Source organism: Chenopodium album, chromosome 12 (assembly GCF_948465745.1).
Source record: "Chenopodium album chromosome 12, dcCheAlbu1.1, whole genome shotgun sequence".
Taxonomy (NCBI): domain Eukaryota; kingdom Viridiplantae; phylum Streptophyta; class Magnoliopsida; order Caryophyllales; family Amaranthaceae; genus Chenopodium; species Chenopodium album.
In genome coordinates this window covers 33,289,208-33,361,296 of record NC_137845.1, presented here as the reverse complement: position 1 = coordinate 33,361,296, position 72,089 = coordinate 33,289,208, and the positions used below count along the sequence as shown (strand labels likewise).

Here is a 72,089-nt window from a genome sequence, read left to right as displayed (position 1 = left end):
CTAAAACTTTAGATATTACCTTTGATCAAGCAGGATAATATCTTGTTTAATAGTACCCGTAATGCTATTCCGGTGAATCTCACTTGCATATATAATTAGTCCTACAACACCTAATTTTTCTTTAAAAAAAAAAAAACATAAAAGGGTAAAATATTAATTAATTGATTACTGAAGTTTTCCCAAAAAAATTAGTACCGTAATTAAAAAATGTAAAATGAAATCATGATGAAAGCGTTTTGTGTGAGACTGGACTCATGTGAGACCGGGTTCTTAATCAAAAGGACGCGGGCCTGAGATACCCGACCAAAGCCCGTGCCCAATTTTATATAATGTGTGAATTTTTTTATCATTTATCTTTTTTCTCAAACATCGAGCGCCGTCATTTTCAGAGCATTCAAACCTTCAAATTGCGAACGCATTAATTTCGCGAAACTTACTAACAACTCCTTCATTTACTCAAATTTCAAAGCATTCAAATCTTCAAATTTCAGAAAATTCATATCAAAAAATGGAGAAATCAAACAACAGAATGATAATTGAAGAAGAATCTGATTCACCTGTAGAATCAATTTCGAGCTCAATTATTGCCGAAAAAGGTACAATTTATTTCAATTTAATTTCAAAATTTCAGATCGTATTTAATTTCAGATTATACTTAATTTGCATGCAATGTTAATTTAATTTTAGATCATATTTAATTTCGAGTTAATTTCGACTGATAATTTGCAACCAAGGCTAATTTCTTTTCAGATTGTTGTTAATTTCGACTTATAATGAATGAATGCAACAGATAATGTAATTATAGAAGAGAACACCAATCAAGAAAGAAATGATGAAGAAAGAGATGAAGATGCTGCAAATATAATAGGTATGTTAGTTTGAAAATTAAAAATATTAGCAGATTTATGCAGTGTTAAAATAATCTAAGTCCTGACTAAAGCATACCAATTCATGAGCAATATTATATTAAACTTGATGAAAAATAATTAGATTCCTGAGTAATACCTAACATAAATTGTCTAATTCCTCATTAAAACATGCAAATTACATGCAAATTCCTGAGACTTTGACTTTCATAAAACAGTTTAATTCCTGAGAAAAAATATTTCAATGCTTACAAAAACAGAGTAATACCTGACATATATAAGTAATTCCCGACTAAAAGATAAATGAAGAACAATGCGTTTAGGGTAAGAATAAATGACTATCAATCAACTATATTAAATATTTTACATACTCAAGCAACTAACAATTAAATGCTCTGTAATTATAAAGATGTTGCTGAAAATAAAATTCCTGAAAACAGAGTAATACCTGACATGTATAATGTAATTTCTGACTGTATATCTTTAATTCCTTACAAACTATATTAAGTGATATATTTCTTGAGTTAAATATTCTAATTCTTGACTGAAATTTTATAATTTCTTACATAAAAAATATTTTAATTCTTCAATTTTTTGTTATTTATATTAACTTTTGCTGCAGATTATTACAAATATGACAAGGATGAAAACATAAGTAGATGTTTAGCAGGTTATACTGTATCACACTATAATGATGGATATTTTTTTATATAAAGCTCATTCAAGATCTGTTTGTTTTAGCGTCAGAAAATCAACAAAGAGAAGAGATAATAATGATTCACTGTATGAGTTTTATTTTAGATGTTCTAAGGAAGGACAGACAAAGGGTAAAATGAAGATTGCAGGTGAAAAAAATTCAGTAGAAATACCTATATTGGGTAAAACTGATGAAAGAAAGAGAAAATAAAGGGAAGTAAATGAGACAAGAACTGGATGCAAAGCTCATATTCGTTTCAAGAAAAATGCAGAAGGTAGATTTACTGTTCTTACACATGAGTTGGAACATAATCATGAATTGGTAATAACAGTTCAACGACATCATCTAAGATCAGAAAGGCAAATATCAGCTCCAATGGGTGAGCTAATTGAGAGCATGATTGAGAGTGGTATTCAACCAATGGATGCTTATAATTATATAAGCAATGAAGTTGGAGGAGAAGAATGTGTAGGTCATACTAAGAGAGATCACCTTAACAATGTATCAAGGGTGAAAATGAGTATGGTTGAAGGCGGAGACATGCAGAATGTATTAGACACCCTTCAAGAAAGAGCAGATCAAGATCCTTCATTCTTTTATAGACTGAAATTTGGAGAAGAAAATAATGTTGTAAGCTATTTTTGGCGTGACTCTCAAATGCTTGAAGATTTCAAAGCTTATGGTGATGTTTTAATCTTCGATACAACATACAGAACAAACAAATATGGGTTGATATGTGCTCCATTTGTTGGTATAAACAATCACTGGAGAACAACAACGTTTGGATGTGCATTCATAACTGATGAAAAGACTGAAACATTTGTTTGGTTGCTTTCAATTTTCAAAAAGTCAATGTGTGGAATTGAACCAAAATCAATTTTCACTGATCAAGATCTTGCAATGAGCAACGCCATATCAGAAGTAAGCAGTTTTAGCTTCATAATATTTGTGTTGTATAATTTAATACGTGATTTGTATTCTATAATTTAATTCCTGACAAAATAATATAATTCTTGTGAAAAAAATGCAATAACTGACTAAGATATTAATGATAGATTTAAATTTATTAATTCCTGACTTCAAACTTTTAATCATGATGAAGGCAATCTTATTCCTGTTAAATAAGTTTTATATCCTGACAAAAGTAATCTAATACCTAAATGACACTATTTTATCATCAATTTAAAATGTATTTACTTGCAAACTAAAATCGACGAATGCTTAACATAAAAGAAATTATAACGAAATTATATCGGACTAATAATATCTAATTCTTATTTAAAAATATTAAATTCAAAACTCTAATTATTCACAACCAATCTAAATAAACTCTAAAACTATTTAATTACTGACTAAAATATAGTTATAGCTGACAAAAATAGATTAATACCTGACACGAATTATTTAATATCTGACTATAAAATACTAATATCTGATTAAATATTATAATCTTTAACAGAACAACAAAAATAAATTCTGACAAATATAATTTAACTCCTGCCTTAAGTAATCTAATACCTGAGGAAAAAGATAATAATCCTGAAATAAATAATATTATTTCTGATTAAAAATATATATTTAATTACAAAAATAAGTTAATTTCTGATAAAATTAGTATAATTCCTGACTCAAATGTACTTATTCCTGTTTATATTCATATAATTTCTGACTGGAAGAATTTTATTCCTGGTTGAGGTATGTTTTTCCATTCACCAGCATTATGTAACAAAAAAGAATAAACAATAAAAAGATACAGTATATAAACCAAAACCAAAATTAAGTCAAAATCAGTATTTCAATTTCTTCATTTCATTAATGATTGTCAAATAAGTACATTAACACTTTGTCATACTACTGACATTGCCTTACAAAAGCAAAAGAACAATGTCATACTAAACTATGACAAGAGCAAAAAATTCCATGCATTAATTACTTAGAGTCAGTTACTATACAAAAGACTGCCCTGTAGTTAAGCAAAAACCAACTAACATGGTAATTAACCTAGCACTATCTACATCACTACTCTAGCCTAATCTTCTTCTGCTGCCCACCAGGTTGAATAGCTTCCTCCCTTTTCCTTTTCTTACTCCACATGTCTTCCTCATCCCTAAATAGCCATCGTAAACCATCCAGAAACTCAGCCCAATCTTGAACCATTGAATTATGAAAGCCATACCCATTATGCCTCATAATATCAGTTGCAATCCACCAACTTTCACTGGCCTGTCTAGCTCTAACAACATTAGGAATCCAGGCTTTCCAAAACCACAGATCATTCCAATGCTTACACACACAATTGCACATCGCTTGGGCTCAAGGGGTGCACTTAGGAAAGATATACATACATAAGATTTCAGGAACAGATAAAGCATGTGGGGCATCCTCTAGAGCAGCCATGTAATGAGGGTCGTCTACTGGGTCCATTCACCCTAACAAAACACCCAATAATCTTGGTGTTAACACAACCACAATTTAAAATAATTCAAACCAAAAAATGCTCACTTTTAAAAAATACTAACAATGAACATCAACCAATTCTTGATTCTAATACCTGACTACATACAACGTTACAGGAGATGAATTATCTAATACCTGAGTAAAGCAAATAATTCCTGAAAAATAATATCTAATTCTTGATTGTAATAATCTAATTCCTGAATAAATATTGTAATGTTTGATTCCTGAAGAAAATATTGTTATGCCTGACAAAAATAAATTAATACCTGACATAAGTTATCTAATATTTGACTATGAAATAATTATATCTAAGTTAGATATTATAATCCCTTACTAAAACATCAACCAATGAACATCAACCAATTCTAAGCATCAAATTACTTGAGTAACAAAGCCGAAAATTCTATCAGAACTAACAAAATACATATATTCCACACATTATAACAGTTTTTGTATGACTACAGAAAAAAACTGATGATCAACATAGCACTCTAAACCCTAGAATACCAATAATATTTTCAACTTAATTTCAATTATAAAACAATAAAAATAATAGAGAAAACAATATACCTTGCAATTTTGTGGAATTCGAATAGAAATTGAATAAGAAAATACTAAATCGCCTTTGTTGAAGCTCTAGAGATGGATGGTTTTTTTAAAGTACAGAAGAAAAATATGAAAGGGTGGATAGATTTTTTGGAAAAAATTAACTCATTTCTGACCAAAATAATCTTATTCCTGATGAAAAAATTATTATTCCTAACTAATGTAATGTGTCACATATATATATTATTACTGATAAAAGTAATCTTATTTCGGATTGAATAAATATTATTCCTTACTGATATAATTTAAATACTGATAAAAAGAAGTTAATTTCTGACCAAAAAAACCTAAATCATGGAAAACATAAACTATTATCAAAATAAAATAATCAAATTCAAGACAAGCTAATTGGCATATGTATGATTTATCACAGAAGAATAAGCTAATTTCTGATAGAAAAATTACAATTCCTGATAAACTCATTGTAAATCCTGTTATTATCAAATTACAATATAATAATCAGAAATGGTATGTTTCCAAAGAAAAAAGATTCTATATAAAACCACAAGTACAAAATTTCACACCTAACAGGTCGACTTCGTTTAAAACCAGGTTTAGGACCACGCTTCTTCAATGGAGGTTCTGAATCGACCCTACAGAACGAAATAATAACTTATAAAAATTGATTTTTAAAAAAACAGTACAACCTAAAAATAATCGAAATATAATAAACCTTTCAGCCATTGCAACTGTCTTCTGCTGTTTTTGTGCTTGTTTACTTCGTTTAACATAAACTTTTAAAGGAGAAGAATCTTTAATCGACGGAATGTCAGCCATTAATAGAGTCGAAAATGACGAAAGTTAGGGTTTATATAAAAGAAGTAAAAATTAAATACATGCAAATAAAATTAAAGATGGATAATGAAGTAGTGATGCGAATAATTCGGAAACGTGAAGTTAAGCCGATAGTTAATTCGGAGTGTAACTGATGAAAATGGAGTGAGAATGCAGAAAACGTGGGTGAGAAGAAGAAGAAGAAAGGCCGGACGTTGGGTTTGGGTTTTTTTTTTTTTTTTTTTTTTTAAAAAAAAAACCACGGTTATTTAAAGATCGGGCCGCGCGCGGGATAAACTTTAAAGAAACGGGCCGAGCGCGGGCCGCGTAATAGAACGGACTCACATGAGTTCTACACAATATTTTTCGAATCATGATATAGTAACCTATCACAATTCCTTCAATGCGTTTGAATGACGTCACACCGTGTAAAGACACCAAATTGTAGAAGTACTTGGGGAAATCTTCGATGTCGGCATCAACAAAGGGTATTTCTGTTTCCGTAGTTATGTTGAGTTGATAAGGATTACGAACTATTTGTAACCAATCGTCAGCTTGAATAACTTGTACCCTTTTAAAACAGTACACTAAACTTCTTGAAATTTGCCAATAAAATTGTCAACATCCTTTGTAAATATAATAACTTGAACGGGTTCTCCCTGTAAAAAAAATATAGATAAATATAAATGAGTATGTAATTTAATAATTTATTGTGAAATAATATAACTTCATAAATCCTCACACAGCCACGCACACATAGCTTATAATTTAAAAAATAAAGAATATAATAAGAATGCACTGTAAAGAGGAAGTATAAAAAATGTTTACATAGCGTAGCATTAAGAAGAACCATCTTTCAATTTTTTTTTGTTATTATTGACATGTTGAATTTCGTACAATCTAATTATCCTTGCCTTTACATTCCAAAATTTGGAGTACGGGTTCAAATACACGAAAGGAGCGTATGCAATTGACATCCTATAAATAATAGAAGATGAAAATGAGTAGCTAGTCTTAATGATTGGCAAAACTGAAAAAAAAAGAAAAGAAAAGAGATTGAATATAAAAGTTATGGAGTTTAATTACTCAATAATTTCGATATGATAAAACCAAATTCGTCTATTATTATATGCCCAAAATACTGACCTTGCAATACCAAGAACACCCCGTTGAATTTGAAAAGAGAGCCTTATTAGAAAATATAAAATTAGATGTAAAATGAGAAAAGGAAGAGTAACTACTGCTTTTTCTCATATTTGTAAGGGAGGATTACTGCTAGGGAGTAATTTGATAGTAGTGGACATGTGTTTACGTACTAATGCAACACCTAATTTTAGAGAACAATTTTTTTTTTAAATAATAATAATAATAATAATAATAATAATAATAATTATTATTATTATTATTATTATATATTTTTTTAATGAAATTTTTGAGAGCAATTTATGAATAATGGGGAAGCTATCACCAGTTGAATAGGATGTACGGGCATGGAAGTTTATTTGTTTTTTTTTTCCTTTGTTTTATCCTTTAAAAATATTTTAATTTATATTTATTTTAATATGTTTGTAAAATTCAATAACTGTTGAAAAAAATAAAAGCATTTTTAGAAAAATTTTTGTATATTTTTTAAAGGGTATTTTTGGAAAGGGAAATTCCCAATCAAAAAAGGGTCTTCCCTTTAAAGAGTAACATAGATTATTGAGGAAGTTTTGGGATATGTAATTGGGGTTGAGGAATATTCTTTGATAAACGATTTTTTATTTTATTTTTATTTTTTTTATTGGTCTATGGGCAGGGGTGAGAATTAATCCCAGGATCTCCTGAAATTGGGAAGGAAGCTCTAACCACTTGAGCTATCCCTCACTCTCGCTTAAAAATAATACTTAATATTGAATTATTATTATAATAATTAATATTTAATAATAATAATAAGTAATTAATATTTAAAAATAATAACATTAAAAATTAATATTTAATAATAATAATAATAAATAAATAAATAATATTTAATAATAATAATGTTATTAAAAACTAATATTTAATAATAATAATAAATAATAAATTTTTAATAATTATAATAATAATAAATATATAATTATAATAATAATAAATATTTAATAATAATAATAAATAATTAATATTTAATAATTATGATATTAATAATAATAATAATAATTAATATTTAATAATAATAATATTATTAAAAACTAATATTTAATAATAATAATAAATAATTAATTTTTAATAATTATAATAATAATAAATATTTAATAATAATAATAAATAATAAATAATTAATATTTAATAATTATGATATTAATAATAATAATAATTAATATTTAATAATAATAGTAATAATGATAATAATAGTAATAACAATAATTAATTATAATAATAATTGATTTTTTTATAATAAAATTGATATTTAATAATAACTAATATTTAAAGATAATTATTATTAATTTTTAATAATAATAAAAATAAAAATAATAATTATTTATTTTTTATAATAATAAAAATAATAAAATAATTAAATATTATTTAATAATAATAATAATAATAATATTTAATCATTATAATAATAATGCGATAATACTAATAATAGTAATAATAATATAATAGTAATAATAATAGTACTAATAATAGTAATAATAATAGTACTAATATAATAGTGATAATAATAGTACTAATAATAGTACTAGAAAAAATAGTAAAAATAATAATAATAATAATAATAATAATAATAATAATAATAATAATAATAATAATAATAATAATAATAATAATAATAATAATAATAATAATAATAATAATGAAATCTGCTCTGCTCTGCTCGGCTTGGCTCAGCTCAGCTCTGCTTCAATCTGCTCTACTCTACTCTGCTGAAATCTGCTATGCTCTACTAACTCCTACTTTGCTCTGCCCAAAAGCTCAAAAGAACAGGGCCTGAAATGAACATAACTAAACTGAACTAATTTGGCGGAACTGAACTGAATAGAGTTGAAATGAATTGTTTATGAGAGAAGGAAATTAAGAACTGAACTGATTGGGGTCGAACTGAACTAAATAGAGCTGAAATGAATTGTTTATGAGAGAAGGAAATTAAGAATTGAACTGAACTGAAATTAAGCTTGTTTTGGGTGTTTTTGGTCCCTCGGGAGAGTTACGTCACCAAGATTGGTCCGGTGCTGTCTGTACCTACAAAACACGGAGGCTCTGGTTGGTAGGATCTCTGCCTCCGACGATCAAGTTAGTATTGGTCGTAGAAGATGAAAAGGTGCGGAAAAGGTAAAAGTGAGATCTTCTCGGATTCCGAGATCAGGTGTTTTCTCTAACTTGAGAGAATGTAGGATTGTTGTTATAAATGAATTTTGTCCCCAAAATGGGGAAAATCTCCCTATTTATAGGGTCATTAGGAAAAGTGCCCTTCATTAGGTTAGGATGACCTAATGGGCTGCGCCATTTTGCGACGTTCTTGGGAATTGGGCCTTGAAGGCCGCCATTCTATTCGTTATCTGAGGCTTGACACGTGTCAGCCAAGGAGTGGTCTACGTTGGACCCATCCAAGGTGGACACATGTCCCTCTCTGATTGGACCACGTGTCTAGGATATTTTTACCCTAAACATTTGCCCCTTACAAGGGTGACGTGGCAGGCCACGGGGTGCCTGTGACACGCGTCCCCTGTAAGTGGTGAACAGTAAAAAACTATTCACCTTCTGGTAGAGTGACAGGGATGCCCCCGTTTTCACCCTTCTATAAATAGGGTTTTACCCCCCACCCCCATTTTCCCCTCATTGTTGACTCATTTTACAAGTCTAGAGAGAGAAAGAGTGATAATTTTCTAGAGAGAGATACTCTGCCCCCACCTGTAGCTGATTTCCAGAAAAATTTCCGTCTGCAGTTACGTGGACACAACCGGTCACTGCTTGAGAAGTTTTTCTAGATTTCTACAAAGGTAACCGTCTCTCCCCTCTTTAGCTCTTTCAAGCTTTTACCGTTTGTATTTTTATACTTTTTCAATAAATGGATTCACCATCAACACACACGGCACAGCCTAGGATAGTAGTCAACCGGTCTCCTGGTATGGTTGAGTCTAGGATTGGGGGTGCCGTCACTGGATGTGTGGACCTGCCTTGATCATCTCTGAATCCCACTGTCTTTATGTCTGTGCAAGACACAATGACGATGGTTAAACAGACGGCTACAAAGCCAAAGAGAAGGAGGCGCATTATGGAAGTGCCTGCAAATGAGGTAACCCTAGACGGGGAGTACCAAGGATCAGATGAGCAAGTAGAGTCTTCTCCGCGTGCCCCACCACTTCAAGTGATGGGATCTTGGAAGAGTCAGACGGCGAAGGATTCACCTCTGCTCATGGTCCCAATAACGAGTCAGACGGCGAACAGGCCGCTAAAAGGTCCAGCTCAGAGGCTTCCAGCTCAGATCAGGAAGATATCGCCTCTGAGTACCAGCAGGCGGCTAAAGGGCTGTCCATAACGAACCCCACCAAGGCGGGTATGTCCCTTAAGGACATTGCTACTTTGCAGAGTAGCTTCAAGTCCTTCCCAGAAAAACACCCAATAGGGGACAACTAGGACATAGTGGTACTGCCTAAGGTGGCGACAGTTACCTGGGATGATGACATAAAGCATGCTGATAACTACTTCGGCTGCTACGAGGTGGCTTTCAAAGCCGGTCTCTGCTTTCCCTTCCACAGAGGAATAAGGGCGATCTTAAGGGGGTATGAGCTAGTGTCTGGCAGCTTACTCCCAACTCATGGGTTAATATTTTAAGTTACATTGTCGCTTGTGAATTTTACAACGTGACGCCTAGCTTTGAGGCGTTTGCTCATATGCATTATATGAGCCGCGCCCCAGGCGGTTGGGAGCGTGGTATACTCTAACCACACTCCTGGAGTACATGATGACGCTGGATAAGGCGTCCAAATGGAGCAACTGGAAAGAGAAGTTTTACTTGGTTTCTTCTCCAAAATTGCGTCACAACTGGTTCCTCCGCCGGTATAATAAGGACCTGGCTTTGTTAGGAAGAAACTGCGCCCTTTTGTATCTCCCTGAGAAGGCTTGGGATGAAATAATGGGGCCGGGTTCATTTACAACGGCCACAATGCCACTTGACGATGGGAGCGAAATAATCGTACCCAAGTTCTGGGTGCCCCATCCGGAGTGGCTTAAAGATGAGGCGTTTCTCTCCGCTTGTGGTCTAAGTACTATGTTTGAGAGACGTACGTAACCCCTCAACCGGATTTTTTATGCGTTTGCTTCATATTACTTGACCTCTCATTTGTCTTACTGGTTGACTTCCTTTTTTGCAGAAGTTGCATTGGAAATGGTTGATCCTAACAAAACGCCTAATCAGGTCTGAAAGGAGCTTTTAGAGTATAAGAGGGCCTAGGAGGCCCAAGAGGATGGGGTAAGCTCCGCCTGACCTATTAGCTTTTTCTTTTTACTGAACTAATCTTTGCCGGTTGTCCTATCTCAGAATGGGAGCAAGGTTGTTCCCCGGTCGATTACCAAGATGCTCAAACGGAATCGGTCGGATGATCCTAAGAAGACCCTTGCGAAGGCATCAAGGACTTAAACAACCTAGATGGCATCGTTTGTGCCGCCTGGGCAGGAAAGACCAACGACCGAGGGTAAGGGCCCGTCTGCGTTGAAGGCTATCAGCGAGAGTGCTGAGATTGGCAATAAAGAGCCTGGCGTCTCTGAGATGCCGAAGGCTGGCATGCCACCTGGTGCTGTATCCGACTCTACAGCGGCTGTGGGCACTGGGGACCTGATGAGTGCCATTCATGGCACTCATTTGACGAGTATTTAGGTTGTTTTTACCTTCTTTTCATAGCTTTCTTTCTTAATAAATGCTTCGTTTTATGCATTTTCTCTTTATTTCCCTTTTCTCTCTTGTTTTGTGTTTTATGGTTTTTCTTGTGTTTTCTCCTTTATTTCTCCTCTTTTCGTGGTTGTAGGTATTGTACGAGGTTCAGGCCTCGACATTGGTGGTTTTCTAAGTTAGAATATGCTTTTGGAGTAAGCTCATAGCATTGGAAAAGCTCAAGATGCAAGGAAGTGGATGCTCCAAGTTCTAGCTCTTGTGCTCTCAAGCCACGCTCTCATGAAAGATGGTGTTGAACCCACCGTGGAGGCCCTTAGAAACTGCCACCCCCAACATGTATCAAGTGGAGCTCACGAGACCCATTTGCGAGCGCACGAAGCGGCGAAGAAGTCGAAGAAACCCAGAACAGCGGGGGCGCGCAACCCACGCGCGCGGGTGCGCACCCTTCCCCGCGCGGGCGCTCCTCCCTGTTTTCCGGCTTCGCTTGATTTTGTTTTCCGCGCCTCTTATAAATACCTTTTGGCAACCGATTTTTGTAAGAAGTTTTTAGACATAATTTTGATCATAATTTTAGCTTAGTTGAGAGTTTCTCTCTCTAGTTTTAGGGTTAGTTTATGAGTAGATTTAGAGAGAGAAAATGAGAGATTTCATTGGGGATTTGAGAGATTGAAGATCCATGGTGACAATTGTATTGAAGATCTCCATAATCAATCAATGAGGATTTCTAACTCTATCTCATTTAATTGCTTTGTATAAATTCATGTTTGTTTGATTTGATTTTGATGTTTGATCTTGATCAGTGTAGTTGCTCTTTATATTTTGTTGATTCTTGATTTCTTTAGTTTCTTGTTGATTAGATGATGATTCTTGAGTAGTTGCTTTGCTAGGGATTGGGTGAAACTTGTATGATTGATTGATTGTGATTAATTTGGGAATTATGTTGATTGATTGTTGAGATTAAAGTGATTAATGTAAGTTTGCATGTGTGTAATTTGATTAGGCCTTGAGAATTATGCCAGATTGCATTGTAATTGCTAATGACACAACCCATTGATTTAGGAATTGCAATTATCGATTGGTTTGGATTGTGATTCTCCTAGATTGTCATTCGTAGAGACCACTAGCTTAACAATTAGGAGATAGCTCTTTGATTCCAATTGATAGCTCTTGTCATTAGTCTTCACAACCATTGATTGGCATTGTAGGCGTCGTTTGAAGTGCGCCTACGTTAAGCATGTTGTGAATATGCTTGGCACTCATAGGAAGTGGGAATTGACATATACGATTAGGGACAAATAAAGTAGGGAGCCGCCAACAAGTTTTTAAGGAACTTGTAAACCATCCACGGATCATAAAAGGAAACCACGATAAAGGGACAACAATAGGCAATAACGATTGACCCGTGAAGGTTACACCCCATTCATAATCCATGAAATTACTAACTCCATATGATTCGGAACCACGAAAGGAGGATCGGGGATGATGGTACGAAGTGAGTCATAGAGTCACAATCGCCCGTATTGGCCTCTACTCGATTCTTATAGTGAAAAGTATTCCTTGCAATCTCAAAGGTATGCAAACAAAGATTTAATTCTCTCCAAACTAATTATGCTAAATTGGTTGAACACTAATGCAATACATAATTCTAAAATACTTGTGATCACTTAATTAAACGACAAGATTAAAAAGGATCCTAAACCGGTCGTCCAAATTATCTTATTAGGCGTGATTTTCAATTACATATTCCCTTTAAACTTGCAATATGGTGATCAATAAATATAATAAAATTAACATTAATATTGGAAGCAATTTAACAATAATCCAACAATTAATATATGACAAACATAACAAAAACCGTTAGAAAAATAATAGAAATAAAAGGAACATGATTCCTTACTTTGATTTTGTTTGCTTGCAACTATAAAATAATAAAGGCATTAGTAACTTCAAGGAAATCAATAAAAAAATAGTTAAAATTAAATTAAATAGAGTTGATTTGAGGCCAAACCCTCAAACAGTTCTACCTTTCCTGTCTTGGTTTAAGGATGGAACCTCGGGTAAAGTACAGACTCCTTGGAGTGCTCAGGGGAAGTATTGTGGAAGAATAAGGCAGGCTAGTGTTTAGGTTAGAGCATAGAAGAGAGAACAAAGATTATTTGATGCCCCGAACTGCAGAAATGAGGGTCGTATTTATAGAGAAAATGAGTAGAAGGAACACACAGAACCCTAAAAAGATAAAACCCTAATTTTGGGGCACCGTGACACGGTCAGTGTCTATTGTGACACGGAAGTGGTTGCCGTGACACGACAGAGGTTGCCGCGACACAGAAATGACCGCCGTGACACGGTATATTGTACCGTGACGCGGGACACTTTTTGCCCTAAAACATGTTCAGATGGATAAAGCGCGTGCAGGATATACGCGGAGAAAACACGGAAAACTCCCGTGACACGGCACATGTACCGTGACACGACAGAAAATGTCGCGACGCGGAAATTTCTATCGTGGCGCAGCACGTGGCGCTGCGACATGGTGTAATTTTTTTTCATATTTGCATCCAAATTTAATTTTAACCTAATTACACTCAGCATTTTTATGTGCCGTTTCACAATTTTGGGCTATTTAGGTTTATTATTCATTAATCGGGCTCAATTAATAATATGAAATGGATTAAAAAAGTTCGGGCCAAAATACAAATTGGACTATGCTTTGACTAAACATTAGGACTGATCCGTTGACTATTTTGCGAACTAAGTTGATTGAACATGGACTTTAAGCACTCCCGAGATTAAATACTCAGCCCGACCAATAATGGCGATAAAAGATCGTTCATCATCAGGTTTGGTTCCGGGGAGACATTTTTAGGTGTCTACAGAAGCCCCCACTTTGACTAAGTTTGTAGAAACGTCAGTTTCGAAAACGATAGTCAAAGTAGTCAATTAGGACAGAGAATGATTTAAGACGTTCGGCGAACCTAAATCACTCTGTATACGCCGATACCTGTGGAAAAATGTTAGTTCCATAGATAAAAGAGTGAAGAGTATAGAATGCTTATCTGACACCAGTGCATCGGTGGCAAATATGTTCGATGGTATCTGACACCAGTGTATCGGTGGCAAATGAGTTTGGTAGTTTTCTATGCTTGAAGAAATCCACTGGATGATGTTTGTTGTGATACTTTCCATGCTTGAGGAAAGTCGACAGATGATATAATCGCCGACTTCTTCGCCTTGAGAGGTGGCAACGATCGACAATTTTCCATGCTCGAGGAAAAACTTGTCTGATGATGAGATTGCAAGTCTTTGTGTATCGAGAACCTTGTGCCGTGAATCGTCTTCGCCTGGGAGATGATCACTAAAATGATGATGGTTCGATTGTTCCCGAACGTAGGTCGTAGATGGTTCGATTGTTCCCGAACGTGGGCTGTAGATGGTTCGCTTGTCCCCGAACGTGGACCGTAAATGGTTCTCTTGTCCCTTAACGTGGGCCGCAAATGATTAGACCTTCAAGTCGACTATCCGACCGTATTAGGGGCTTGAAATATGACTTTGATGCTTGGTAGGGGTAAAATGGTAATTTGGTACCATTTAAATATCAGTTAGAATTTCCTGCGAGTTTTTCAGTGGAAAAATAACTGTCACGAAGTTGCGGAAAATAATTCAAACTGGTCAAAGATGCCTGGAATTTTCCACGAATAAGTCCCTGCGTTGTGCAAGTCACGCGCATGCATCCTGCCACTTGGGCGGTTGCCGTGACGCGGCGTGTTTTGCCGTCAACCGGCAAACTATTTCGTGATACGTGCTTGTTCTCTGCTGCTGAATTGGTCAAAAGCTGCCAGGAATTATTCGCTGGCAGATTCCTGGAATTGCAGACCACGCGTCGGCACCACGTCACGTGGCTAGGCGCCGTGACATGGCAATACGTGCCGTGACGCAGTGTGTTTTTTCGTGACACGGAGCTCTTTTTTTTGCTGCAGCAATCACGTGTGCTCGAGTTTCGCGCCGTTGACCAACTGTTTTGCCGCGTCCTGAGGATTAGCACCGTGACACGGGACATTACGCCGTGTCACGGCGTTTTATTTTGCCTTTAAATCCGAAATTTCGACCTGCTTTCTTCCTCATTTCATTTTGTTGCTGCTGCTCGTGTTCTCCGCCACTACCGCCAGCATTTTCGAGCTTTTCTCACTCAATTCTCCATCAAATTCACTCAAATTTCTTACTAGCTTCCTCATTTTCGAATCTCTACAAAGGTCTATGTAAGTTTCCTTGCCTTTTGTCTCAAATTTTGCTGTAAATGAGCCATTCTTGCATGAAACCCTTAACAAATTAAATTGGGGGTTTTTGATTTTGAGCTTTTATGTCAAAATTTTTTCCATGAATTAGCTTGTATATGAATGTATGTTGGTTTGTGAGCAATTTGAGACCAAGTTTGCATGATTTGGTGAAGAAATGAGCAAATTACCATTTTTCGGTACTACTTTGTGCGTGAATGGTGTTCTTGGTGTCCTTGTTGTTTCTTGCACTTGAAATGATGATATAATTGTTGTAGATCTTGTAAAACATGCCATGATGTGCCGATCTATTGTTTTTGTGCAATTTCGAACATGCTCTGTTTTTGTGCATGTACTACATTGTCATGGAGAACATAGTATCATGCGATTAGGAGAACTGTAGTATTAGTTTGTCATGGAGAAACTAAATACTAGAAATGATTCTATTATTTTGCCAATTTTTAGCCTTGAGGTAAAAATTTAGCGTATAACAGAAAATGCAACTTGAAGTAGCTATTTGAATAAATAACTAAATAACTTAGGAAATGATGCTAAGTATTTAGATTTTTATCTTTTTGTTTGAACATAATAGCATGCCTACACAACGAGATCGAGATATTTCTACTCGTGGCCGGCGTCAGGCTTTCAGAGAGGACACTCCCTCGGTTCCTGAGGACATAGATGATGCCTTGGAGACCGAGCCTTGCCCCTCTACGAGCAGGGGTAGGTGGAATCCACCCTCGTGGACACCAGACTAGTTAGTTTTCTGTCGTAAGAACCATATTTCTCACCGTCCGCTTGCCGGATTAGTCAATGGCGTACTTCGCCATCATGGTTCAGGAGCTAAAGACTTGATTCCTCGGCTATACGGGTTCATCACAGGGGATCCTATCACCAACGCCTTGTGGGAGTCTGCTAGTTTAGGAGATTTTTATTCAGCAGTTGTGGGATTTCGCAGCCCCCGAGGCTGTGGTTCGACAGTTTTCCGAGCGTTGTTGGAGTATTTTTGGGATACTACCAACACTTTCCACTTCGCTTGTGGGGAGATGACAGTGACTCCTCTTGATTTCAACATGATCAGCGGCTTGCGTTTCACCGATCGACCCGTTCATCAAATTCCTGACCTCACTTGGGGGGCGAGTGAGGCAGTGGACTTGTTAGGTCCTGTCTTTCACCATATCAAGACTCGACCGATGCCTCGGGGTGGTCCTCGGAGTAGGCGATCAGAGTCGGCTTTTGTTCTCGCTCATGGTTTTGATATTGCTGAGATGACACCTGGCAGCGAGTACGGATCTTCATCTTAATCCTTATTTTCGGGACTCTTTCTCATGATAGGAGTTCTCGCTCGCTCGTTTGTTACCTACCGTCCCTGACCAGGATCGCTGAGATAGGATCCTTTAGTTGGGCTAGTGTAGGGTATGCTGATCTGCTCTCGTCGCTGCGTCATGGCTGTAGGCAGCTAAATGACCAGTCCCCTGTCGCTAGCTATCTATGGTCTTTGGAGAGTCGTAGAGGTGATGATCCTTTTTCTTCGTGTTTTGCTTTTATCGGTTTGGCTCATGTACTAAAAGATTATTCTTGTTGCAGCTATGGTTCTATGAGTACTTTCCAGGATTAGCCCCTTGACGGCATCGTGGAGCAGTCCACGACTTTCCTATCGGTGCCAGCTGGCGTGACTGAGGCGAGTCACAAGTGGAGTCAGTACCGAGTCTGCGAGGGCTGCTGCATCGGGGTACCTCCACTGTTGGCGTAAGGATCGACTTCACAGTGTATTTCTTTCATTTTGATGTTATTTTTCGGCATTCACTGCATTCTTTTATGGTTTTCAGGTCCCGGTCGAGATCTAGTATCGGCCTTGGGCTAGCTTGACTGAACATCTTGAGGCTTTAGAGCGCTCGGCGTGTCGTACCGTTTTCTTTGGTACATCACGTCTTGTTTGGTACCTCGGAGAGTGTGTAGTACGTCAGCACAACGTTGATCGTTTTGTGGTGCCATTGCCTCCGCCTGAGTCGATGTTGCACTCATGCTTGTTGGAGGAGCTGCTGAACAGAGGAGAGCGCTATCAGTTTCTTGGTAGGAGCTTGTGCGCATGGACGACGATTATTCTCAAGACTTGCTTCCTTACTTGGCTCCTTTACTCCGTCTTCCCGAGGTTTTGATTTTTTGAGAATTTTTTATGGTAATCCCTGCTTAAACCGTTGAATAACCTGATTATTCGATCATGTTTTAGGCGACTGCTCGTCGTAGGGGGAAGCTCGAGATCCTGCCTCAGTCCGTTCGTTACTCGGGGCTGATTGGTATAGTCGAGGAGCATATTGCTGATGCACCATTAAACAGGCGCAGGAGTCCCTGCCCGATGAGTTCGAGCCAGTAAGCTTTCTAACACAGCTTTCATTCTTCTTAATATTGCTTGTTACTGATTTTTTTTTTTTGCTTTTAGGTCACGTACTCGGATATGATGGGCATAATGAAGCTAGTTGATGCTCTAAAACATTGCGTCATCAAGCTACGACGTGGTGCGAGTTGTCAGAGTGGTTTAGACGATGTTCATGAGGTATATTCACCTACTTTCCCATGTTTACCTTTTGTTTTATCCTACACCACAGATATTTCTTTTTTCATTTTGTGTCCTTCAGGAGCGACGGAGGCAACGGAGGTCTCGCTCGCGCTCGAGGCATAGAGTCTTGGACGAGGGGGAGCCTAGTCGCTGCAGACAATCCCCTGAGGTTCGTCGGCATTCTCAAACCCAGTGGCAGCAGCCTCAGTCTTCTCAGCCATTTCAGGAGTTTCAAACTCAGTGGTAGCGTCCTCCATCTTCCCAGCCGTTCCAGCACTCTCAGACCCAACGACCTCAGTCTTCTCAACTATTCCAGCACCTTCAGGCCTAGTGGCAGCGTCCTCCATCTTCCCATCCATTCCAGCCTTCACAGCTTGTGTTTAGGCCGATCATTACTCCTGTGGATCAGGGCTTATTTTCGGTTCCATTGTCTGGGACGATGCCTACATCGTGGAGTCAGCCTACGCAGCTTACCAGCTGGACGGGACTTGCCTTGAGTATGTCTTCTGTTGGAGTTGTGGGGACTAGTAGGGACACTACTGAAAGGAATGGTGTCCTTCGAACAAGTGTACTATTCCGTTAGCGGGTTCAGAATTATTAGAAAGCTAATATATTCAGTAAGGTCAAGTGATCGGAATGCCTGGGTGGAGGCCGCTTCCGATCAGTAATATTAATGGATAATTAATGTTACAGCTTAATCTTGACTGAACCCTTCGGGTCACACCCAAGCATTCAACAAACCGAAACGACGAATTAATTCGGAAGGAATTAATGAGTCGACCGAGTAATATTTATTTAGACGTCGGAAATTCGAGCTTAGAGCGTCGAAACCGAGCGTCGGAAGTCGAGTCGAAAAATAGTGAAAGACGAGACGAGAAATAGTAATAAATCAACAAAAGACCAAAATACCCCTAGCATCGGAATGCCCTAGTAAACCGAGTGCTAAGGGCGTATGGCCTAGCATGGTGGCTAGCATGCGCACCAAGCCGAGCCTAGGCTGGCTGGTGCGTGCTAGCGCACTCATGCTAGCATCGCAAGGCTAGGCGCTGCCTAGTGCGTGCTAGCATGCTAGGCGCAGCCTTGTGCGCGCAATGGCTAGCAAGCCATGCCGCAACAAGCTGCTGGAGCTAGCACGCTAGGCGCGCCAGCTCGCAACAGCTAGCAGCAGCATGGCTAGGCCATTGCTTGCTGCCTAGCAGCGCTGGCCAAGGCACAAGGCCAGCAGCAGCAGCCCGCACAAGCATGCTGGGCGTGCTGGCCAGCAGCAGCAACAGCCCGCATGCAAGTGCTGGGCTTGCTGGGCGTGGCTGCCACGGACAGCAGCACATGGCAGCCCACCTTGGCTGCCTTGGTGCCCAAGGGTGGGTGCCATGTGGCTTGTGGTCCTTGAGTGTGTGGGGAGTGAGGTGGCCGGTTATGGGAGAGGGAGTGGGGAGCAAGTTTGGTCCCCCCCTTCTCCAAATGGTCCTCACCTAACCACTCACATGAGCTTGCCACTTGTTGATTTATTACTAGCTTGATTATTGATTTTATTTTAGCTTTAAAATAAAATGGAAAAATCATACTATCCCACATTGATGGGAGAGTAAATGATACTCCCATCATTTCCTATAAATACCCAAGTATGGGCATTGGGAAAGATGCTTGAGTAAGAGTTGGAAAAGGCATCACAATTAGTGAAAACCTTTGAACTCAATATTATTACTCGGGTTTTATTGGTCGGGTCTTGCTAACTCCAAGACATTGGACCTAGTCGGTTTTGTTGGTGCGGGTGGACTTCGTTGGAGGTCTCCGTGCGAGCGGGACTTGAAGCTTTCAAGTAAGAGCTCATTTGGAGCGAAGCACGCGTCAAGGGTAATTAGCTTATCTTAATCATGTGATTAATTTAATTATGTTTATGGTTTTATTTATTGCGAGTGCGGTCTTGGTTTTGGGTTTGTTTCCGCGGTGAGTTGGACTCACCAAACCCCAACAGCGGTATCGGAGCCTCGCTCGTTTATTTTAAAATCATAATATTTTCAAGGTGTTATTATGGCTTTTTTTTCTGGTTTTAAGTTGCTAATTATATTAGTAACTCGTTTTTCAAATTTTACCTCGTTTTAGAGCTATCTTCAGCCATGAACCCAGATTTCGACCGAAAAATAGTGAATTTTGGGTGGAAAAGGTGTTCTGGAAGTGGTTTTACCCTTTTAGGGCTCGGTTTTTAGCCAGAAAACGACCAGAAATGCATTTTTCGAGGGATTTTTCGTTTTGACGAAAAATTTTAAGTCTTTCTAACCTTGAAAATTGATTGCATATTTATGGTGGTTATGTAAATGGTTCTTTCCTTATTTTATATGCAATTTTTAGACCACTTTAAGCATGATTACTTGGTAGTAATTGGTGCTTGAAAGTTTGGTTTTATTTTTCACATAATTGCAAATTAATTGCATTGAGTGTGAAATAGTTGTTCTTTGATGCTTCCAAGTATTAAAGATTCAATCTTTACTTATGATAAGTGATTGAAACTTTGAGTTACTAAATTCCATGAATTTTGGTTATACTTTGTTGATTTAATCATTTTTTAGTTGATTGGAATCATAAAGTTTAAAACTTGTGATAGAAATTGGTTTATCTTCATATTGGAAGATATAATTTTTCATGAAGTCACAAGTATTAAAGTTGGAGTCTTTATTGAACTTATGTTCATTTTTCCAACTCCCTTTTATTTTGTCAAAATCTCAAGATTAATTTAAAGTGATTAAATTAATAGTGAGAAATGCCCTAATTTATTTTGTTACACCAAGTTAAACCAATTTTATTAAAGAATGATTCTTGGTAATAAATTTGGTTAATTGCTTTGGATGAATTATTTAAGTTGGACTTGTTATTTTTCATTTTTCCTCAAAATTGATTCTAAAATTAATTTAGAATTGATTTATAATGTCACACACAAAATTCGATAATTTTCGAAGCATTAGCACGCAACACGAGGCCTAAGATCCCCGAGCTAGCTCTCGGCTAGCTGGGCTGCTCACGCAACCCATATGTGGCTGCCGAGGCTGCTGGGTGCTTCGTTCTTAGGTGCGTGGTGCTGTGCGTCTGTGTGTGCGAGGAAGGGCGTGGGCTGCTGCTCGCTGCCAGCCACTTACCGCACCAGCCAGCAACAAAGCAGCAGCATGGCGCAGCAGCAGCATAGTGCTGTGCGTGCTGTGCGTGCTGCTACGCTTGGCTTGGCTGGGCGTGGCGTGTGCGAGCACAAGCAGCCCATGGGCATGCTTGGTGTTGCGGGGGTGCGAATGGGTATGTTACGAGCTTGTTGTACGGTACGTACGATCCCATAATTGGCACAATAACCCCGGGTTACTAAGGCGATGCTATTTTAAAGTTAATTTTAGCATTGCTTAATATGTAAATAAGGGCAATTTTGGGTTCCAAGTCTTAGTGCTAGGCACTTAGACATTATGGAATACGTAATTTTGCTTAGATTGTCGTTTTAATTATTTTAATTATTTTGTTTATTTAATTAAAATTTTGGAGGCTAGGCCTCGGGTTTTTGAGCGACATTTGCAAAATTAATTTTGACAAATATTTGGGTTCACCGACTTAATTAATTGGATTAGTTAAGATTGGATGCGGAATTTAGTGGGAGCGTCTCTTAGTTATTACCATAACCGGTTAAAACAACTTTGACTAGTTTAATTAGGCGTGTTAATTGAATTAACCACCTAGATTAATTACTAGTTCCCGCGCGGTTTTATGCATTGTTACTTGTTTGATCGTTGTAAAATGCATGGGCCATTCACAGATAGTGAATGGATGAATGGAATGTAAAACTCTCTCACAGGTTTTATGAAATGGCAACTAGTGGGGCCCGATTAGGATAGAAAATACGGACTGTGATCCGTGATGTATTTTTGTAAATCTAAATACGGTCTGCGAACCGTTGAGTATTTTTGTACCTTAATATTTAGATTAGTCCTAATCGTAGTAACTAGCAATTATATTATTTGGTCAAGTCTTGAAGACGGAGTTCTTAGAAGACGAAGCCATGAAGTTGCAAAAAAAGACCTTTTGAAGACTTGAAGATCTCAAGGGGTCATGCTAGTTGCCAAATGCATCTCTATTTATGTTTTCGATATATATTTATGTTTATATATTTGAATTATATGTTAGATGCATGGTTAGGATTTCGAATGTTGAGATGATTAATTAAGTTCACTTAAATCAACCAACATAGAAACCCTAGGTCCCTTAAAATTGAGTAAAACTTGCCATTCCAAAACACACTTACCAACCGAACGAGGGTAGTGATGGGCTACGCCAAAGCGAGGCATCACTACTTCTCCAAGGAACGTAAGGCATACTAGGTATGCAAGTGGTTTTGGTTATACTCAACGATATGAGTGATGGAGTCCTAACATGTCGTGGCAAAGTGAATAAATTGTTTAGAGAGCATTGGATGCGACGATTTATTCAACCAAGAGTGGCTTGGAGCAATTAGAAAAGCGTTGCTTACCTTAGGAGATTGAGTGTTAAGACAAGCCAAAGCATGCTTAACCACTCTTTGTTTCTTTGGATCTTGGAATCGACTTATTCTCACCAAAATTGGGGACAATCTTTAATGTGTGAATAAGACGTTTTTAAATAAGTTTGATTAAAATGCATGATTTCAATCTTATTTAAGTATAATGAATGGTTTTTCATTTTAAATTCTTTCAATTGTAGAATCATGTCTTCAAATAACTCAAACAACCAATTCTCGTTACGCTCAATTCTCGACAAGGAGAAACTGAGTGGGCCAAATTTTCTTGATTGGCAAAGGAATTTGCGAATTGTTCTCATGCAAGAGCAAAAGGAATATGTCCTTGATGAGGAAATGCCCGAGACTCCCAATGAGGAGGTGACTCAAGCTGCCCTAAATCGATGGCAAAGTGCCAATCGAGATGTCAAATGTATCATGTTGGCCACAATGTCTCCTGAACTTCAAAAGACTTTCTTTGAAAAGGAGACGGCTTTTGAGATCATTTCTGAATTGCAGAATATGTTCCAAGAGCAGGCCCGAACTGAAAGGTTTGAAACCCACAGGCAGATCCTTGAGAGCAAGCTCAAGAAAGGAGAGCCAGTCAGCCCACATGTACTCAAAATGATTGGATTGTTTGAAAACATGGGAAGGCTTGATGCGGGGTATTCAACCGAGATGGCAATTGACATCATTCTCCACTCGCTGCACAAAGGCTATGATCAGTTCAAAATGAACTATAATATGCACAGCATGGAGAAAACCCTCACCGAGCTTCATGGTATGTTGAAGCAAGCTGAGCAATCGCTCAAGGATGAGGGAAAGCATGATATGCTCATGATTAAAAAGGGCAAGCCGTTCAAATTTTCGGGCAAGAAGAAGAAAGGCTTTAAGGGGAAAGGTAAGAAGAAAACTTTTCCGCCTAAGTCTAAAGCTACCAAGGATAAGAGGGTAGCGTCTTCTAAATCTGATTCCGAATGTTTCTACTGTAAGAAGAAGGGACATTGGAAGAGAGATTGCCTCAAGTTCAAGGAAGATAAGAAGAACGGAACCGTTGCTTCTGAATCAGGTATATTCGTTATAGACTTTAACTTCGCTAGCTTAACATCATGGGTATTAGATACCGGATGTGGCTCACACCTTTGTTCCAATTCTCAGGGACTAAGGAACGCTAGAAGGCTAGAGAAGGGAGAGATTGAACTCCGGGTCGGCAATGGAGCCAGAATTGGTGCCGTGTCCGTAGGAACTCTCAGTTTGTCTTTGCCCACCGGGCTAGTTATGGAACTCGATAATGTTTATTATGTTCCTAACATTACCAGAAACATTATTTCAATTTCGGCGTTGGACGCCAAAGGTTTTGAATTTCGAGTAAAGAACAAAGAATGTTCATTTTATCTCGATAATGTTTTATATGGTATTGCACATTCTGAAAATGGTCTTTATGTGCTTTCTTTAGACAAACAAGTTTATAATGTGAATAACGATACCAAAAGAGCTAAGACCATGGAGTCAAATCAGACTTACTTGTGGCATTGTCGTCTTGGCCACATTAACATCAAACGCATCAAGAAACTTCTACAAGAAGGTGTTCTTGACTCTTTCGATTTAGAATCGTTTGAGAATTGCGAAGGATGTCTATTAGGCAAGATGATTAAACAGCCATTCTCCAAGTTGGGAGAAAGGGCAAGTGACTTATTGGGTCTTATACATACCGATGTATGTGGACCAATGAGCTCAACCACAAGAAATGGACATCGATATTTCATCACTTTCACAGACGACTATAGTAGATATGGCTATGTCTACCTCATGTCGCACAAATCTGAATCATTTGAAAAGTTCAAAGAATTTCAGAGTGAAGTTGAAAATCAGCTTGGCAAGAAAATCAAAGCCCTTCGATCGGATCGAGGTGGTGAATACTTGAGCCAAGAATTCGATGACCATCTGAAAGAAAAGGGTATACTTTCAGAATTGACACCTCCAGGAACTCCACAATGGAACGGAGTATCCGAAAGGAGAAATCGGACCTTGTTAGACATGGTACGATCAACAATGGGTCTTAGTGATCTTCCTATCTCTTTCTGGGGACACGCACTTCTAACTGCGGCACTAACACTGAACCGTGCTCCATCAAAAGCTGTAGAAAAGACTCCATATGAATTATGGACGAAGAAACCTCCTAGGTTATCTTTTCTAAAGATATGGGGATGCGAAGCATATGTCAAGAAATTGATCTCTGACAAACTTCATCCCAAATCTGACAAGGTTTACTTTGTGGGCTACCCAAAAGAAACCAAAGGGTATTACTTCTACAACAAATCGGAGAACAAAGTGTTTGTTGCTCGCGATGGTGTCTTTTTGGAGAAGGAGCACCTTTCCAAAATGACAAGTGGGAGGAAAATCGAACTCGACGAAGTTCGTGAGGATGAGCAACAAAATCATAATGACAGTCAGAGTGCTCAAACAGCATCTGTTGACGCAGGTCAAAATGATCAAAATGTGCAAAGTCGAACCGACAATGCAAATGCTCAATCCATTACCCTACGTAGGTCTCTGAGGCCGAGATCTCAACCTGATAGATATCTTGGTTTAGTATTAACCGAGAATCAGGACATCCTGATTATGGATGGAGATGAACCGGCAACCTACAAGCAAGCGATGGCAAGCACCGACTCTGCTAAATGGCAAGAGGCCATGAGATCTGAAATGGATTCCATGTTTGAAAATCAAGTCTGGGACTTGGTTGACTTACCCGAAGGTTATACACCGATCGGATGTAAGTGGATTTTCAAGTTGAAAACCGACAAAGATGGAAATGTATTCATTTACAAAGCTAGATTGGTGGCAAAAGGTTACAGACAAGTTCATGGTATTGATTACGATGAAACCTTTTCACCAGTTGCAATGCTTAAATCCGTTCGGATCCTCCTAGCGATTGCTGCATATTACGACTATGAAATATGGCAGATGGACGTCAAAACCGCCTTCCTTAATGGTTATTTGGAAGAAACTGTGTATATGACACAGCCTGAAGGTTTTGTCGACCAAAACAATGCTGGGAAGGTTTGTAAGCTTAAGAAGTCCATTTATGGATTAAAGCAAGCAAGCAGAAGTTGGAATCTGCGTTTCGATGAAGCCATCAGTAAGTTTGGTTTTATCAAGAATCCAGATGAATCTTGTGTTTACAAGAAGGTCAGTGGGAGTGACATCGCCTTCCTAGTCTTATATGTCGATGACATATTGCTCATTGGAAACAGCATTCCGTTGTTAGAGTCTGTAAAGGCCTGGCTTGGAAAGTGCTTTTCAATGAAAGACTTGGGAGAGGCTCAGTACATACTAGGCATCAAGATCTATAGGGATAGATCGAAAAGGATGATTGGATTGAGTCAAAGTACTTATATTGATAAGGTACTTGCTCGATTTGGCATGGAGGAGGCCAAAAGAGGTCACCTGCCAATGTCACATGGCATAACCCTAAGCAAGAAGCAGTGTCCACAGACACCTGATGAGCGGGTAAGAATGAATCAGATTCCATATGCTTCGCTTATTGGATCTATCATGTATGCCATGATATGTACTAGGCTAGATGTGTCGTATGCCTTGAGTGCTACGAGCCGTTACCAATCAGACCCAGGAGAGGCGCATTGGACTGCGGCCAAAAATATCCTAAAGTACCTGAAAAGGAACAAGGATAAATTCCTGGTGTATGGTGGTACAAAGGATTTGGTTGTGGAAGGTTATACCGACGCAAGCTTCCAGACAGACAGAGACGATTTCAAATCGCAATCTGGATATGTGTTCTGTCTAAATGGAGGGGCGTTTAGTTGGAAGAGCGCAAAGCAGAGTACAACTGCAGATTCTACAACTGAAGCCGAATACTTGGCAGCTGCTGAAGCAGCTAAGGAGGCTGTTTGGATTCGTAAGTTCGTTGGCGAACTTGATGTTGTACCCTCTATAAAGGGTCCAATAGCCCTCTATTGTGACAACAATGGAGCTATTGCTCAGGCCAGAGAGCCTAGAGAACATCAGAAGGTCAAACATGTCAAGCGGCGATTTCACATGATTCGAGAATGGAAATTAGAGGGTGAAATCAGAATTTGCAAAGTTGGAACGGATGACAATGTAGCCGATCCACTTACTAAACCTTTGCCTCAAGTGAAGCACAACAAGCACGTTGAGGCAATGGGAATCAAGCATGTAGGAGACTGGCTTTGATTTCCTTGTTTAGTGTTTTAGTTAATTTTGAGAAAAGTTAATGTAAGACACTAAGGAAAACCATTCATGTTTTGGAGTAATATAAAATTTCATGCAACATTTTATTACTCCGTTATGCTATTTAATTGTGGTTTAGGATTAAATAATGAGTCCATTCGATTCTGAGAATATTCAAAATAGGGTATCAAGACCAGTCTTGGTAAGGAAACACCTATTAAGTGAACGTTGAATATTATAATCGAAAATTATCCCTAATCAAGGTCATTTAAACGATGGACGATTAATGACCAATTGAGATTAGTGTGTAGTCTGATTTATAGCACCGTTTCATGTGCTACGAGGACATGGTTGTCATAAATCATTTGCACAGGTATTGGTTTAGAACCATACTGGATCGACCTATGAGAATACTTTAAGAAATTAAAAATTTGTCATAAGTATACTTCTCATTATGGCTATCGGAACCTATTTCCTCGACCATGAGTACTGTGAGTTCTCTTGTTTGAGTACTAGTTCGCTTTGATGTTGTCAAACGTCTGCCGTAATAGGGGATTATAACGGCAACACTCGGGCGGCTAGGTCCTCTCAGTAAGAGGAGCTACATTACAAGATTGGGAATGTCCCCCTAGTAAAATAGGGAAGATGTCTTTGTTGTATTCAAGGCCTCTCGTAGAGCGAGACTGTAAAATGCATGGCCGTGCTCGGATGGATTTTAGAAATCATCTATTTATTGACAGTCGGACTCGGAATCGGGAAACACTTCTGGACGTAATAAGGATGACAAAATAAATCTTACCTTATAGTTCATGAAGAGACATTAAGCGACATAGGAAAGGGCTGTACACAAAATAAGCACTTGTCCGGAAGGACAAGTGGGAGATTGAAAGGAATGGTGTCCTTCGAACAAGTGTACTATTCCGTTAGCGGGTTCAGAATTATTAGAAAGCTAATATATTCAGTAAGGTCAAGTGATCGGAATGCCTGGGTGGAGGCCGCTTCCGATCAGTAATATTAATGGATAATTAATGTTACAGCTTAATCTTGACTGAACCCTTCGGGTCACACCCAAGCATTCAACAAACCGAAACGACGAATTAATTCGGAAGGAATTAATGAGTCGACCGAGTAATATTTATTTAGACGTCGGAAATTCGAGCTTAGAGCGTCGAAACCGAGCGTCGGAAGTCGAGTCGAAAAATAGTGAAAGACGAGACGAGAAATAGTAATAAATCAACAAAAGACCAAAATACCCCTAGCATCGGAATGCCCTAGCAAACCGAGTGCTAAGGGCGTATGGCCTAGCATGGTGGCTAGCATGCGCACCAAGCCGAGCCTAGGCTGGCTGGTGCGTGCTAGCGCACTCATGCTAGCATCGCAAGGCTAGGCGCTGCCTAGTGCGTGCTAGCATGCTAGGCGCAGCCTTGTGCGCGCAATGGCTAGCAAGCCATGCCGCAACAAGCTACTGGAGCTAGCACGCTAGGCGCGCCAGCTCGCAACAGCTAGCAGCAGCATGGCTAGGCCATTGCTTGCTGCCTAGCAGCGCTGGCCAAGGCACAAGGCCAGCAGCAGCAGCCCGCACAAGCATGCTGGGCGTGCTGGCCAGCAGCAGCAGCAGCCCGCATGCAAGTGCTGGGCTTGCTGGGCTTGCTGGGCGTGGCTGCCACGGACAGCAGCACATGGCAGCCCACCTTGGCTGCCTTGGTGCCCAAGGGTGGGTGCCATGTGGCTTGTGGTCCTTGAGTGTGTGGGGAGTGAGGTGGCCGGTTATGGGAGAGGGAGTGGGGAGCAAGTTTGGTCCCCCCCTTCTCCAAATGGTCCTCACCTAACCACTCACATGAGCTTGCCACTTGTTGATTTATTACTAGCTTGATTATTGATTTTATTTTAGCTTTAAAATAAAATGGAAAAATCATACTATCCCACATTGATGGGAGAGTAAATGATACTCCCATCATTTCCTATAAATACCCAAGTATGGGCATTGGGAAAGATGCTTGAGTAAGAGTTGGAAAAGGCATCACAATTAGTGAAAACCTTTGAACTCAATATTATTACTCGGGTTTTATTGGTCGGGTCTTGCTAACTCCAAGACATTGGACCTAGTCGGTTTTGTTGGTGCGGGTGGACTTCGTTGGAGGTCTCCGTGCGAGCGGGACTTGAAGCTTTCAAGTAAGAGCTCATTTGGAGCGAAGCACGCGTCAAGGGTAATTAGCTTATCTTAATCATGTGATTAATTTAATTATGTTTATGGTTTTATTTATTGCGAGTGCGGTCTTGGTTTTGGGTTTGTTTCCGCGGTGAGTCGGACTCACCAAACCCCAACAGCGGTATCGGAGCCTCGCTCGTTTATTTTAAAATCATAATATTTTCAAGGTGTTATTATGGCTTTTTTTTCTGGTTTTAAGTTGCTAATTATATTAGTAACTCGTTTTTCAAATTTTACCTCGTTTTAGAGCTATCTTCAGCCATGAACCCAGATTTCGACCGAAAAATAGTGAATTTTGGGTGGAAAAGGTGTTCTGGAAGTGGTTTTACCCTTTTAGGGCTCGGTTTTTAGCCAGAAAACGACCAGAAATGCATTTTTCGAGGGATTTTTCGTTTTGACGAAAAATTTTAAGTCTTTCTAACCTTGAAAATTGATTGCATATTTATGGTGGTTATGTAAATGGTTCTTTCCTTATTTTATATGCAATTTTTAGACCACTTTAAGCATGATTACTTGGTAGTAATTGGTGCTTGAAAGTTTGGTTTTATTTTTCACATAATTGCAAATTAATTGCATTGAGTGTGAAATAGTTGTTCTTTGATGCTTCCAAGTATTAAAGATTCAATCTTTACTTATGATAAGTGATTGAAACTTTGAGTTACTAAATTCCATGAATTTTGGTTATACTTTGTTGATTTAATCATTTTTTAGTTGATTGGAATCATAAAGTTTAAAACTTGTGATAGAAATTGGTTTATCTTCATATTGGAAGATATAATTTTTCATGAAGTCACAAGTATTAAAGTTGGAGTCTTTATTGAACTTATGTTCATTTTTCCAACTCCCTTTTATTTTGTCAAAATCTCAAGATTAATTTAAAGTGATTAAATTAATAGTGAGAAATGCCCTAATTTATTTTGTTACACCAAGTTAAACCAATTTTATTAAAGAATGATTCTTGGTAATAAATTTGGTTAATTGCTTTGGATGAATTATTTAAGTTGGACTTGTTATTTTTCATTTTTCCTCAAAATTGATTCTAAAATTAATTTAGAATTGATTTATAATGTCACACACAAAATTCGATAATTTTCGAAGCATTAGCACGCAACACGAGGCCTAAGATCCCCGAGCTAGCTCTCGGCCAGCTGGGCTGCTCACGCAACCCATATGTGGCTGCCGAGGCTGCTGGGTGCTTCGTTCTTAGGTGCGTGGTGCTGTGCGTCTGTGTGTGCGAGGAAGGGCGTGGGCTGCTGCTCGCTGCCAGCCACTTACCGCACCAGCCAGCAACAAAGCAGCAGCATGGCGCAGCAGCAGCATAGTGCTGTGCGCGCTGTGCGTGCTGCTACGCTTGGCTTGGCTGGGCGTGGCGTGTGCGAGCACAAGCAACCCATGGGCATGCTTGGTGTTGCGGGGGTGCGAATGGGTATGTTACGAGCTTGTTGTACGGTACGTACGATCCCATAATTGGCACAATAACCCCGGGTTATTAAGGCGATGCTATTTTAAAGTTAATTTTAGCATTGCTTAATATGTAAATAAGGGCAATTTTGGGTTCCAAGTCTTAGTGCTAGGCACTTAGACATTATGGAATACATAATTTTGCTTAGATTGTCGTTTTAATTATTTTAATTATTTTGTTTATTTAATTAAAATTTTGGAGGCTAGGCCTCGGGTTTTTGAGCGACATTTGCAAAATTAATTTTGACAAATATTTGGGTTCACCGACTTAATTAATTGGATTAGTTAAGATTGGATGCGGAATTTAGTGGGAGCGTCTCTTAGTTATTACCATAACCGGTTAAAACAACTTTGACTAGTTTAATTAGGCGTGTTAATTGAATTAACCACCTAGATTAATTACTAGTTCCCGCGCGGTTTTATGCATTGTTACTTGTTTGATCGTTGTAAAATGCATGGGCCATTCACAGATAGTGAATGGATGAATGGAATGTAAAACTCTCTCACAGGTTTTATGAAATGGCAACTAGTGGGGCCCGATTAGGATAGAAAATACGGACTGTGATCCGTGATGTATTTTTGTAAATCTAAATACGGTCTGCGAACCGTTGAGTATTTTTGTACCTTAATATTTAGATTAGTCCTAATCGTAGTAACTAGCAATTATATTATTTGGTCAAGTCTTGAAGACGGAGTTCTTAGAAGACGAAGCCATGAAGTTGCAAAAGAAGACCTTTTGAAGACTTGAAGATCTCAAGGGGTCATGCTAGTTGCCAAATGCATCTCTATTTATGTTTTCGATATATATTTATGTTTATATATTTGAATTATATGTTAGATGCATGGTTAGGATTTCGAATGTTGAGATGATTAATTAAGTTCACTTAAATCAACCAACATAGAAACCCTAGGTCCCTTAAAATTGAGTAAAACTTGCCATTCCAAAACACACTTACCAACCGAACGAGGGTAGTGATGGGCTACGCCAAAGCGAGGCATCACTACTTCTCCAAGGAACGTAAGGCATACTAGGTATGCAAGTGGTTTTGGTTATACTCAACGATATGAGTGATGGAGTCCTAACATGTCGTGGCAAAGTGAATAAATTGTTTAGAGAGCATTGGATGCGACGATTTATTCAACCAAGAGTGGCTTGGAGCAATTAGAAAAGCGTTGCTTACCTTAGGAGATTGAGTGTTAAGACAAGCCAAAGCATGCTTAACCACTCTTTGTTTCTTTGGATCTTGGAATCGACTTATTCTCACCAAAATTGGGGACAATCTTTAATGTGTGAATAAGACGTTTTTAAATAAGTTTGATTAAAATGCATGATTTCAATCTTATTTAAGTATAATGAATGGTTTTTCATTTTAAATTCTTTCAATTGTAGAATCATGTCTTCAAATAACTCAAACAACCAATTCTCGTTACGCTCAATTCTCGACAAGGAGAAACTGAGTGGGCCAAATTTTCTTGATTGGCAAAGGAATTTGCGAATTGTTCTCATGCAAGAGCAAAAGGAATATGTCCTTGATGAGGAAATGCCCGAGACTCCCAATGAGGAGGTGACTCAAGCTGCCCTAAATCGATGGCAAAGTGCCAATCGAGATGTCAAATGTATCATGTTGGCCACAATGTCTCCTGAACTTCAAAAGACTTTCTTTGAAAAGGAGACGGCTTTTGAGATCATTTCTGAATTGCAGAATATGTTCCAAGAGCAGGCCCGAACTGAAAGGTTTGAAACCCACAGGCAGATCCTTGAGAGCAAGCTCAAGAAAGGAGAGCCAGTCAGCCCACATGTACTCAAAATGATTGGATTGTTTGAAAACATGGGAAGGCTTGATGCGGGGTATTCAACCGAGATGGCAATTGACATCATTCTCCACTCGCTGCACAAAGGCTATGATCAGTTCAAAATGAACTATAATATGCACAGCATGGAGAAAACCCTCACCGAGCTTCATGGTATGTTGAAACAAGCTGAGCAATCGCTCAAGGATGAGGGAAAGCATGATATGCTCATGATTAAAAAGGGTAAGCCGTTCAAATTTTCGGGCAAGAAGAAGAAAGGCTTTAAGGGGAAAGGTAAGAAGAAAACTTTTCCGCCTAAGTCTAAAGCTACCAAGGATAAGAGGGTAGCGTCTTCTAAATCTGATTCCGAATGTTTCTACTGTAAGAAGAAGGGACATTGGAAGAGAGATTGCCTCAAGTTCAAGGAAGATAAGAAGAACGGAACCGTTGCTTCTAAATCAGGTATATTCGTTATAGACTTTAACTTCGCTAGCTTAACATCATGGGTATTAGATACCGGATGTGGCTTACACCTTTGTTCCAATTCTCAGGGACTAAGGAACGCTAGAAGGCTAGAGAAGGGAGAGATTGAACTCCGGGTCGGCAATGGAGCTAGAATTGGTGCCGTGTCCGTAGGAACTCTCAGTTTGTCTTTGCCCACCGGGCTAGTTATGGAACTCGATAATGTTTATTATGTTCCTAACATTACCAAAAACATTATTTCAATTTCGGCGTTGGACGCCAAAGGTTTTGAATTTCGAGTAAAGAACAAAGAATGTTCATTTTATCTCGATAATGTTTTATATGGTATTGCACATTCTGAAAATGGTCTTTATGTGCTTTCTTTAGACAAACAAGTTTATAATGTGAATAACGATACCAAAAGAGCTAAGACCATGGAGTCAAATCAGACTTACTTGTGGCATTGTCGTCTTGGCCACATTAACATCAAACGCATCAAGAAACTTCTACAAGAAGGTGTTCTTGACTCTTTCGATTTAGAATCGTTTGAGAATTGCGAAGGATGTCTATTAGGCAAGATGATTAAACAGCCATTCTCCAAGTTGGGAGAAAGGGCAAGTGACTTATTGGGTCTTATACATACCGATGTATGTGGACCAATGAGCTCAACCACAAGAAATGGACATCGATATTTCATCACTTTCACAGACGACTATAGTAGATATGGCTATGTCTACCTCATGTCGCACAAATCTGAATCATTTGAAAAGTTCAAAGAATTTCAGAGTGAAGTTGAAAATCAGCTTGGCAAGAAAATCAAAGCCCTTCGATCGGATCGAGGTGGTGAATACTTGAGCCAAGAATTCGATGACCATCTGAAAGAAAAGGGTATACTTTCAGAATTGACACCTCCAGGAACTCCACAATGGAACGGAGTATCCGAAAGGAGAAATCGGACCTTGTTAGACATGGTACGATCAACAATGGGTCTTAGTGATCTTCCTATCTCTTTCTGGGGACACGCACTTCTAACTGCGGCACTAACACTGAACCGTGCTCCATCAAAAGCTGTAGAAAAGACTCCATATGAATTATGGACGAAGAAACCTCCTAGGTTATCTTTTCTAAAGATATGGGGATGCGAAGCATATGTCAAGAAATTGATCTCTGACAAACTTCATCCCAAATCTGACAAGGTTTACTTTGTGGGCTACCCAAAAGAAACCAAAGGGTATTACTTCTACAACAAATCGGAGAACAAAGTGTTTGTTGCTCGCGATGGTGTCTTTTTGGAGAAGGAGCACCTTTCCAAAATGACAAGTGGGAGGAAAATCGAACTCGACGAAGTTCGTGAGGATGAGCAACAAAATCATAATGACAGTCAGAGTGCTCAAACAGCATCTGTTGACGCAGGTCAAAATGATCAAAATGTGCAAAGTCGAACCGACAATGCAAATGCTCAATCCATTACCCTACGTAGGTCTCTGAGGCCGAGATCTCAACCTGATAGATATCTTGGTTTAGTATTAACCGAGAATCAGGACATCCTGATTATGGATGGAGATGAACCGGCAACCTACAAGCAAGCGATGGCAAGCACCGACTCTGCTAAATGGCAAGAGGCCATGAGATCTGAAATGGATTCCATGTTTGAAAATCAAGTCTGGGACTTGGTTGACTTACCCGAAGGTTATACACCGATCGGATGTAAGTGGATTTTCAAGTTGAAAACCGACAAAGATGGAAATGTATTCATTTACAAAGCTAGATTGGTGGCAAAAGGTTACAGACAAGTTCATGGTATTTATTACGATGAAACCTTTTCACCAGTTGCAATGCTTAAATCCGTTCGGATCCTCCTAGCGATTGCTGCATATTACGACTATGAAATATGGCAGATGGACGTCAAAACCGCCTTCCTTAATGGTTATTTGGAAGAAACTGTGTATATGACACAGCCTGAAGGTTTTGTCGACCAAAACAATGCTGGGAAGGTTTGTAAGCTTAAGAAGTCCATTTATGGATTAAAGCAAGCAAGCAGAAGTTGGAATCTGCGTTTCGATGAAGCCATCAGTAAGTTTGGTTTTATCAAGAATCCAGATGAATCTTGTGTTTACAAGAAGGTCAGTGGGAGTGACATCGCCTTCCTAGTCTTATATGTCGATGACATATTGCTCATTGGAAACAGCATTCCGTTGTTAGAGTCTGTAAAGGCCTGGCTTGGAAAGTGCTTTTCAATGAAAGACTTGGGAGAGGCTCAGTACATACTAGGCATCAAGATCTATAGGGATAGATCGAAAAGGATGATTGGATTGAGTCAAAGTACTTATATTGATAAGGTACTTGCTCGATTTGGCATGGAGGAGGCCAAAAGAGGTCACCTGCCAATGTCACATGGCATAACCCTAAGCAAGAAGCAGTGTCCACAGACACCTGATGAGCGGGTAAGAATGAATCAGATTCCATATGCTTCGCTTATTGGATCTATCATGTATGCCATGATATGTACTAGGCTAGATGTGTCGTATGCCTTGAGTGCTACGAGCCGTTACCAATCAGACCCAGGAGAGGCGCATTGGACTGCGGCCAAAAATATCCTAAAGTACCTGAAAAGGAACAAGGATAAATTCCTGGTGTATGGTGGTACAAAGGATTTGGTTGTGGAAGGTTATACCGACGCAAGCTTCCAGACAGACAGAGACGATTTCAAATCGCAATCTGGATATGTGTTCTGTCTAAATGGAGGGGCGTTTAGTTGGAAGAGCGCAAAGCAGAGTACAACTGCAGATTCTACAACTGAAGCCGAATACTTGGCAGCTGCTGAAGCAGCTAAGGAGGCTGTTTGGATTCGTAAGTTCGTTGGCGAACTTGATGTTGTACCCTCTATAAAGGGTCCAATAGCCCTCTATTGTGACAACAATGGAGCTATTGCTCAGGCCAGAGAGCCTAGAGAACATCAGAAGGTCAAACATGTCAAGCGGCGATTTCACATGATTCGAGAATGGAAATTAGAGGGTGAAATCAGAATTTGCAAAGTTGGAACGGATGACAATGTAGCCGATCCACTTACTAAACCTTTGCCTCAAGTGAAGCACAACAAGCACGTTGAGGCAATGGGAATCAAGCATGTAGGAGACTGGCTTTGATTTCCTTGTTTAGTGTTTTAGTTAATTTTGAGAAAAGTTAATGTAAGACACTAAGGAAAACCATTCATGTTTTGGAGTAATATAAAATTTCATGCAACATTTTATTACTCCGTTATGCTATTTAATTGTGGTTTAGGATTAAATAATGAGTCCATTCGATTCTGAGAATATTCAAAATAGGGTATCAAGACCAGTCTTGGTAAGGAAACACCTATTAAGTGAACGTTGAATATTATAATCGAAAATTATCCCTAATCAAGGTCATTTAAACGATGGACGATTAATGACCAATTGAGATTAGTGTGTAGTCTGATTTATAGCACCGTTTCATGTGCTACGAGGACATGGTTGTCATAAATCATTTGCACAGGTATTGGTTTAGAACCATACTGGATCGACCTATGAGAATACTTTAAGAAATTAAAAATTTGTCATAAGTATACTTCTCATTATGGCTATCGGAACCTATTTCCTCGACCATGAGTACTGTGAGTTCTCTTGTTTGAGTACTAGTTCGCTTTGATGTTGTCAAACGTCTGCCGTAATAGGGGATTATAACGGCAACACTCGGGCGGCTAGGTCCTCTCAGTAAGAGGAGCTACATTACAAGATTGGGAATGTCCCCCTAGTAAAATAGGGAAGATGTCTTTGTTGTATTCAAGGCCTCTCGTAGAGCGAGACTGTAAAATGCATGGCCGTGCTCGGATGGATTTTAGAAATCATCTGTTTATTGACAGTCGGACTCGGAATCGGGAAACACTTCTGGACGTAATAAGGATGACAAAATAAATCTTACCTTATAGTTCATGAAGAGACATTAAGCGACATAGGAAAGGGCTGTACACAAAATGAGCACTTGTCCGGAAGGACAAGTGGGAGATTGAAAGGAATGGTGTCCTTCGAACAAGTGTACTATTCCGTTAGCGGGTTCAGAATTATTAGAAAGCTAATATATTCAGTAAGGTCAAGTGATCGGAATGCCTGGGTGGAGGCCGCTTCCGATCAGTAATATTAATGGATAATTAATGTTACAGCTTAATCTTGACTGAACCCTTCGGGTCACACCCAAGCATTCAACAAACCGAAACGACGAATTAATTCGGAAGGAATTAATGAGTCGACCGAGTAATATTTATTTAGACGTCGGAAATTCGAGCTTAGAGCGTCGAAACCGAGCGTCGGAAGTCGAGTCGAAAAATAGTGAAAGACGAGACGAGAAATAGTAATAAATCAACAAAAGACCAAAATACCCCTAGCATCGGAATGCCCTAGCAAACCGAGTGCTAAGGGCGTATGGCCTAGCATGGTGGCTAGCATGCGCACCAAGCCGAGCCTAGGCTGGCTGGTGCGTGCTAGCGCACTCATGCTAGCATCGCAAGGCTAGGCGCTGCCTAGTGCGTGCTAGCATGCTAGGCGCAGCCTTGTGCGCGCAATGGCTAGCAAGCCATGCCGCAACAAGCTACTGGAGCTAGCACGCTAGGCGCGCCAGCTCGCAACAGCTAGCAGCAGCATGGCTAGGCCATTGCTTGCTGCCTAGCAGCGCTGGCCAAGGCACAAGGCCAGCAGCAGCAGCCCGCACAAGCATGCTGGGCGTGCTGGCCAGCAGCAGCAGCAGCCCGCATGCAAGTGCTGGGCTTGCTGGGCGTGGCTGCCACGGACAGCAGCACATGGCAGCCCACCTTGGCTGCCTTGGTGCCCAAGGGTGGGTGCCATGTGGCTTGTGGTCCTTGAGTGTGTGGGGAGTGAGGTGGCCGGTTATGGGAGAGGGAGTGGGGAGCAAGTTTGGTCCCCCCCTTCTCCAAATGGTCCTCACCTAACCACTCACATGAGCTTGCCACTTGTTGATTTATTACTAGCTTGATTATTGATTTTATTTTAGCTTTAAAATAAAATGGAAAAATCATACTATCCCACATTGATGGGAGAGTAAATGATACTCCCATCATTTCCTATAAATACCCAAGTATGGGCATTGGGAAAGATGCTTGAGTAAGAGTTGGAAAAGGCATCACAATTAGTGAAAACCTTTGAACTCAATATTATTACTCGGGTTTTATTGGTCGGGTCTTGCTAACTCCAAGACATTGGACCTAGTCGGTTTTGTTGGTGCGGGTGGACTTCGTTGGAGGTCTACGTGCGAGCGGGACTTGAAGCTTTCAAGTAAGAGCTCATTTGGAGCGAAGCACGCGTCAAGGGTAATTAGCTTATCTTAATCATGTGATTAATTTAATTATGTTTATGGTTTTATTTATTGCGAGTGCGGTCTTGGTTTTGGGTTTGTTTCCGCGGTGAGTCGGACTCACCAAACCCCAACAACTACTCCTCGTACTCAGATGATGGAGGGCCTTTTTGGTCCTCCATTCCCTTACTTGCAGTCTCGTGATGACACTGATCCTAGTTCTTCTAGATCTGGAGATTTTTGACCGAGGGTTTTATTCTTGTACATTTTATCCACAATCTCTGTTTTTGACACTTTATTTATTCGATTAATGTGTATGTTAGTGTTTGCTTGTGACTATATGTGTGTGATTGCGTATTTATTAATGAATCGAGCGAAAAAAAACCGTTTATTTTTTTTGTAAGTGGAGGGTACCGACCTTCTCCCAAAAGAGAAAAAAAAACGAAAAGGGGATGGAGAAAAAGTTTTACAACTTCCCTAAAAATAAAAAGAAATAAGAGAAATAGGACTAGTTTTACAAATTTCCCAAAATTAAAAATAAAAATAAAATAAAAAATGGGACAAGTTTTACAACTTCCCCAAAAATTAAAAAGAAAATAAAAATAAAAGAAATGGGACAAGTTTTACAACTTCCCCAAATATTAAAAAGAAAATAAAAATAAAAGTAAAAATAAAATAAAAGGAGAATTCTATTAGGAATAAACTCGAAAAAAAGGAGTTTGAAGGATAAACGAGTAAGGAAAATGACAAAAAAATCCGGAAAAAATAGGTCAAGGGTAAAAAAAAGTTAACGGGTAGCCACCGTGACACGTGGCCAGTACCGTGTCACGGAATATGTTGCCGCGTCACGACAATCTGTCCCGTGACACGGTGTATTTTACCGTGTTGTGGCGCGCAAATAGTGCAGCGGTGTGTTTGCGCGTGGAATAAGATAAATTGTTTGCGTTTCTAGGCTCTTTTGGCTATAAATTACGACCAGTTAATTCGTGATATGCATAATTACGAAACATAAAATAGCTAAAATTTTATATTTCAATAATAATGTCTCAGAATTTTGATAATACATTGCGTGACTGGTCATATTCTTTGACCAATATAGAGAAAAGAGAGCTAGAGTTGTTTCATGTCAGAGGTTTGATAGCATTAAGGCATGTAGCATTTGAACATGATTTTCTGAGAGCAACCTTAAACTATTGGAGTCCGGAAGCCCATTGTTTCAAGTTCGATTGTGATGAAATATGTCCTTTGCCGGAGGAATTTGGTGCTATGTTTGGCTTCCCTGCTAGAGTTCTTGTTGCAATGTCTACTCTGCGTGAATATTATTACTAGGATTTTGAGCGTCATCTAAATCTGACAGATCCAGATTTAAATAAAATTATGTGTGTAACGAGGTAGATCTAGAAAAGCTTGCAAATTTATATTTCAATCGTCCTGTCTCTGAGTCATACCATGTATACCGTAGGAGAGCTTATATTTTTTGCATGTTTAGCAAGCTTTTATTTGCAAACGGTAGAGTAGGACATGCTAGCTTAGCATCTGTGCTTGAACATGTTGAATTTGGAAGATCCCCTATGCCTACATGCCTTGGGGAAACTCTGTGTGGTCTCGACGAAGCAAAATCTGACCAGAAAGCCATCTGGAAGGGCTCTCTAGTACTGTTGCAGATAAAAACAACTTCTGTTTGATAACTGTGACAAGTGGCCGGCACCGTGCCACGGCACTGCTTGTCGCGACACGGTGTTGTGTGCCGTGTCATGGTGCTCCATCTTTTTTTTACTAATCATCTGTCCTGTTTTTTTTTTTTTTTTTTAGATTTGGTTGATGGAGCGTTTGGAACTCTTTGAAGCCCCCGACGATATCGAAAAGTATGGTCCCAATGATCTAGTTTGTAGGAAGAAAAACTACTCTGCAAACATGTCTTATGATGATAGGAAGTTGTTTTTTGCGAAGAGAGAATTTTCATTTGATGGGTAGTGCCTTGGTGGAGGCTTACTAGGATGGTCGGGATGAATGATACCCCGTATTTTTGTATTCCTAGTCTCTCGAAATTGACTTTTTATTGCCCTTCCCGATTGATGCGACAATATGGACTTGAACAAGTAGTTTTACGCTATAATGATAGCCCTCATGAAGTATCATTGCATGAAATTAATGTTCATAAGTACGAGATGTATTGGATTGGAAGACCCTTGTGGACCGTTTCTGCGAGTAACCAACCTCCTCCACCCTTGTTTAGTGCATACAAATCATGGTTGAATCCTCGAAGTAGGAGAGAGCGAGTTGGATCGCGTAGGTTTGACGGTGATGTGAAGGAACGACTTGGAAGTAAGAAGGCACCTCCGAAGGATCGTCTTGGTCCGAGAACACAAGGAATTGAGTTTAAGACTCCTATCATGCTTAAGAAGAAGAGTTAGGTAAAAGGAAAGGGTAAAGACAGGATGATGTATAGAAAGAAACATCCTAAGAAACCTGAGAGAGGTGAAAGGGGTGAAAGCTCTACTAGGGGTGTGACGGTTCGAGCTACGAAGGACACACTAATGGTGAAGGCCGACCTAGTTGAAAAGAAAAAAGAAATTCCTAAGGCTAAGAAGGACTAGACCAATGTTGCTTTGCTTTTATGATTTATGTTTTAATTTTAAATAGGGCGTATAATGCCAATAGTTGTAGTGACATTTACTTCATTAACAATAACATATTTATTTTTGCCTAAATTAAAATTATTATGAATTTTTATTATTTTATTTTATTATTTATTTATTTTTTTAATTTATCCGAGTCAAGAAGTCGGACGCAATGAAAGAACGAAATAATCGTAAAACAATTAACAAAAGTGCAAAATCCCGGAAAAGCTGTCTGCCGCGTCACGGTGATTTTTTCCGCGACACGACACATTTTTGTCGCGACACGGTGATTTTTGTTGTGTCACGGGGGCTTCTATGCTGCATTTTTGTGCCAAAATCCCGCCGTATTGCGGTGTATTTTGCCGTGGTGCGGTGGTGTTTGCCGCGACGCGGTGGTTTTTGCCGTGGCGCGGTGCATCGTGCCGTATGCAAAATCCAAAACTTCTGCCATAACTCTGCCGTGCTGCGGTAATTTGCGTCGTGATGCGGTGGGTATTGACGTGGCACGGTGTGTGATTTTCTTGGCTTTTTTGCATGTTGCTTTGTGTGCGGTATTTGGTTGACGAAGGAGGGATTTTTATTTTTAAAGTGGTCGGGCCCCCTTGAGGGGTTGCCTACGTATCCTTAAAAAGAAATCAGGCCAAACGTAGCTCTATCGGGTCTTGAACCCATGCAATTAGGCATAAAATTTCTTGAGTTGATCCAAGTTGGTTAAATTATGGAAGTCGTTGCCATCCATGTCTACTAATTGTGCCGCTCTGCCCGACAAAATGGACTTGACAATGTATGGACCTGACTAATTTGGTCTAAATTTTCCTCTTGGACATAACACATTTTTGCGCAGTGCCTTAAGCACTAAATCACCTTCTTTGATATTGCTAGTCTTGACTTTTTTATTGAAGTGCCGTGCCTAATGCTATTGGTAGATTTGGACATGATGCAAAGCTGCCAAGCGTTTTTCGTCAAGTAAGACTAGTTCATCATATCTCGCTTTAATCCAATCGACTTCATCTAGTTGGCTTTCTAACGCTATCCGTAGAGAAGGGATTTCTAACTCGATTGGTTTTACGACTTCAACTCCATAGACTAAAGAAAAAGGGGTAGCCCCTGTTGATGTACGAACGGAAGTTCGATAACCCCAAAGAGCGAAATGTAGCTTACTCGACCAATCTTTGTAATTTTCCGTCATCTTTTCGATGATAGTTTTTACATTCTTATTGGCCGATTCAACCGTACCATTCGTTTATGGTCTGTAAGGTGATGATTTGTGATGTTTGATGTGATATTTCTGTAATAGTTCGGCGCACTCGGCTTGGAAATGCGTTCCATTGTCACTGATCATTTCGTGCGGTACACCATAGCGGCATATGATTTTTTCTCGATGAATTGAGCTACATGTTTTGCCGTAAATTTAGCATATGAAGCAACTTCGACCCATTTGGTGAAATAGTCGATTGCTACAAGGATGAACTCGTGTCCCCCTTGTCCTGGTGGTGTTATCTTCCCAATGATATCGATTCCCCAAGTAGAGAAAGGCCATGGAGAAGTGTATGTGTAGAGAAGTGAAGGTGGAACGTGCTGTAAATTTGCGTAGACTTGACATTTCATACATTTCTTGACATATTCGTGACAGTCTTTCCCCATGGTAGTCCAATAATAACCTTGTCGTTGAATCTTTTGGACTAACATTTTAGCGTGTGTTCCACATATTCCGGCATGAAGATTTTCCATGATTCTATACGCTTCTTTCTTAGCTATGCATAAGAGGTTTCTACCTTGTGCGGTCCTTTTGGGGAGTTCTCCCCAGAGGAGCACATATTGTGAGGCCAAGAGCCTCAAAGCACGGCGTGCCCTTTTATCAACGTTAGGCGGGTATTCTCCCTTTGTCACATAGTTAAGGATGTCTGTATACCATGGCTCTTCATCTTCTTCTTGTGATTCTTGTTCATCATCAAGTGCATAAACATACGCTGGCTCATATCTTCTTTCTATAGTCAATGGCATTTTGATTGTGTCTCTTGGAATTCGCACCATCGATGCCAACTTAGCTAGTGCGTCGGCAAAGTGATTTTCTTCTCTAGACAAGTATGTGTAATCCACTTCATCTAGTTGCTCCGTGAGAGTTCCAGATGAGCTTGATATGTAGCTAGACTTTCATTTCTCACTTTCCATCTCTTAGAGATCTGGTTGATGATCAGTGATGAGTCGCCATTGATTATGAGCTTTTTAATTCCCAAGGCCACAGCTGTTTCTAATCCCAAGATGCACGCTTCATATTTTGCAGCGTTATTGGTGACATCAAAATCGAGCTTCATGGAAATGGGAATGTGCTCTTCGTTAGGTGATACGAGCAAGACTCCTACACCACAACCCTTTTGGTTCGAAGCTCCATCAAAATAGAGCGTCCAGCTATCATCTTCCGTCATGAGTAGATCTTCGTCGGGAAATCATACTCTTCTTCTTTTTTCTCAACTTCTTCTAGTGGAAAATCTGCTAAGAAGTCAGAAACTGCAGAACCTTTTATAGCCTTTTGTGGTATGAATTTCAAGTCGAACTAGGCAAGGTTGACTATCCACCTTGATAATCTGCCATTGAGTGTTGCCTTTTTGAACAAGTACTTGAGAGGATCCATCTTTGATGCGACATGCACTGTATGAGTGAGCATGTAATGTCTTAACTTCATACGGCCCACACAAGTGCGAAACACAACTTTTCAAGTGGCGTGTACCTGGTCTTATAACCTTGAAGCTTCTTACTCAAATAATAGATTGCATTTTCTTTGCTTTCGATCTCTAGTGCTAGCATTGCTCCCATCGTTTCTCTTGTGATCATAAAGTAGAGTCGAAGAGGAAAGTCAGGTATTGTTGGTGCTAGCACGGGTGGATTTGCCAGGTATTCTTTGATCTTGTCGAAAGCTTTTTGGCAATCATCATTCCATGTAACTGGAACATTTTTCTTTAGTTTCTTGAATATAGGTTCACATATCGCAGTGATTTTTGATATGAACCTACTTATATATTGCAACCTTCCGATGGAACCTCGAATCTCTTTCTCAGTCTTGGGTGGTGGCATGGCTATGATTGCCTTGACTTTTGTGGGATCTATTTGAATTCCTCGAGAACTGATCACATAGCAAAGGAGTTTACCTGATGTAACTCCGAATGCACACTTTGCTGGATTCAATCTCATATTGTATTTGCGAAGTCGTTCAAAGAATTTGTGAAGTGCAATGATGTGGCCTGGTCGATCTTTTGACTTGACGATCATATCATCAACATAGACCTCCACCTCTTTGTGCATCATATCATGTAACAATGTTGTGGCTGCTCTTTGGTAGGTGGCACTCGCGTTTTTCAATCTAAATGGCAATACCGTATAGCAATATGTACCCCATTGTGTGATGAATGTGGTTTTCTCCATGTCTTCTTCGACCATCAGTATCTGATTATATCCAGCGTAGCCGTCCATGAAGGAAAGGAGTGCATGGTTTGCTATATTGTTGACCAGAATGTCAATGTGAGGTAGAGGGAACCCATCCTTTGGGCTTCCCTTGTTGAGATCCCTATAATCAACACACATTCTGACCATTCCATCTTTCTTTGGGATTGGAACCACATTAGCTATCCACTCTGGATACTTGGATACTTTGATGAAACCTGCAGCTAGTTGCTTTCTAATTTCTTCCTTGATTTTAAGAGCCACATCCGGTTTCATACGGCATAGCTTTTGTTTGACAAGCTTCATACCTGGGATGAGTGGTATCATATGCTAAGCTATATCCCTGTCAATACCAAGCATATCTTGGTATGACCAAGAAAATACATCAACAAATTCACTAAGCAAGTTAATTAGCTCTTTGCGCTTGTCTTGACTTAGTGTTAATCCAATTTTAACTTCTTTGATAGTCGTATCATTGGAAATATTAACTGTTTCTGTATCTTCAATAATTGCAGTTTTATTTTCATGTTCTTCCATTGCTTTTATTATTTCTTTGTCATTTTTATCATTAGCAAAGCAATATTGATTAGGGTTAGGGGAATACTCGCATCGTAAGCAAAGGTACTCATCTTATTGAATTCATTAAACATTACATCAAAGAGCGCGAGGTCAGCTGCGTCCTCTCCGGAATTATTTGGAGGAGACTCGAAAAGAGGCTCAACACTAGGAGGAACTACAGAAAAAGACTCAATAGTAGAAAGGGGGTCAGCCTTAGATCCTAGAGGTTCATCAACAGACTCAAACTCGGACTCGGACCCCGATGAGTGTAATTTATGGCACTCTTAAGCTAGGTTTTCTTTGCAGTTTTATGCTCGTTTTTAGTCTTCTATGTTGTGGTTTTGCATAATAATGCTTGTTTTACATGTTTGTGCGTAAGTTTAGAGAAATATGTGTTTTTTTTTTATGGTTTTCTTTCTATTTTATTCATTTCTCGGTTATCTTTTCTTGCTTCTTCGTTTCTTTGACTTGTTTTGTAGGTGTGTTGCGTTTCCCGAGGTTTAATTATCAAGATGGAAGCTCGAGCGCGTTCAAGGAAGTTGATGGAGCTAAGTTCGGGAATCTAAGCATGCAATTCAAGTTAGCTCCGTGAGCACGAGAATCTTGGAAGCAATGCTTTGGCTCGAAGTGTTCAAATGATTGGAACATAAAGGAGCTGCCCTTCTCATGAGCATCGCCTCGAGTGCACCAATGATTGGGATGCTTAGGAGCGCGGAGATCGATCGAGCAAGCGAACGAGGCAAGGCCACGCGCACCAAGCAGGGGTGCGCGCGCGCAACATAGGTGGTGCGTGCGCGCAGACGCACCTGTGCTCGCGCGTGGCCTGGTGGTGCGGACGCACCAGGCGCCTTGATCTCCTTTGCTCGATTTTCTATTTATATCCTTAGACTTTTTGTTTTTAGGGGGGACGACTTATTTTGTACTTGACACTTATTTTCCAGAAATAATAGAGAGATAAAGTAGAGAGAGAAGCTTAAGATTACTTGATTGTACTTGAATTTGATCTTTGATTTCAACTTGATCTTGGATTTCTTCTTCAATTCAATGAAATTTTGTTAGATTTCTCTCCTTTGAATTTACTTTTATTGCAATTTCCTTTAATTCTTGAATGTTTTGTTTCTCAATTTCACCATGATTAGTGAGTAGATTAGTTTCTAGGGAGAAGGGAAAGCATGCTTGATTGATGATTTTAGCTAGTTGATGATCATTGGTTGATTGAATTGTTGCAATTAAATTGGTTGACATAGTTGTGCATATGATTAATTAGAATAGGAGTGATCAACCTATAAGATTAATCTAGATTGCATTGAAAATTTCAATGACATGAACCCTTGATTTGAGAATTGCTTTAATTGATTGAATTCAATTGTGATTTTTCCTAGTTAACCATTCATAGTGAACCCTAGCTTGGTTTGTAAGGGATAGCTCTTGAATTCCATTGATTGCAACTATTGTTTGTCCTTTGCAATGTTTGAATTGATTGAGTAATCCTTCAATTAGCATAATCATTGAACTTGCATGTGGAACCTATATCCCTAGTGTTTAGTATATTTAATTTCTCGATTTATCTAGCTTTCTCGATACCTTAGTTACCAACCCTACCTTTCTACAATCTTCGAAGTAGCTTGACCTAGGCTATAGCTTGCACCTACTCATTCCTTTGGGTTCGACCCTTGAATTACCATATACTTGTATTAGGTTGGTCGAGTGTTTACAAATTTTGTTTGGCTCTAGGAAAGGGTAGAAAACGACCTACTTTTCCCTACGTCAAAAATGGCGCCATTGCCGGGGAATGATATTGGTGCTTTGTTATAGTTGTTGAGTCTATTTCATCTTTAATTGAAAATACAAAAAGATTTTCTTTTAGGCTAAATTTGTAGCCGTGCTACTAACCATTTATTTTGAGATTTTATGCATAGAGCACATGGTCGTTCACTAGTGCCATTTGATCCGGAAATTGAGAGAACTATTGCAAGGTTAAGGGGTGCTAGACGATCTTTGAGCCCTATCACTTCAAGTGAAGAAGAACCACAACAAGAGGAACAAGCAAGAATGGGAGAAAATCCAAGGGTGGCGTTGAAAGAATTGGGGATTCCCGGTGCATATAGATTTGAGAGTGGAATTGCTCCACCTACAACACCGGCGAATGATTTTGAAATAAGACCGGCAATGATCACTTTGATAGAGAGGCGACAATTTAGCAGGGCCAAGAATGAAAGCCCGCTAAATCATCTCAAGGAGTTCGAAAAATATTGTAATACTATCAAGGTGAATGGAATTTCCCAAGAATTCATCCACCTTAAGCTTTTTCCCTTTTCACTCATAGGGCGTGCCTTGGAATATAATGGCTAGACAAGGAGGTCAAGCCGAATTCTCTAAGGACATGGGATGAAGTTACCAAGGAGTTTCTATCCCGTTTCTATCCACAAAAGAAAACAGCGGAGGCTAGAGCTTTGATTCAAGGTTTCAAGCAAAAGCCTAGTGAGAGTTTCTATGAAACATGGGAGAGATACAAATAATATCAAAGAGAATGTCCTCACCACGGAATTCCTACTTACCAAATTATTCAAATTTTCTATGGAGGCTTTAGTCCTCAAGGAAAATCATGTTTAGACGGAGGAGCCGGAGGTCCTATCATGAATAAAATGGAAGAGGAAGTGGTAGACATAATTGAAGACGTAATGAGGTATTATAGAGATTGGCAAGATGGAGAAAGAGAGTCAACTAGCAAGAGTAGCTCTTCGGTGTACTCGGTTGATCATCTAAATGCAATCAACAATCTATCCTCACAAATGACAAACTTGGGGAAAGAGATGTCCGCTATTAAGGCGAAGTTGGAAAGTGCTACCTACCAAGTTTCAAGTCTTCCTTCCCAATCTAAGGGGAGAGGTATATCTTCTAATTCTCAACCCCCTCCCTCTTCTAGTAACATGCCTAGTGGATGCTTGTTTTGTGATGATTGTGGATCGTATGATCATGATGTTTCTAATTGCCCTCATGCATGTATGGATGTTTGTGATGATCAAGATGGAAATGTGAATGAGCATGTGAACTATGTGTCAAATAATAATGATTCTAGGTTTGAGAATCAAAGAGGTCATTGGAATAGGAATTACAACAACCATGGCAATTTTGACAACTACAACCAAGGTGGTGGTAATAGGAACCATGGGAACCAAAATTCCCGAGGTAACTATAACAACCAAGGTTATAGTAGCCAAAATCATAAACCAAAATTATGGTAATCATAACCAAGGTTATGGTAACCATAATCAAGGTAGAGGTAATTGGAACAATTAAAATAGGGGAAATTTTCAAAATAACTCTCAAAGGGGTCCCCCACCCGATTTTGCTCCAAACACCCAAAATGATAATTCCTATGTTTAAACCTCTTCTTCTTCTCATTGAACCAATTTGGAAGAAATCATTGAAAACCAAACAAAGTTGTTGAACACTTACATGGCCGTAAGTGACAAGAAATTTAATGAAATTATGACTCATAATAAGATGCTTGAAAACCAAATTTCTCAACTTGCTAATGCTTTGAAAGACCATGCTAATCCTTCTTCTTTACCTTCCCAAGGCCTAGATCCCAAGAGACCGGTCAATGCTATTGTCACAAGGAGTGGTAAGGTTCTTGAGGAGAGTTTGCCTAGGAAGAGTGAGACTAAGGAGGCCACAAAAGAGGTTTTGGTAGAAGATGAGAGAGATGGTGCATCTTTGAGTGAGGTTGAGATTGAGAAGCCTAGTGAGGTGAGAGTAGAGAAAGAAATTGTGAAACCCAAGCTTCCTTTTCCACAAAAATTCATGAGACACAAGTTAGATGAACAATGTGGAAGATTTATTGACATGTTCAAGCAACTTCACCTTTCTCTACCATTTACCGATGTTGTCACCCAAATGCCCCAAAATTCCTCAAAGACATTTTGAGCGGTAGGAGGACTTGTGATGCTGTAGAGACGATGAATTTGACCGAGAATTGTAGTGCAATCATAATGAACAAGATGCCACCCAAGCTAAAAGATCCCGGAAACTTTTCCATCCCTTGTGCCATTTACAAAATGCAAATCGAGAATGCCTTGTGTGACCTAGGAGCTAGTGTTAGCCTTAGGCCATATTCGGTGTACCAAAGACTTGAGCTAGGGGAACTTTTACCTACTAACATCACTTTGTAATTGGCCGATAGGTCAATTAAGTTTCCTAAGGGTAAGGTAGAGGATGTCCCTTTGAGGGTTGGGAAATTTGTTATTCCTGTGGACTTTGTGGTGCTTGAGATGGACGAAGATGCTAATATTCCTATCATTCTAGGGAGACCATTTCTTGCTACTTCTGGTGCTATGATAGATGTGAAAAGTGCTAAAATTTCACTCAAAGTAGGGGATGAGGTAATAGAATTTGACTTGAATGATAGTATGAAGTATCCAAGTTCTTCTTTAGAAAATTCCATGTTGATTGATTCTCTTGATCATGTTGTGTCTTCCATGCATGAGCAATTGCTCACTTCTAACGATGCTCTTGAGAATGTTTTGTTGAATAAGGAAAAGATAGGTACTTTTAGCAAGGAGATGGTTTTGTATGAAGATGTGCTCAATGGAAGCCTTGAGGATGTTGAAGAGCAAATGTGTATGAGCATTTCTAGCCAAGAAGCGTTGCAAGTGGCTACATCAAAGGAAGGTAAAGGTGTGCCAATGGTTGAGCTCAAACCTCTTCCATCACACCCTAGGCATGAATTCTTGGGACTTAAGTCCACCTATCCTGTGATTGTTAGCTCTTCTTTGAGTGAGCGCCAAGCTCAAGAGTTGTGTGATGTTTTGAGAAAGCACCAAGGTGCTTTGGGTTATACCATTCATGACCTCAAAGGTATAAGTCCCGCTTTATGTACACATCACATAACCCTTGAGGAGGGTGCTTTTTTTATTAGGAGGCAACGAAAGCTACATCCCCAAATGAGAGAGGTAGTGAATAAGGAGATCACCAAACTTTTGGATGCGGGAATTAATTCCCCATCTCAAGTTCTAGGTGGGTCTCTCCCGTTCATGTTGTCCTAAAGAAGGGAGGCATGACCGTCGTCGAGAATGAGAAAGATGAGATCATTCCGACGAGGACGGTCACGGGATGGAGGATGTGTATAGACTATAGACGTCTAAACACATCCACCAAGAAAGATCACTTCCCCCTTCCTTTCATTGATCAAATGCTTGAGAGACTAACGAGGCACAAGTTCTATTGTTTGATTGATGGTTATTCAGGATTTTTCTAAATCCCTATCCACCCGAATGACCAAGAGAAAACGACCTTCACTTGTCCCTATGGAACATTTGCTTATAGGAGAATGCCGTTTGGCCTTTGTAATGCTCCCGCAACATTGCAAAGATGCATGATGAGTATATTTGGAGATATGTTGGAGGAGGAAATGGAAGTGTTTATGGATGACTTCTCCGTAGGCGGTGTTTCATTTGAGGCATGTCTTGAAAAACTTGAGAAATGTTTGGCAAGGTGTGAGAAGGTGAACTTGGTTTTGAATTGGGAGAAGTGTCACTTCATGGTGGAGGAAGGCATAATCCTTGGCCATAAGATTTCTCACAAGGGGATAGAGGTGGAGAAAGAAAAAATTGAGGTTATTGAGAAGCTTCCACCTCCGGTCAATGTGAAAGGAGTGAGATTTTTCTTAGGACATGACGGGTTTTATAGAAGATTCATCAAGGATTTCTCGCTCATTGCAAAGCCCGTCAATGATCTTCTTTAAAAGGATGTCGAGTTTGTATTTGATGATATGTGTTTGGAGGCATTCAATAAATTGAAGAAGGCTCTAATCTTTACTCTTATTGTTCAAGCCCCAAGATGAGATTTACCTTTTGAGTTGATGTGCGATGCGAGTGATTCGGCAATTGGAGGTGTCTTGGGTCAAAGAGTGGAAAAGAAGCTACATGTGATCTATTATATGTCCAAGACTCTAAATAGTGCTCAAGGGAACTACACCACAACAGAAAAGGAGTTTTTGGCTATTGTTCATGCTTTTGAAAAGTTTCGTTGTTATTTGTTGGGTTCTAAGACCATTGTCTTCACGGATCATGTAGCTCTCAAGTACCTTTTTCCCAAGAAAGAATCCAAGCTTAGATTGATCCGGTGGGTGCTCGAATTTCAAACTTTTGATATTGAGATTAGGGACCAGAGTGGAGCGGAAAATGTTGTCGCGGACCATCTCTCTCGTCTTGAAGATTCTCAAATTCATGATGATGGTTCTCCAATTGAGGATAAGATGCTTGATGACTTCTTATATGCTATTGAGGCAAAGGAGCTCCCATGGTTCGCCGACTTAGTGAACTTTCTTGCATGTGGGGAGTTTCCACCTTCCTTTTCTAAGAATCAACGAAAGAAGCTCAAGAGAGAGGCAAGACACTATGTGTGGGATGATCCCATCTTGTACAAGCGAGGAGTCGATGGCTTACTTAGGCGTTGTGTTCCAAATGAAGAGGTGCCTAGTGTTTTGAAGATTTGCCACTCGGATCCGAGTGGTTGCCATATGGGTGTTTTTAAAACCGCCCCCAAGATTCTTCAAAGCGGTTTATGGTGGCCACATATCTTCAAGGATTCATGGGGTTTTGTTATGACATGCGACCGTTGTCAACAAGTTGGGAATATCTCCAAGCTAAATGAGATGCCTCAACAACCCATTCTTGAATTGGAGGTATTTGATGTGTGGGGAATTGATTTTAGGGGACCGTTTCCCTCATCTTTTGGAAATATATATTCTTGTGGCGGTGGATTACGTGTCTAAATGGGTTGAGGCCTTTGCTTCCCCAACTAATGACCACAAGGTGGTAATGAAGTTGTTCAAGAAGGTCATTTTTCCAAGGTTTGGTGTACCAAAGGCGGTGATAAGCGATAATGGTTCTCATTTTGTTCACAATGACTTTCAAAAGATATTTCGAAAGCATGGAGTTCATCAACGATTTGGCCTTCCATATCATCCTCAAACAAGCGGCCAAGTTGAGGTTTCCAATCGTCAAATCAAGTTAATCCTTGAAAAGACAGTTGCAAGAAATAGGAAGGATTGGTCGGACAAGTTGGATGATGCTCTTTGGGCTTATAGAACGGCTTTCAAGACACCTATAGGTACCACTCCATACCGCCTAGTCTATGGCAAATCATGCCATCTCCCGGTAGAGCTCGAACACCGTGCTTTGTGGGCAATCAAGAAGATAAACTTTGATTTGGCAAGTGCGGGGGAGAAAAGGTGGTTAGATCTTCATGAGCTAGAGGAGCTTCGATTTGATGCTTATGATTGTGCTAGTATTTACAAAGCTCGTTCCAAGGAAACTCATGATAAGCTTATCGAGAAGAAAGAGTTTTGTGTTGGTGATAAAGTTCTTCTCTACAATTCAAAAATGAAGTTGTTTCTCGGAAATCTCATGTCAAGATGGAGCGGTCCTTATTTGGTTAAGAATGTCTTTCCTAGTGGTGTTGTAGAGGTTTCAATCGGTGTAAACAATAGTTTTGGAACCAATGAGGTAGTTCCAAAACTTCTCAAAAGCATGTACCACGGCAATAAAATCTTTCTCCGTTGTGGTGTAGTTCCGTTGGGCTTCATTCAAGTTCTTAGACATGTAATAGATCACGTGAAGCTTCTTCTCTATTCTTTGCACCAAAACCCCTCCAATCGCAACATCACTTGCATCGCACAAAAGTTCAAATGGCAAATCCCATCTTGGCCCTTGCAAAATTGGAGTAGAAATTTATCGAAGGGAAAAGACTAGGTCGTTGACTAATCCTCCATCGGTCAAACTAAATTTATAAACACTTAACAAACCTAAATACAAGTATAGAGGCAAGTCAAGGGTCGAACCCAAAGGAACGGTAATGTTCAAGCGCTCTCAATTATGCGCCTAAGCTAGGTCGAAGTCATAGATAAGAGAGAACACTAACAACTAACAAACAAACACCCAAACAAATAAAACACTAGGAATGGGGATCAACAAGTAATCATGAAAATTGTAGCAACTCGGGAACAACATGCAAATCAAAGGTTGCGAAGACTAATGGTAAGAGCAATCAAAAGAGCTCAACAAGCTATCTCCTAGAGGTCTAACTAGCGCCAACTACGAGAGACTCTAACTAGGAACGTCACTAACCGAACTCAATCGACAATTTTAAGCTACAAATCAATGGTCCATATCAATGTAGACTCACAATGCTATCTAGCATAATTCTAAAGGCCTAATCGAATTACACACATGCACAATTTCCATTAATCACTTTAATCTCAATAATGAATCAACACAATTCCCAAATTAAGCACAATCAATCAATCATACAAGTTTTACCCAATCCCTAGCCAAACAACTACTCTAATATCGTCATCTAATCAACTAATAACTAAGGAAATCAAGAATCAACAAAATATTAAGAACAACTAAACTAATCAAGCATCAAACATCAAAATCAATCCAAACAAACATGAATATTAAACAAAGCAATAAAATGAGATAGAGTTAGAAATTCTTATTGATAATAGAGAAGATTTTCAACACAATTGTCACCATTGAATCTTCAATCTCTCAATCACCATTTAAATTCCTCACTTTCTCTCTCTAAATCTACTCCTAAACTAGCCCTAAAACTAGAGAGAGAAGCTCTCAACTAAGCTAAAAATATGAGCAAAAATATATCTAGAATTGCCTCTAAAATCGGGTTACAAGTAGATATCTATAGGAGGCGCGAAACAAAACCGAGCAAAAACAGGGACCCAGAGCAGTGCGCCCGCGCTCCTCTGGGTTCCTTCGGTTCTTCTCGAGGCTTCTTGCATTCGTTAATGGCTTTGAATGAGCGCACCGAATGATGATGATAGACACCAAGGAGGCAGATCCAAAAGCACTTGATAGTGGGTTTAACACCACTCCTTCATGAGAGCGCGGCTTGAGAGCTTAAGAGCTAGAACTTGGAGAATCCGCTTCCTTGCATCTTGAGCTTTCCTATTTCCATGAGCTTGCTCCAAAAGCATTTTCCACCTTATTAAACCACCAAATCAAGACCCGAACCTTGTATAATACCTACAACCACGAAAAGAGAGCAAATAAAGGAGAAAATACTAGAAAAACCATTAAAATGCACAAAACCACAAAATAAGAGAGAAAAGGTAAAACAAAGAGCTAAAGCATAAAACTAAGCATTTATTAAGAAGGAAAGCTATGAAAAGAAGGTAAAAATAACCTAAATACTCATCAAATGGGTGCCATTTATGACACCCATCAAATACCCACAAGCTTATCTTTTACTCGTTCTTGAGCATAACAAAACCAAAGGATGGAAAATGATGAGCTTATTCAAACAAACCAAAAGAAGAGAGGAGAGAAGAGTATACACTAACTCACTTTCGTAGGAATCACGGTCAATTTTAGCAACTAAAGACAAGCCATTTAAACTCCTAGATCGCCCTAGAGGACGAGTGATACTCTCGTAAGGGTTTCCTAAGAGATTGACCCATAACTCTCACAAACCAAACAAACAAGGCAAAGCATTAAAAAGAAGAAAAAAGAAAAGGAAAGAAAACAAATGTTCATGAGTGGACTTTTTGCAAATGTACAAACATAAATGAATGCAAATCTTACTAAACAAGTAAGGGAGTGCACGTTCTAAGATATCTTAGGTTGATTGAAACATAGGACATGCTAAGCATAGAGAACTTATCAAGACACATGTCACTTTCATCTCAAAACATTTTTAGCACATTCTCCCAATTAGCTTCAAATCTACCTTTAGCAAGCATCTCCATGGTTCCTCGAAGGAACCGGAAAAAGAAAGAGATTTGAGGCTACTCGACGTCTCGACTATTGCATACCGCTCTATAAGCTTGACCTACATCTCCCTCCACCGACTTGTGACTTAACCACAAAGGTCAAAAGGTCTTGGAAAGGTTGTAATGTAAGGGAGAGAAGGGTGAGGGTAGGCTAAAATTTGAAATTTGGTGGTATACCTAAATCGTGAAGCAAAGATTGGCCAAATCTCAACACCAAAACCAAGTATGCACCAAACAAAAACACAACACCCCCAAGCTTATTCAAAGCCAAAATCACAAACATATGTACAAGAAGCGTAAAATGCTTCCTCCCAAGCTTGAACAAAGCATTGTCCTCAATGCTTAAAATAGGGAGAAAGACACTTACATCAAAATATTTTTTGAATTTTTTCATTTTTCACTTTTTTCAAATTTTGCCAAAGCTTTTGAATGTGCTTTGCTTTTTCTCAATTTTTTTTTCATTTTTTTCATTTTTTCACTTTATTTCACTGTCCTCACCTCTTTTAACTATGGACGGTTTTTTCAACTTTTGCATTTGCTTTGCATTCACACAATATTTACAACACAAACTTGCTTTCATTATAAGTACCAAACAATCATTCTCATCCACCAAAACTCCAACAAAAGAGACCAAATGCTTCACAAAAACCAATGATGGGAATAAGAATGAAACAAAAGGCTCAAAATCTAAAAGTATGGCATGAAAAGATGGTTTATGGCTCAAATGGTTAGCAAGTAGGAAAATGAAAACCCAAAATAAAGTAAAAATAAAAACTATCCTATGAAAGGAAAAATTACCATCCCGAAAAGATGCATTTGTCCTTCCTAAATGGCTCGGTCGCGATCTCGGGAGATGAAAGTCAAATTCTAGATAAAGTATACAATAGCCAAGGATCCATACGCCGCTCAATCAACAAATGTTGAAAGCAAGAAGAAATAAAACGTCACATGGTTGTAGCAATAACTCACTATTAGTTTCAAATTCACCAAAAGGGAGCAATTGTAAATTTTCAAAAACAATAGAATTCGGCTTCAAGGTCCCAAAAGTTCTAAAGGACTACCTTAGCACACTTTATCCTGGAGTCAACCAAACATACTCTCAAACCGTGCACACTGTTACCATTTAAGAAGAAAAGGATTCAACTATACAAGTCCAAAAGTATTATGTCCAAAGCAAGAACAAAACAAAACACTTTGCAAATTTGCCTTGATAGAAACAAATTTTTTTTTTGGAGTTTTTCAGAATAAAGAGAAAGGAAATGCATATACAATTGTGCATGGAATATTTTAATCAACATCCCAACAAACATGATAGAATACCCTCCCCCAAGCTTGAATGAGACAACATGCTCAAACATAATCCACGGGGGGGGGGGGGGGGGGGGGGGAAACAAAGAGATCAATCAAACAAACCAACACATGTCCAACAAGTCACCAACCATTAGAAAAAGAGCAAGGAAAGATATGACTTGATTTAGCTGGGTGTAAATACCCGCAAATGACCCAATTCAACCTTTCAAAGCCAAATTCATCTATCGTTGAATCTTGTTTTCCATATGCTAGCAAAATGGGAGTCAATCTTCCTTGATTCTTGATTCAAACCAATGCACCAAAGTATATCAAGTTATGTACCTAGCAAAAGACACACAAACATTTCCATGAGAGAAAATCTATTATAAAAAGAAAAGAAAATGAAAGCAATAAAACATGGGTTACTTCTCGAGAACAGCTTGCTTAAGGTCCAAGCTTGACCGCTCTAGTAAAATAGTATTGCAACGAACGCAAGAGCTTGTCAACACATTTCATAAGATAGAAGGTAGGAAAATGACGGGAAGAGGATGTGCAACAAGCTTAGTGCATACCCATGAGGAGAGAGATGCCAAGAAAAGGAAGAAAAATCAAAAGCAAATTTGACAAAATAAGAAAAAGAAGAAGAAGAAGAAGAAGAAGAAGAAGAAGAAGAAGAAGAAGGCAAACTCTCCTCAAAATATTTTTGGTTGGCAAAATCACCTTTTTCCTCAAAAGAAAATGAATGAGGGACATGTAAATCATCATAGACAAAAGGGTCCCCAATAGGCTCATTAACAAAGGAAGGGAGGGATATAGGAGTGTAGGGGATATGCTTGAATCTCCTTGAAAAAGGGACATGAGAAAGGGGAATAGGGGCTATGGTCTCACAAATGAACTCTTCCTCATCACCATGCCTCACATCACCAATAAGGGCATGGAAATCAATCATAGAATCCTCAAAAGAAGAACACTCATGATCTTCATCTTCCTCAAACATCCAACTTCTAAGAGGAACTACATAATCCCCTCCATCACAATAATGAACAACAACTCCCTCAACATCCTTAAAGCCTAAAGTCTCAAAACCATGCATGAATGGATGCAAATTCATTTCAAACTCATCTCTCTCCTATGAAGCATCCTCAATGAACTCATTCAAAAGGCTATGTGTTTTCTTTTGACTCTCAAAGAACGCATTGGACATAACCTCAAACGAGTCTAGATACTCATGGATAGAAGAATCGCAATCATGCATAAGAGACTCATCAAGATGGGAAGGAGGGTTGGGGTTTTTGAAATTAACACTATCTTCATTCTCATCTCCTTCACCATCACTCAAATGCTCACCAATAGGATCCTTACCCTTTCTTGGTTGCTCAAAATCATCATCATCATCTTTAACACACACATTGGGTTTAAAATTTTCATAAACAAGCATCAAAGATGACAATTGGATTTCTAGCTCTTCTTTTTTTTTCAATTCTTCATTAAAAATTTCCTCACGCTCTCTAATCATTTCCAATTGGCTCCTGAAAGTTTCCATTATTTGTCTGTTTAAGGGCCTAAGATTAGGATTCATCTCCAACTCCCTCAAAGATTCATCAATTTGGCTATAAGGGATTAGAGACTCATCACAAGAGTTTGGAGAATGAAAAGGTGAAGATGTTTGAGGATCAAGAGTAAAAGAAGAGCCACAACCAAGGGTAGGATTATCAACATTATAAACATGAGCATTTTCATCAAATAGGGGGAAAGGGGAACAATCAAGCATATGAGATTCATCATTGAGGGAACGAAGCACATCACAAGAAGACATGGCAAATAATGGAGAAAATTGGAACACACCATTAGCATCAACTTGAGCATGCACCTCATCATCATGAACAAAAGGGGAAATAGAATTGAAAACATTTGTTCTAGGTTCACTTATGGGATCATATGACAATTCATGGGAATTCATGCTAATATTAGAAGAATCAACACATTGCACATCAACATTAGAATCATGATTACCCTTATTATTGACATCCTTAGCAAACCAAACATAGAAGTCCCAAGCATCATCAATTGACAATGCCCTAAATTCACCATTATGCATGCTTTCAACTTCATCCCTAGTTTGCTCATTCAAACCAAAATAACAAATATCACAAGCCTCCCAAAGACTAAAACAATTATAGTTCAAAAACCTTATAAGTTTATGGAAATATTCACAAAAAGGCTCATTATCATGTTGAGGAAATGAGAGACATGCCACCTTTTTTTTTTTTTTTTTTTTTTTTTTTTTTTTGCAAAACAAACAAAAATAAAATAAAAGAAAAGTATATACAAAGACCTAGACTCAAGCAATCAAAAACACTCAAACATAGACACCGTTCCTCGGCAACGGCGCCATTTTTACGAGGGGAAAAGACTAGGTCGTTGACTAATCCTCCCTCGGTCAAACTAAATTTATAAACACTTAACAAACCTAAATACAAGTATAGAAACAAGTCAGGGGTCGAACCCAAAGGAACGGTAATGTTCAAGCGCTCTCAATAATGCGCCTAAGCTAGGTCGAAGCCATAGATAAGAGAGAACACTAAGAACAAACAAATAAACACCCAAACAAATAAAACACTAGGAATGGGGATCAACAAGTAATCATGACAATTGTAGCAACTCAGGAACAACATGCAAATCAAAGGTTGCGAAGACTAATAGTAAGAGCAATCAAAAGAGCTTAACAAGCTATCTCCTAGAGGTCTAACTAGCGCCAACTATGAGAGACTCTAACTAGGAACGTCACTAACCGATCTCAATCGACAATTATAAGCTACAAATCAATGGTCCATATCAATGTAAACTCACAATGCAATCTAGCATAATTCTAAAGGCCTAATCGAATTACACACATGCACAATTTCCATTAATCACTTTAATCTCAACAATCAATCAACACAATTCCCAAATTAAGCACAATCAATCAATCATACAAGTTTTACCCAATCCCTAGCCAAACAACTACTCTAACATCATCATCTAATTAACTAACAACTAAGGAAATCAAGAATCAACAAAATATCAAGAACAACTACACTAATCAAGCATCAAACATCAAAATCAATCCAAATAAACATGAATATTAAACAAAGCAATAAAATGAGATAGAGTTAGAAATGCTTATTGATAATAGAGAAGATTTTCAACACAATTGTCACCATTGAATCTTCAATCTCTCAATCACCATTGAAATTCCTCACTTTCTCTCTCTAAATCTACTCTTAAACTAACCCTAAAACTAGAGAGAGAAGCTCTCAACTAAGCTAAAAATATGATAAAAAATATATCTAGAATTGCCTCTAAAATCGGGTTATAAATAGATATTTATAGGAGGCGCGAAACAAATTGAGCAAAAATTGGGACCCGAAGCAGCGCGCCGTTGCGGGCTTTGTGGCGCGCCTGCACCCTTGGATTAAGCGCCCGCGCTTCTCTAGGTTCTTTCGCTTCTTCTCGAGGCTTCGTGCATTCGCTAATAGCTTTGAATGAGTGCACCGAATGATGATGATGGACACCAAGGAGGCAGATCCAAAAGCACTTGATAGTGGGTTCAACACCACTCCTTCATGAGAGCGTGGCTTGAGAGCGTAAGAGCTAGAACTTGGAGAATCCGCTTCCTTGCATCTCGAGCTTTCCTATTACCATGAGCTTGCTCCAAAATCATCTTCCACCTTAGTAAACCACCAATATCAAGACCTGGACCTCGTACAATACCTACAACCACGAAAAGAGAGAAAATAAAGGAGAAAAGACTAGAAAAACCATCAAAATGCACAAAACCACAAAATAAGAGAGAAAAGGTAAATCAAAGAGCTAAAGCATAAAATTAAGCATTTATTAAGAAGAAAAGCTAATAAAAGAAGGTAAAACTAACCTAAATACTCATCAAATGGGTGCCATTTATGACACCCATCAAAATTAAAGCCTCTTTTAATTTGTTGAAAGTTTGAAGACACTTTTCATCAAAAATAAAAATGGAATCTTTTTGAAGAAGAGCATTTAGGGGTCTAGAAATTTGTGAGAAATCCTTGATGAATTTCCTACAGAACCCGATATGCCCCAAAAAGGATCTTACTCCTTTTACATTGATCGGAGGTGGCAATTTTTCAATCACTTTAACTTTTTCTTTATCAACTTCAATCCCCTAGCTTGAAATCTTGTGACCAAGGACGATTCCCTCTTCAACCATGAAGTGACATTTCTCCCAATTTAGGACCAAGTTGACCTTCTCACATCTTGCTAAGCATTTGCCCAAATTGGACAAACAATCTTCAAATGATAGGCCTCCTACTGAGAAATCATCCATGAACACTTCCACCTCGGCTTTAAGCATGTCTCCAAAGATACTCATCATGCACCTTTGAAAGGTTGTCAGTACATTGCAAAGTTTGAAAGGCATCCTCCTATACGCAAAAGTACCATATGGACAAGTAAAAGTTGTCTTCTCTTGGAAATCCGAGTTTATGGGGATTTGAAAGAAACCCGAATAACCATCAAGAAAGCAATAATACTTGTGCTTGGTTAGTCTCTCAAGAATTTGATCAATAAAAGGGAGTGGAAAATGATCCTTGTTAGTGGATGCATTTAGACGTCTAGAGTTTATGTACATTCTCCAACCGGACACCATTCTAATTGAAATGAGATCACCATTCTCATTTCAACTACGGTCATTCCTCCCTTTTTAGGGACCATATGAACGGGGGAAACCCATCTAGAACTCGAAATGGGGAAGATGATGCCGGCATCAAGGAGTTTGGTGATTTCTTTCTTCACCACCTCCCCCATTTGATGATTAAGTTTCCTTTTCCTCTCAATGGAAGGCTTAGCACCCTCCTCAAGTGTTATGTGGTGCATACATAAGGCGGGACTAATATCTTTGAGGTTATCAATGGTATAGCCTAAAGCACCTTGGTTGTTTCTCAAAACACCACATAACATTTGAGTTTGGTACTCGTTCAAAGAGGAATTCACAATTATCGAAAAAGTTCAATTAGGACACAAAAACACATACCTTAGGTGTGATGGTAGAGGTTTTAGCTCTACTATTGGAACACCCTTACCTTCTCTTGTAGTAGCTATCTCCAATGCATCGTGACTCGTGATTCCCATGCATACTTGCTCAATGCTTCCTTCCATACTTCCTTCAAGCATTTCTTCATACAATGCCATCTCCTTGCTTTGCTCACCTATCTTTTCCTTGTTCAATTGGACATTCTTAAGGGCATCGTTAGTAGTGAGCAAGTGCTCATGCATAGAAGTCACAATAGAATCAATAGTATCAATCATCATACAATTATCAAGATTAGAGCTTAGATACTTCATGCTCTCATTCAAATCAAATTCTGTCACCTCATCTCCTACTTTTAGTGAAATTTTAGCACTTTTAACATCTATTAAAGCACCCGAAGTAGCAAGAAAAGGTCTTCCTATAATTATTGGAATGTTAACATCTTCATCCATCTCTAACACAACAAAATCCACCGGGATTACAAACTTTCCCACCCTTAGAAGAACATCCTCTACCTTACCCTTTGGAAATTTGATAGAACGATCGGTCAATTGTAGGGTAATGTTGGTGGGTAGAAGTTCCCCTATCTCAAGTATTTTATATAGCGAATATGGCATAAGGCTAACACTAGCCCCAAGGTCACATAAAGAATTATCAATTTGCATTTTATATATTGCACAAGGGATAGAGAAGTTACCAGGGTCTTTCAATTTTGGTGACATTTTGTTCAAGATGATTGCACTACAATTCTCGGCGAGATTCACCGTTTCCACCAATTCACACTTTCTCCTTCCACTCAAAATGTCTTTTAAAAACCTAGCATAGTTAGGCATTTGCTTAATAGCATCGGTAAAAGGAATTGAAAGGTGAATTTGTTTTAATGTATCAAGAAACTTTCCAAATTTCACATCTAATTTGTTTCTAACAAATTTGTGGGGATATGGTAGTTTTTGAAATTGTTTTGTTTCTCTCTTTTTCTCTTTCTCTTCACTCTCTTTTTCTCTTTTCTCTTCATTCTCTTTTCACAATCTTTCTCTTTTTCACATTCTCTTTCTTTTTTACATTCTCTTTCTTTTTCTTTCTCATGATTTTTCTCTCCTTCTTGCTCAAAATCACTCTAAAGGGGTGGCTCACTTAAGTTCACTTTCTCATTGCTTCTTTTAGGGGCATTCTCTTCCAACACCTTCCCGTGCCTAGTTGATATAGCATTGACGGGTCTCTTAAAATCTAGTCCATAGGGCGGGAGTTTGGAAGTTCTAGTCCCTTCCTTTAAAGCATTGGCCAATTGAGAAATTTGTGTTTCAAGCATTTTATTTTGGGTCATGACTTCACTAAATTTCTTGTCACTAGAGGCCATGAAAGTATTGAACATTTTGGTTTGACTTTCCATCATTTCCTTTAAGTTAGACCTACTAGGTGGTGCTTGTGCATAGTAGTTATCTTGAGGAGCTCTATTACCTCTCACATTCGAATTGGAAGCATTTTGATTAGAAGAACCTCTATTGTTATTATTGTTCCAATTATTCCTATTATTAGAGTTCCCCCCTTGGTGATATTGGCCTTGATTCTCATAATTCCCTTGGTCATTATGGTTATGGTTACCATAACCACCTTATTGGTTGTAGTTACCTTGGGGATTTTGGTCCTTTTGGTTCCTATTCCCCCATTGGTTTTGGTTATGGTAATCATAATCATTTCCTCTTTGGTTATAGGAATTTCCCCCTTGTTCTCTTCAATTAGGTGGTAAGTATCTTTGATTGTAATTTCTAGGTCTATTATCATAAAGACAAAGCATTGACATGTTCATTTTCATTCTCATTACCATCTTCATATTGGGGTTGGGGTTGGGAATCATAAATATAAGAAGAGGTGTCATGGTCATATGACCTACAATTTTCACAAAATAAGCACCCATTTGGCATGTTATTAGATGTAGAAGGAGAAGAGTTAGAATTCATACCTCTCCCCTTAGATTGGGAGGGATGCTCTTGGTGCAAAGTGGAGGTCTCAAGTTTTACCTTGATGGATGTCATCTCCTTGCCAAGGTTGGCGATTTAAGATGTCAAATTATTAATGGCGTTGAGGTGATCGACGGAGTAAACCGCACTTCCTCCTTTTCTTAGAGACTCCCTCTCTCCTTCTTGCCAATCCATGTGGTGCCTCACCACATCCTCAATTATTTCAATGACTTGCACCTCCGTCTTGTTCATAATCGGGCCACCCGCTCCCGCATCCAAGCTAGTCTTTCCTTATGGGCTCAAGCCCCCATAGAAAATTTAAAGCACTTGGTATGTCGGAATGCCATGATGAGGACACTCCCTTTGATATTCTTTATATCTTTCCCATGCCTCGTATATGGTTTCACTAGCTTTTTGACGGAAACCTTGGATTAATGCCCTTGCCTTGGCCGTCTTCTTTTGAGAGCAAAATCTCCCTAAGAAAGCCGTGGTGACCTCATCCCAAGTTATCAAGGAGTTAGGTCTCACCTCCTTCTCAAGCAATTCAAGAGCCCTTCCTATCAAGGAGAAAGGAAATAGCTTTAGTCTCACAAATTTATGAGTAACCTCATTTACCTTGATCGTGTTGCAATACTTGTTGAACTCGTTCAAGTGTGCAAGAGGGCTCTCATGTTTCGCTCCACTAAAGTGCCTCCTTTCAATCAAATTTATCATTGCGGGCCGAATCTCGAAATCATTGGCTTTAGTAACGGGGGGAGCAATGCCACTTGAAGCTCTATAAGCTCCTGGAGTTCCCAACTCCTTCAAAGGTCTTTGAGGTGGTGGATCCGCGTCACCCATTTGATCTTGTTGCTCCTCGGAATTGAATTCTCTAGTTGGGGAAGTAGTTAACAGCCTAGAATTGGCTCTCCTTCTCCTTCTATAAGTTTGCTCAATCTCGGGATCGTAAGGCACCAAAATCCTGTTATGAGTTCTGCGCATACACTCTCAACAATTGCTATTAGTAACAAGTCTACAAGTGTAGCCAAAAAGAAAAACACTCTTTTTGAATTTTGTTGTTTTATGGTGAACTTGACTCAAGTAATCAATTAGAAATCAACAACACCGTTCCCCGGCAACGACGCCATTTTGATAGGTGTTAGAACGGTCGCACATTCCACAGTCAATCAAACACATTTATAACAAACATGCTACAAACCAAGAGCAATGATAAGTAAGAGTTCGGTCCACAAGGAACGGGATATGGTTACTAAAGATCATAACACCTAAGCTGATTTGAAGTCTTTGGTGATTTGGGGTTCGTCAAGTAGATAAACAAACTATGGTTCTAATTCAATGGATTAAAGACACTAGGGAATGGGTTCCACTAAACCAAGGTAATTAGGCAAGTAGGGAGTAAAATAGACAAGAGATAGCAAGGACTATATGTAAGATCAACCTCATGCAATTAGGAAACAACTGACACTACTAAACTTAGATTCCTCGTTAGTTTAGCTATAAAAGATACATAATCAAATTGCAATAAGTAATGACATACTCAATTCACATTTCCATGTCAAACTAAGCATACCAAGCTATCAAGCTCCTAAATCAAGGGTAGTTAATCCTATCATGAAAAACTAACAAGAAATCTGATACAATCAATTTAATTGCAATACAAACATCAATACTCCTCCCACATTTACATAACTAACCAATAGGTTGAGCTTCACCCAACCCCTACAAAAAAGGACTAGTCACAACTTATCTTAATCAACATGAAAACAAGGGTTAGGGTTCTAACTACTTCAATAATTGGGGAAAAGTTATTAACAATTGAATAAACTATCATTCAACAACAAATTATCAAGAACTAAAGGGATTCAAGTAACATGAAAATACCAAATAAAATCAGAAATTAAGTAGATGAAGGTGGAAGAAATTACTAATTGAAGTTTCAAATGTTGATTACAAGGTGCCAAATCTTGAGAATAATCCTTAAAACTCACTATTACAATGATTGAATTGATGAAAACTAAACTAAATTATCAAAGTGGAATGTTTCAAACTAAGAGGAACTACTAAAAACTAGACTACTGCTGTCTACTTCACAAATGAACTAAAGGGGAAGTATTTATACTCCCCGAATTACATAGGTAAATCCGTCAAAATAAAATGGATTTCCAGCGAGGAGCGCTCGCTCCATAATGAGGAGCGCCCGCTCCTAAACTAAGAGCGCCTGTTCCTGGTTCATGCATGCCTGCTCTTGCTGGCTTCAGAAGAAGGCATAATCCAAAACTTCGGGGAGGAGCGCCCGCTCCATGGAGGGTGCACGCTCGCTCCCCTGCTCTTCAGCTTGTGGCAGATTCAATATGTTGGGGGAGGAGCGGGTGCTCCCCTGCTCTCCCTGCTTCAGTGTTGTAGCAGGAAGTTTTGGAGAAGCTAGGAGCGCCCACTCCAGCTATGGAGCACGCCCGCTCCTCACAGGAGGGGGGTCTTGGGCAGAATGTCTTTAATTCGATGGAGCACCTGCTCCTGGAGAGGTGCACGCCCGCTCCAATAACGCCGAGCTTAGGTATCCCCCTATTGAAAATTCGGCTTTGCACTGTTCATGGCATCAAAGAAGCTACGGCCATATTTTCTAGCCCATTCAATTGTGGTTTACACAGATAAGCAACTTAAGAAGCCGTTTGCAACTTTGAATGCTAGTGGTCGAATGCTTATGTGGGCTTTAGAGATGAGAGGCTTCGACATCACGTTTGAGCCCAGAAAAGCGACTAAGGGTAGTGCTTATGCTTTGTTTTAGCTTGTCTTAGGGTGTTTTGAAGTTATTTTGTTCAAATAATGCGTGCATACATGTCTCGATGTGTTTTAGATGAAATCGCGTATGTGCTTAAATGCTTGCCTTTATTGCGTGTTATCACCGTTGACTATACCTTATTGCTTCCCTTTGTGTTTATGCTTAGGTATTTGATGTCATGGATTGCAAAGAAGAAGCCAAGGAAGCACGAGAGACGAATCAAAGAAGCAAGGTGCGAGGGAGTGTATAATGTGCATGGGCGCGCAACCAGAGTGCGCGGGCGCGCATCCCTGTGAGACAAAGAGTTCTGCACGGGTTGTGTGTGACCTGTGCACGGGCTCACACCCCAATGCGCGAGCGCACAACCCAGCAACACGGGCGCACAGCCCAAGCACAAGCCACGCAACCCACAAAGGCGTGGGCGCGCAGCTACACTGCGCGGGCGCACAGCGAACCCCTATTCAGCTTTTTTTGCGACTTTTTTTATATTTCGAGGCTTGTTTTTGTACAGGAACAACTTCATTTTATTAGATCTCTTCCTTTAGCTTTAGGAGAGCTTGTCTCTCTAGGTTTAGCTTAGGATTAGAGTAGTTTAGAGAGAGAAAGTGAGGGTTTAACCATTGTTGAGCTTGGATCTTGAAGAGGAAGATTGATAATCTTTCTTGTAGACTTTCACCTTCAATTAATGAGAATCTCTAACTCTCTCTCCTGTATTTTCATTGCTTTCTTTTGATTATTGTTTTTCTTGTTAGTATTGCTTGTTAATCATGTTGATTCTTGGTTATTTGTTAATTACTCTTGTTATTATCATGATTAGTGAGTAATTCCCCCATTAAGGGGATGGTTGTGGTGTAGTTGGATCTTTAGCATGTTCTAGGGTTTGGAATTGATTTATTTGTGATTAAAGTCTTTATATGCTTGATATTCTTCAATCTACTTGCAAAATGCATGTTGTTAGTTGATTGGGAGTGAATTATTGTTAGAAGATGCGATAGCGGACCTAACAAGATTCATTTGTATCGATTTTTATTTGATAGCACCTCCTAGTATGTGGTTCTAATGTGACAACATAGAGGCTATGTTAGGAGAAGCCAATTGACCCCGACAGGTGGCTAGATTGGACCTTACTTCGATATTCATGCATGTTTAGTTCATGATTAATTCAACTTCTATGCCTTTGTTTATGTTTGAGTGAATGCTATGCCTAAACCGTTTCCCTTAGTGTTTTATTTCTTGTTTTAGCAAATTTAGACTTTAGTTTACTTATCTCCTATTCTAGACAAGCTTAATTGTTGATAACATGTGGTGGTGTTTATTCGTTCCCTATGGTTCGACCCCTACGCTTGCCTTATACTCGTATTAGGTTTTTTTAGGTTGTATAAATTGTATTTGATTTAGGGTTAAACACTTGACGACGTGTTTATATCCTTTGTCAGCAACCGGCAGGGGATCAAATCTGGAAGATTATGGTGATGGTAGTGCAACGGCGACCGGATGCGGTGCTGGTATCGTTTGTCAGTCTCCCAAATGGGACAAGTTTGAGTACGCAATGAGATTTCAATTACAAGCCTCCAACAATGAGGCCGAGTACAAAGCTCTGCTGGCCGGCTTTAGAATGTGTAAGGCGACAGGGGCAACAAGAATTGATGCAAGTTCAGATTCCCAGCTGATAGTCAGCGAAGTAAATGACGATTATGAAGCCAAGGTGGCAGCTATGATGAAATATCTGCAGATGGTAAAAGATGAGGCCGAGGGCCTAGAGAATTTCTCCTTACAGCAAGTTCCCCATTTAGAAAATCATCAAGCGGACGCGCTCTCTAAGTTAGCATCCTCGGCGTCATGTGATACTCCTAGGTTAGTGTTTTGGGAAGTGAAGGAAAAAAGGAGTATTGATGGCGAGCCAGTACAAATTATTGACAGCAGTTCCACTAGGATGGACGGAATCATTTCCTATCTAAGGGATGGGATACTCCTGGTCGATCAAAAAGAGAGCTGGCTGATGAAGAAGAGGGCGGCCTAGTTCAAGATGAAGAATGGGGAATTATTCAAAAAAACTTTTTTGAAACCGTATCTGAAGTGTATCACCCCTAAAAGAGGGCATGATGTGCTGGACGACCTCCATCAAGGGCAATGCGGGTCACACATTGGAGGGAGAGCCTTAGCTGAGAAAGTTACCCATCTAGGGTACTACTGGCCGAGTATGAATGCAGACACCATGCAAATGGTGAAGAAATGCGACAAGTGCCAGAGATTTGCAACCCTAATTCACCGCCTGACAAATAGTTTGTCGGCCATAAGTAGTCCACTCCCCTTCGCAAAGTGAGGCATGGACATCTTGGGGCCATATACGCCAGCGTACGGTCAAAGGCGGTATGTGTTAGTAGCTGTAGATTACTTCACAAAGTGGGTTGAAGCTGAGGTCGTCCAACGAATCAAGTGGACGGACGTGTTAGCCTTCATCTGGAAAAATATCATTACTCATTTTGGGGTACCATAGTCTATGGTATTCGACAATGGATCACAATTTGAAACGCGTCAACTTAAGGACTGGTTGAGTGACTAGGACATCACTCATTATTTTGCCTTGGTCGGCCGCCCCAAGCCATTGGCCAAGTTTAGGCCTATAACAAGCTGATTTCTAACGGCATCAAGCGTAAGCTAAGAAGGTAGGCGGCCTGTGGGCAGACGAGTCGGTTAATGTACTATGGTCCATCTGTACCACAACAAAAAGCTCTACAGGAGAAACCCCCTTCTTTTTAGTATATGGTGCCGAAGTAGTGCTCCTAATTGAGATGTACGAGCCCACCCTCCGGGTAATGTTATATGACGAGTTAGCTAATTAGGAGGCCATGAAGACTGCCCTGGAATTTCTTCTTGAAGCTAGGGGCAATGCGGCGCTTAGACATGAAATCTATCGTTTATGGATGACAAGGGCATACAATCACCGAGTGTCTAAGCGGCCGCTCAAGTTGGGGGATCTAGTAGTAAGAAAGATGGAAGCGGTGGGCCGAGCCAATGAAGATGGAAAGTTAACCCTGAGCTGGGAGGGGCCCTACCGAGTCAAAGAAGAAGTACGAGACGGAACTTACCGACTCGAAGCCTTAGATGGCCGTCCTTTTCCTCGTACATGAAATATGGACAACTTGAAAAAATATCATGTTTAAAGCTTATCAGACAATTGTTGCATCTAAGTCTGAATAACCAAGTAGTGTAATTAAGCCTTAATGGCCGAGTAATGTAATTAAGCCGAATGACCACCAAAAAAAAAAAAAATAGACACAGCAGCCGCCCAAAAAGAGATACCAGCGCTGCTTCAACATAGCAGCTCGGTCATCTCAAAATAGTGTATAGAGTGGAGGTCGAGTGGAAACTCACTAAGAGAATGTCAAAACAAACTGGCTCGGCCACCCCTAATCGAACGATGATGTGCCCAGAAAAGGGGGAAATACATTTTGGCCGAGTAAAATGCTAAGGAAGGGCTTCCCTAGCAAAGCTACTCGGCCATCAGCCTTACGTTGGCCGAGTAGAACGTTAAGTAAGTGAAAAATTTGTTTAGCCACTCGGCCAACTAGCCTAAAAGGCCAATCTTATCATTCGGCCCCACCAGGCCGAACGGAAAGACAAACAGGAAGTTCTAAATCTGCCTAAGGTATTTTTACCCATTTAGGACGAGGGCTTCGCTAGGCGAACGAGCCCAGTAAACAGAAATTTAAAAGTTGAGATAATACTTTAAATTTTTTGGGACCGTTCGAGCGATAGCTTCAACGGACGACTCAAACAAAGCCAATAAAAAGGTCGTATACTTAATGATTGATTCGGCGTTCACCTAGTCCAAGGGAAATCATTATATATGATTTGAATAACTTATTAGTAGTCATACCCTTCAAGGTATGATATCTACTAAGTTAATCAACCCACTTGGAATATGGACTAGGCAAACGCTGAATAAAGGGGCATACCCCCAGTGCTCGTATAAAAAGCAAGAAAAGCATAAATAAATTGTGCTAAAATTGCTAAATTTCATAAAAACCGCTCAGAAAGTGGCAAAATATATTTTCAAAGCCGCTCAAAACAGGCGGGGATAAAAATTAAAATTGTTCAACAGAAACTGAAAAAGAAAAGACATTATCATCATTATCACATCATCATCACTAGGTTGATTCCTCGGCACCATTATCAGCATCGGCCGCATCATCAGCATTGACTGCATTATGAGCCTGAGGTGGCCCCCCATCCTCGGCCGCATCCTTTTACTCGTCCTCTCCATCTCCAGCCTCGTTGGGAGGGGGGAAGGAGTATCGACAAAGGGAGAGACAAGCAGCCCAATGGCTTCGCACTCATCCCACATGGTGAGGAAGTCCGACCTTCTGGTAAAGTGCTCTAGATAGTAGCCAAGATTGTCCTTTTCCACCATCATAGAAAAAACATCCTCAAACCGGTTCTTGAGACGAGTAAGGGCCGAATGCTCAATGCGAACGACGTCTACTGGAGGGATTGGCCTTGTAGCATTGAGTTGTTGCTTCAACTCCTCCACTTCCTTCCTGAGGTGCTCAGCCACCTGGTTTTGTACGTCCGTAGCCTTTAGCGCCGTTTCTAAGGCTTCCCTATTGGACTCCAGCTCGGCCTTAAGCTTGTCCGAGGACTCGGCCGCCTCCTTCCAACTGGCCACCTGAGTGACCGCCTCATCTCTCTCCTTGGTGAGAGCTTCGTTGGCCTACTGCTCTTGCTTAATAGCATCGCCGGTTTTGACGATGTCTTCAGCTTGTCTGGCCGCCTTCTCAGTCAGGGCGTCCATGGCGGTTTGGTGGCGGACTTGTTCGACAGCCAACAGGCCAGTGTTCTCGTCTTGAAGGCGCCGGATGTTTTCCCATTCTGACTGGATCTCACGTCTCTGCCGCGGACGCCAGACTTGGAAGGAAAAGGGCTTGAGAAGAAGCTGCGGACGAATGAACAAAGATAAGTAAGCAAGAAAAGGAAGCAAATTGGCTAAGTGCTAAGGGGGAAGATGTGTTCGGATACCTCAACATAGTTGTTGATCATTGGATCGAGGTGCCCATCGTTGATCCCCCGGTACTTATTCTGAGTCTCGACCGGGATAGCTTGCTAAATAGCGTCCCGGACGGCCTTGCACTCATCCCCGGTCATAGAAGACCCAGGGAGCCGAGCATCCATCTCTTCCAGAAATGTCTACAAAGTAAAAACACAAGTTAGCAAAGACTTTATAAAAGAGAACTCAGAAGGAAGAAGGTGAATGTGTACGAGTACCTTCTAAGAGATCAAGAGTGGGCGTCGGCACCAGCTGTTCGGCCTCACTAAGTGTCAGCTGGGGTTGTTCTCCTTTAGGTTGCTCTAACGCAACCCGTGACCTTGCCCTGGCCGGTTGCGCCGCTGAGGGGGTCTTGGACGCAGAAGTTTTGCGAGATTTGGACGACCCCTCGTCCTTTGAAGCAGGTACCAACTGCTTCCTCGCAAAGTATGAGGTTAGACTACTCAGGCCGAGTAGAAGTAGAAGGAACAACCTTCCAAGGTGTTTTCACTCGGCATAGCCTCCCCATGTCCGAGCAGAATTAAAGGGAAAGATCCCCTAAATAAAATCAGCTCGGCTAGGTGGGAAAGTGCTTGATCGTCCGAAATAGACAAAAAGAATCCTTGATCCAGCATGGAAGTGAAGGAGTTATGTCTTCGATAAGTGCAATTACTAGATATATCAAGGATCAATATTATGGAGATAATAAGTTTGTTCTTTAGGGTCGCCATTATCTGTTGCTAGACTACGATCAATGATCTTTGGGCTAGTCAAATAGTCCAAAGCCCGCTAGAATGGATTCTATGAGGTCATAGACAAGGGTATTGGGTTAAGCAAGTTAGAGGCCCATTTATGGGCCTCATGAGCAAGTAACTAATCATGAATTGGATTGGGCTAGCATAGTTAGATTGGAGTTAGGTTTTGGGCTTTGTCATGGACTCTTATTTAGAGATGAGATCTATAAATAAGATCCATGCCTAGGGTTGTATGACATAACAATTGACAGACAATTAACAGTTGATTGTCAATCAAGGCAACAAAATCCCGAAATCCTCTCACTCTCTCTTTAACCCACGACTCTCTCTCTCTCCTCCCCTTGGACTCACGGCCGGCCACCCCTAGTGGGTTAGAGGTTCTTTGTCTCCCTTGTTCTTGTTCGATCACAGGTGGAATCACGCTACAAAGGTATTAATTCTAATTCTTTATGTGTTATGCATGATCTTGGGATTAGGTGTTATATGAATATGATTCATGTTTTCCGCATTCGTACCTATAAACTCCTATAGTGGTATCAGTTAGCCTATGCATGTACATATATTGAATATTAATTCTTTGATAGTCCACAATTTTAATTCAATTAGGAAGGAGAATAATTTAATTATGGGTCAATTATTATTTTAAATGTGATTTAACAATATAGAATCATTAAAAGTTGTTTAATTTGCTCCAAATTAGCCATCAAAGATCCGAATTTAGCCCCTAAATCACTCGAAAATTTCAACCCACCCAACCCTAATTTTTGAAAATTTCGAAACC

The 72,089-nt window shown here is 39.5% G+C and overlaps 2 non-coding genes across 2 annotated transcripts; one reads left to right on the top strand and one right to left on the bottom strand.

Annotated features, from left to right (window-relative positions):
- Nucleotides 1-47,099: 47,099 nt before the first annotated feature.
- On the bottom strand, nt 47,100-47,205 carry LOC145573390 (small nucleolar RNA R71). The gene has a single exon (XR_014097432.1). It is a non-coding gene; the product is annotated as a small nucleolar RNA R71 (small nucleolar RNA).
- Nucleotides 47,206-63,088: 15,883 nt separating this feature from the next.
- LOC145573400 (small nucleolar RNA R71) lies at nt 63,089-63,190 on the top strand. The gene has a single exon (XR_014097441.1). It is a non-coding gene; the product is annotated as a small nucleolar RNA R71 (small nucleolar RNA).
- The last annotated feature ends 8,899 nt before the right edge of the window (nt 63,191-72,089 follow it).